The sequence below is a fragment of the Rhipicephalus sanguineus genome, chromosome 5 (genome assembly GCF_013339695.2).
Source record: "Rhipicephalus sanguineus isolate Rsan-2018 chromosome 5, BIME_Rsan_1.4, whole genome shotgun sequence".
NCBI lineage: Eukaryota > Metazoa > Arthropoda > Arachnida > Ixodida > Ixodidae > Rhipicephalus > Rhipicephalus sanguineus.
In genome coordinates this window covers 72,020,743-72,091,709 of record NC_051180.1, presented here as the reverse complement: position 1 = coordinate 72,091,709, position 70,967 = coordinate 72,020,743, and the positions used below count along the sequence as shown (strand labels likewise).

Genomic DNA, 70,967 nt, shown 5'->3' with positions numbered 1-70,967 from the left:
GTCTTGACTGCTCTTCCTGAAACCCTCCGCTAAAAATTGAAATGTGGAACAGGATGCGCAACTGCGAAGGATCACCAGAAGACCCTTAGGCCACAGGTTGTACAATACGTTCATATAGTTGCCCACTATCTTAAGAAGATGGGAAGTAGGCACGGTGTCACAATTTGTTTTTCTACTCCCAATAAGGTGGGAAAGCTGTGGCCATGCATTTGCAACGCCAGTAAATGTGGATGCTGGAAGAACCACAAAACGCTTTTGGTCAAGTGTTCCACAGGAGTGGCATATTGCATTCCCATGTCATGTGGGATGTTCTACGTTGGCGGAACTGGGTGGGCGCTTTGTCAATCACCATTTGGGGGAACACGTATAAAAATTGCAAAAGGTAGATTACAAGTACGCACATTTAGTTGCTCATGTCAGGAAAATGTGTGGCCCGGTTTAAAGGGACGACGGTTTGCGATAGGAGTGAAGGCAGTACTCCACGTATCAGTTTAGAAGCCTATCATATTAAGACATTTGATAAGTGCACTAGCACCATCTCTTGCCCTCTTTAATGCTGAGTTTCATCTTCTGGATGCAGCTGTTACATCTTGGATCTCAAAGGAAAATAAAAATAATGTTTTTGTGTGTTAAACCTTGTATTGCATCCCTCTTTTTTCCCCATGCTTCACTCTGGCATATATAAGGTGTGTCATTCTGCCATCAAAGGGGCCCTGCGACACAAATTAAGCGTGTAGTTTTCATTGCTTCTTCTCAAACTATGGAATGCACTGATTTCGATCATTCTTTTTGCATTCACCTCAGTATTCAGCATTACACACACTACAGCGCTGCAGTTTGCAGATGAAAAGGCGTTCCAGGGCCCCTTTAATCCAGTTGTAGGTCAGCGCTAGTGTGTCCGTGTCGTCTCTAGTGCAGTGGTTCTCAGCCATGGATGATCTGGGAACCCCTTGCAGTGAGAGACAAAGGGTCAGAGTAATAAATTAACACAACATGCAGCTGAAACAGGTGGCTTTTATTTCTCCCTGGCAAAGCATGGTCAGAGTAATGTGCCACGCCGATTCGATGTTAACAGCTTGTTAACAAGCTGTGCTGTCTGCAGCCACCTTCAACCTCTTTTTTAACAATGTTTGTTCTTCAAATATTGAAAGCTAGAGAAAGTGTGCTCGCGCACATATGCCGAAGACAACTGCAACAGAAGCTTTGAAGCCATCTGATAGAGAAGTGGAATTATAGGTTAGCTTTGCCGCAGTGCACAAGTTTTACGCGGCGAAGCATACCACAAATGAAAAGGGGCCGCTGTCGCAGGGAATAGTCAGCCTCCAAAAAGTTTTTTTTTTTTTTTTTTTTGATGAGTGTCGCGGACCCGTTAGGGTCCGTGGACATCCAGTTCAGAACCACTGCCCTAGTGGGTGTGTTCGCGCGATTACTCGTCAACAATGAACCAACCTGCCCAAAAGGAAGTATTGACGATGTCTCGTTCTGTCTTGGCGATTTGAACATTGCGCGCGTTTTTGCTGTTAAATGGGAAAGAGAAAACGATGAAAACAAGAATCTACACGGTGATTAAGGCACAGACCAGTTTGCTTTTAATGACGGGAGTTCAACAAAACGGCGCACAATGCATTCGCACTGGCTTTCCAGGCGAAATTAACCGACCAAGCACAAATGATTGGAAGCGGCGACGCAATAACCCGTCTGCGGCTACAGCCTGTTGCCACACTACAGCCTGCTGAACGGCAAGGAAACGATTGCGGATCGTGTTCGCCGCAGAACACTCTAACATAATTACTTACATAATTGGCATGTATGTACAGTACGTACTCGTCCGTAAACAACTGGAAGCTGCCGATGCAGTCGCTTGCCGTTTGCAGTCGTTTACACGTTGCGAAAAGAAGCCCCAATACAGGGCATAGCGACACCGGCTGGTTATCTCATAGCAATGAGAGTTCACAAAACAAGAAGCACACATCGCGTTCATACCGGCTTTGCCATCGAAATGACCGCATGCTCGTGTGCATGGCAGATGGACGCGTAACAAATGGCAAACACCTCCTCACACGCAACAACATCGAATGATGACGGGCCCGACAGCGACCGAGCTCTTTTCCGACGTTCGTATGTTCCACGGAGAAATGAATGTTGATATCCGAGGCTTTCTCTTCCACACAACACGGGACAACACCTACCGCGTGCTTTCGGTTTTCGCCCCGACTTGTCTCGCCTTCAAACGGGCTTCAGATGGAAAAACAAAAACAGAAAAAAAGCTGCCGTGACGTGTATAGTGACGTCAATGCAAAAGTCACGTGGCCAGAAGAGGCACTTTAGGGACTAAAACGGCGTTCGCGCATTTTGGTGCCTAGGACGCGCGCGGTTGTCAGGAAAGCGACATTTGTTTTCGTGGCCACTACAGGGAGCGACCGCCGCGCCGCCATCCGATAGCGCCTGAAACGCGCTTCTGGACACTTTTTCTCCCTGAAGACGGCCGCTGGCCTAGGTACTGAGGAGGAAAACGCCCCTAGCTCCACTTGTCCCTAAACCACGACCTCCTCTAGGTCGTGCCCTAAACGCGCTTCGCGCCGGTGTCCAACTCACGTCAAGGTAAGTTCTTGCATTCCTTGTTCTGCGATGTTTTCTACGCGCGACGATCAAATTTCGCCACGCAGTACGCGTCTCACTTAGAACTATTTTCATCGTGACAGTTTTTGTATCTTCTTGTAGCCTGGGAACACCGTTCAATTTGTGCAACAGAAACTTATGCAGCTTCCGTCTCTCACGCTATTGTATGGAAACGGTTGAATACCGCTTGTAGTAGCCTTCTTGGGAGTGTCTAGCGTTACGTCTAGACGTAATGGTACGAGCCGTTGCAGTTACGTCTGGACGTAAGAATAACGAGTCTTAAAAGTTACGTCCAGCGTGGCAATACAAATACAGCCCGTTAGACCTACCGAACCGATTGGTCTCAGTGGCGCAGCGGCTAGCGTGTCGTGCTCGGAACTGCGAGGACGTTGGTTAGAACCTCGCTGCTGCTGCATTTTTTTTTTTTTTTGTCTCAGGTGTTGAAGTCTGTTGCCAGAGAAGCGCGACGCGGCTCTTGGGTTACGTACGCCTCCGCCTGCCCCGAAAGGGCAGGCTGCGCGGGCTAAACAGCGCGTGGCCGCGACAGCGGCCAGTAGCGCGTGACCGTGACCCTGCCAACCGGCCATTGAGCGTTAGCGAAATGGCCGCACTCGCGAAGCGAGGGCGAAGCCACGATTAGGTTGCCGCGCCCGAAGGGCGCAGAGGGCCTTCACTGAGCAACAGGAAAATAATGTACTCACGTTTGTGGAAAGCCACATGACTAGAGTCCCTAGATTTTTCCTGCTCTTCAACAGGGAAAAATCTAGGGACTTTAGTCTGGACGTAACGATAGCGGTGACTACAGTTACGTCTGGACGTAACCCTAGCAACAGCCTACTTTCTTGCCCTAGAGTTGAACTAGTAAAAGGTTTGTGACACACACTTATGAGAACGAATGCAATAAGCTAGGTCTTCGCTTGTACATTAGTGTGCAAAAAAGCTTTTATTTGCGCAGGTGCCCATGTTGCGAGTGCAGTCGTAACGCTTTGGCGTTGGATCCGAGCCCATGGAGAAAGTTGGTGCTGTATGTAAGTAAACTCTGTGCGTGCATATTCTTCGTTTGACCATTGCGAAATATGTCACAAGTGGTGTACTAATCAGTGCACAAAAATTGATCTGCCAACGTTAAACAAAAAGCATTTAATAAAACTAATGAGCCGTAGTGTCCCCACTTCACTGCTCATGGGCTTTTTTCCATTAGCTTAATGGGCACAGCCATTGCTCTGCCAGGAAGCCAGACACGAAGTTCAAGGGGACACAGCTTTTGCATCGGTCTGGCTTTAATGAGGGCAACTTGCGCTGTGATTCAAAATTTTATTTCCAAGCCGTTGTTCGAAGCTTCACAGGAGGCTAACACATACAATAGGGCTCTTGTGGTTCAAAAACCGTGGGCAAGACTACCGCTCAAAGTAAAAGAAATCTAGGCCGAAGGTTTACAGGTTAGTATGATTGAAAATTGGGCGAGTTGGTAACAATTCACAGCTGGTAGAGGCAAAACAGTGCGAAATAACAGAGACCAAGGACGAGTAGACACGACACGAGTGCTGACTTTCAAATGAAAAGTTTATTGAAGAAACATCATAATATACTCTTACTGTGCATGCTCTTACAAGGCAAGAAACTCATGACGACGTCATGGCATTGAAGTGGTGTTCGCAGCCAAGAATAAAGTTGGTGATATCTGCACAGCAGTGCGGAAAAAGGCCCAGTGGTGAAGGATTCATATTCCATTAAGCACACGAATGTTTTTGTGCCATTGGCATTGTGTACAGCATACCCTTCACGTGTGGAAGTGTTTACATTGGGCAATCGGGGCGACGCGTAAACTCGCAACTGAGGGAGCATCAAAATTCCCCGAGAGGTAATGCTTACTCGACGCACTTGGCAATGCACTGCCAACATTGCGGGTACACCGCAGAATTTTCTAGAATGAGGATTCTTTTCCGCCACCACGGGACCAGTTGACACGCGAAATCTTCGAGGCCCGCAAAATACAGAAGGCAGGGCATAACTGTGTCATTCAGTCTTCAATAGCCCTCCAGGAAAAGGAAATTTCCTTTTTAGATTCTTGTAATCGTTAACAGTGCTAAGATTACTAGCAAGAGCGAGCCAAAGAGCCCAAACGAAAGCATGCCAGTGTCATTACAATCTGCTATTGCCATGTATTAACATGGCTGTTATGACAAAACACCGACATACCGGAATATTTTCTGGCTGTTTTAGGTCAGCAGTTAATGTACAAGCTTCCTAAATTCCTCCATTGCATGCTATGTTCTATCATGAATTAGAGGCTCAAGACATCAAGTACATCAACAGTTTCTTCCGTTGTTTGTTATTGAAAGCATGTTGTAGGGATGGATACGTTTCTGTATGAGATAGATTTTGCACATACCGCAGATCCATATGTGCTCAAATACTGCAGAAAGTTTCAGTATTATCGTCACCATCTTTCAAAGTAGCATTTGGCGTTGTTAGTTGCCTAGTTTCTGAAGGAAGAAAAAAACTGGAAAGTGAGTTACTGGACTCCAATCTCGAAGGTGATGCTTTACCTCCATGCAAATTCATTGACGTTCGAAAAAAAAAAAAGACAAATTCGCATAAGATCTGCATATTTTTGTTGGAATCCTTCAGTATTACTTTTCATGTTGTTAACTAGTTTATTTGTATAGGGAAAGGCTGCTCAATTACCTTGTCTGGAATCGGTGCACTGAGTTTGTGTGCTATGCTTAATTTGGCAGTTGCAGGGTGGTAAGGCATAGCCTTTCAGATAGCAGACTTGTCTACCATCTTTCTGGTGCTCCTGCCACGGGCTGAAGCCAATTAAATCCTTGTGAAATGTTTGCCGAAGGTTCAACGGTGTGCACACTAACATGTCCCAACCGATCAGGACAGAAGATAGTCAACAAGTTTGGAGAAATGTGCAAATTGTGCACGGTGCATTCACATTCCAGTGGACATTTGCTGGCTGGTGCATCCTCTTGCCAAAGTCCAACATCAGGGGAAAGTGCAGTGCTGCATGTCTGGAAAAAAGTGCATTGAATAAACACCAAGCGATGTCTGCCAAGGTGTCGAGCTTTCAAAGTGCAAAGAGAGAGTAAGCTTGCTCTAACAAACATAGCAGTGGTTATGAAAATGACAATGTGCATTTGTAAGTACATACTGTCATAGTGCGCTCAGCACAAAACAAGTAACCAACTAAGGCATGCAGAGTTTTAAATAGCATAGGTGTATTATGTCCGGTACCGCCTCACACAAGAAACGCCTGCTGGTGTGCCATACCCTTCTACCTATGAACTTGCAGCAGTTGGGGACCTATTAACTGCACCGTGGCACTGATAACGATGTAGACTTTCTAGAACAAATGGCTCGGCAGCTACAAAAGTGGGCTTGCTACGAAACGTATAATGCAGATGGCACTTTCATCGGTACTAAAGGTTTTGAAAACGCGCAAATGCTTCACAAGCTTGCCCTCAGATGCGTGAACATTTCTAAAGATGCCGTGTGTTTCACTTATAAGGATTTGTGCAGGTGGTATAAATAACCATTGCGGCATCGCAGAAAGTGTCAAAAACATGCTTGGAAAATGTTCCGATTTGTCGTAATTTCTGAAACATAGGATAAGCTGCTGCATGCATATGTTTGACTGACTTCATTGTGCGTTTTACATGCAGGACGAAATTAGCATTCTGGTAATTCCATAACCAGGTCACAATTGTGAGACATACTGTTGTGGAGGAACTCGTTGATTTTGCCTACCCATAAAACACCTAAATTTAATTGCACTGTGTGGGACAATATCAACTGTTCAGTTGCACCTGCTTTTGGCTGTTACAAGTTTAGTGCTCTTTACCAATGTTTCGCTGCTGCACTTATGTGTATTCTGTGGTTGAAATTGCTTTAATTTTAAAGGAGTACTGACACGATTTTGAGACATCGCAAAAGAGACATTTTTGGTTTCCTTGGTATGCAGTATCAACGATGTCCACACACCGGAGTCGGAGAACGCGTATCAAATATTTTAATTTGACTTTGAAGTTTTTGTCGCTGAGCATCTGCAAGCCAGCCACAATGCAATGGACATTATCCTGCTGAGTCAAGACAGTTCCCCCGAGTTTGCAAGTTCTGCATCCTGCATGCAGCCTATATCGTAGAAATCACTGTCAGGGTCACTGGACGACAATTAACTTATCGTTGTTTATGTGCACAACGGGCAGATGATGGATTTGCCGCAAGTACGTCGCGAGTTTCTGTATCCCCGTGACATCACACTGCTATGAAACCTCATCGAGAAGCCGCCCCCTCGATATCGAAACCAAAAGTGTCTTTTTAAGGTAGCGATAAATAAAATATATACGATGCATTCCCAGGCACCACAATACTCGTTTTAGGTTTCTCTACACCAGTATTTTTACTCAGAGCATCAATCCGAAAATATTTAAAATTCATGTCAGTACTCCTTTAACATACCTTTTTTCCTCTCTGTACTCATAAGTAACCTCAACTCACTTGGTAAGAATCTTTAGCACATAAGCGACACAAGGACGAAAAGGGAGGGACAACGTCTGCACTAACTTTCAACGAAATGGTTTATTGCACACAAGGCACTAATAGACACAGTGGTGGTGCCCTAGCACTTCACCAAGATGCCATGCAGAGAGATATGTCTTTTCTGTTTTATTTTGACAAAATATGTGGCACACTATAATCACTTCGCGCGCGAACTACTACACATTCAATACAATCAATTCTTTATTCGAGAAGGATAGTTGCGGAGTGCTAACACAATTGGTACCCACTTTTACAATTTTGCAGCTTCTATCATCAGTCTCGTTAGTTCAACTCTATTAGCTGATGAAACCTTTGTGTCCTGAAAGAAAGGTTCATACTCTCATGCGCTACACTGTGACGCCAGCCATCCATCGTTGCATTTGTTCACAAGATTACAGTGCTCTCTTAACCTATCATTCATGCAGTGGCCCATTTCCTGACATACCACTTACCACATGAAAGAGGTATCTGATAAACGACAGCTTCTCAGCATGTCCTATGTCGTTTTGTGCAAGCAATTGTCTTCTTTGGTGCTTGACTACTAATTCTGCAAATCGATTTCAGCTTGCATGGAGCTGAAAAACTACTTGTACATTAGCACGTGATGCCATCCTTTCCATAACTGTAGTTGGATAGCGTAACAACTCAACAGGACACACAGCACATGGGAAAGGTTCACACACAACGCGTCGCACAAACAGAAGCGTAAGTCGTAAAAGGCTTAAATTAGGAAGTACCACTCCATTGCTCTAGTTGGCTGGTCCAACAGTGATGTCGCTCAAAAAAGAATAGCTGATGTGCCATACTTGCACAAAATTTAGCATTACATAATAAGGTTGGTGTCACATACAAATGTGGAAATAGTTTTCCAGCTCTATGAAAGCTGAAATCAATTTGCAGAATTTGCAGTCAAGCACGGAAGAAAACTGCTTGTAAGAAAACGGTATAGGGTGTGGTTTGCGGAATGTAGACAAGCTGTTGCTTATCTGATACCTCTTTTCTGCAGTAAGCAGTATGCTGGGCAAACAAGCAGCTGCATGAATGATAGGTTAAGCAGCATTGTAATGTGTGAACCTTTCTTGCAGAACACAAAGGTTTTGTCAACCAACAGAGCTGAACTAACGAGATTTATAATACTATTAGCTGCAGGAATTGCAGAAATTGGGTACCAATCGTGTTAGCACTCTGTCCCTGTCCTTTTCGGATAAAGAATCTGCTTTCTTGATTGTGCAATAGTTCGTTAGTTGATTAGTGTTACGTATGTCTTGTAAAAATGAAGCGGAAAAATACAAATCTCTGTGCATGGCTTCTTGGTGCAGTGTGAGGGCACCAACACTGTATAAATGTTTGACTCGTGTGCAATAAATGATTTTGTTTAAAGTTAGCGCATGTGTTGTCTCTCCATTTTTCTCCTCGTGTTGCTTATGTGCAAAAAATTCTTAGTATGTTGCCAACTAGGCTGAATTTTTCCCTAAACCTCTGTCACCCTGTGCTGCATCGTCTGTTGTCTTTTGACCAAACTATAGCCTCTTGTTTGTTTTTTTTTTGTATGCAGGCGTATGTGCATGCTTGACTGAAACATTTTTTAAATTTAATATGCCTTTTGTGTGCAAGATGAAATTAGAATTCCAGATATTCCCTAAACCACAATATGATTATCACACACAGTGCTGTGGAGGAGCTCGTTAATTTTGCCTACCCTAGATTCTTTAGCATATCTAGATTTACTTCATTAAGTGAGACAATCAGCTGTTCAACCGCCACTGCTTTCGGCATTTACAAATGTTCGACAATTCGACAAAGTATTGCTGCTGTGCTTGTGCGTTTGCCAAGTCAGCCTTCCGATTTTTGTTGTGGTGAATGGTGATACATGCCTGCTCGATGGAGACACCTTGTACTTATTGTGCCTTTTGCGTGCAGGTTTTTGGACAAAGTCATCAATTCCATTGCTCTTCCTATGCCAAGTGGCCAGGATAATGGCTGAAATTGCTACAATAAAGGTTATGATCAACAACATTTGTTGTTGGAAGCGCAGTATAACGCATTCCATGCAACATTACTAATGAAAATGAGTCGACTTAAAATGCTTATGTTGTCTGGAGCGCAATGGATTAAGCGAGTGCCATGTCGGAATAAACAGCATTAACTCATTCTTTGGACAAAAGAACACCGATTTTGCTGATATGAAAAATTATTGTACACGGGGTGATGCTGGAGCTGTTTCGACAAGCGTACTTGTCGTCTTCGTGGCTGCAACTTTGAGACAAGTCTTGTCGAAATGTTGGCTCCAGTGACACCCTAGTCAAAGCGTTGTACCATGCCAGCATTTCACAATCAAAAGTTTTAGCTGTTCACTGTTAGCCTGTTGCACCCCAGTGGCACAATGTCTTTCTTTATGCCTCAACATAACTTCTATCAAAAGTGATAACTAAAGGGAAGTCTGCATAATTGGCATCGGATTAATTTCTGGAGCTTCTCTAGCCAGCAAATTGAGAACTCTTTCTGTCTACTCTGTCCTTCTTTCCTATGTTCGCGCGCTGCAAAACCCTGCCAGTATGATAATACAAAAACGGCAGAAGTTCAGGGGAAGATGGAGGCTTGAAAAGGTGAAAAATTCTTGGACATGGAGTGTCGCTGGAGTCAGCGTTTCGACAAGCAGTCTTGTCTTCTTCAAGGGTAAAGATTGCTGCTGAATGAAAGAATTCGATGCAGAAACCACTATTTGACACCTTTATTTTAGCCAAATGGCGCAAGAGTGTTTTAAAATACAGCAAAAATCCCCATATCTCCCGTGGAGCAAAGTTCTCTCGATTTCTTTTCAGGCTGTTGCTAGGGTTACGTCCAGACGTAACTGTAGTCACCGCTATCGTTACGTCCAGACTAAAGTCCCTAGATTTTTCCCTGTTGAAGAGCAGGGAAAATCTAGGGACTCTAGTCATGTGGCTTTCCACAAACGTGAGTACATTATTTTCCTGTTGCTCAGTGAAGGCCCTCTGCGCCCTTCGGGCGCGGCAACCTAATCGTGGCTTCGCCCTCGCTTCGCGAGTGCGGCCATTTCGCTAACGCTCAGTGGCCGGTTGGCAGGGTCACGGTCACGCGCTACTGGCCGCTGTCGCGGCCACGCGCTGTTTAGCCCGCGCAGCCTGCCCCTTCGGGGCAGGCGGAGGCGTACGTAACCCAAGAGCCGCGTCGCGCTTCTCTGGCAACAGACTTCAGCAACACCTGAGACAAAAAAAAAAAAAAAGGCAGTGTCTCGTACGTCTCGTACGCCCAGGCACGGCCGGGCTAGACTGCACGCGCGCTCGCTTCTTACGGCCTGCGCATCGGGTGTAGTACATGCCTCTCGCCGCTGCTTTGAGGGGGGCGCTGCGACCCTGACCCTCCTCCGCCGCTCCGTGCATAGGCTCCGTGCAGCGCGCGCAACGCCGGCACATGAGTTCGGGCGCGCTTCTTCACTCACCGCGCGTTGAAAAACAAGCTGCCTAATCGTTGATGACGCACAAATGGTTTATTTTGACTTCTTATATGCGCAACGTGCATCGAGCTTAAGCTTATCGAATAACGTATAAATGCAAGAGCCGGGAGTACAGCTCTCCGCCATCAAACGTGTAGACATTCTGAGGTTTAGAAATAAATATTTATTGCTCGGGGGGGGGGGGGGGAAGCACTCGCAAATAGTTGAACCCTTTCAAGTGAAAACTTTTCCGGACTTCACAAATTTCACAACCTAAAATGCTTACTAGTCGGCTTGTGTGCGTAGGTGGAAGGCTTGTCGTTTGCGTCAGTCAGTTGGTTTAAGTGATTGACGAGGAAAAGTCTTGGGAATTTTTCGGCTATGAGATCTGCGGATCGTCGGGAGTGGCTGTCGTCAACGCCTTCAGGGCAGCTTAAGATGGGAGCGCGTTGCAAGTAGGGCTGGACTGCTGTTTCCAAAACTTCTAGCACATTCCTGCGTGGCAGGTGTTCAGAGGCCTTATCGAAAGAAGACCACTATCTTGACCAAAAGAGCTAGAAACTCAGGCCTCGGGTAGTGTAGTTCGTTCCTGTCTTGTGCTCGCAGTAGCTTGTACAGCTGATGCTGCCTGTTGTTGGTCGTCAGCAGCGCAGCGTAAGAGTCACATCCGAGGTATGTAATAATAATAAGCGACGAGGAGAGTCTGAAAAGTGCGAGCGATATGAGCGGTTGTGCGTTTGAGCGGTGCGAGAGCGGTTGTGCGTTGTTAGTAGTGCGATTTGAGTGAATATGCGTATGCGACTTTGTGTTATGAGTTTTCCGTTGTAACCAAGTTGTTGAGAATTAAATGTAAACTTCTTTCTCCCTTTTAATTGTGTGTCGTGCGTTGCGTTTTCTATTGTGTCTTATTTTACGGCCCAGCCATCCTGACGCTAACAAAAGGAACGCGAAAGAGCTCGGGGTTCCCGCAATTAATGTTTCCAGGTGGTGTTAACACCTTGACAATGCACACCACCACTCTCGGGGCGTGCCGTCCGTAGGGGTTATTCAGCAGCAAGAGTCCTCTCTTGTTTTTTTTACTTTCTTTCTCCCTATACGCAGTTATTTTCAACCCTTAGAGATACAACTCACGTACGTGTTTCAAAGAGCTGTCAAGCTGCAGACTGCAGCTTTTAGCCCTGAAAACCACTCCAAATATATTTGGAAAAACAAAGAAATAGAAAATAGGGGAAGGCGTGCTCGTCATTTATGTAAGCGACCTCTCTTAATTGCGGCCTCGTTGTCCAACGAGACCAAGGGCCAAAGGTATTTGATGCTCTCTGCTTGCAGAACAGGTGCACCGTTGTTTATCTCTCTCTCTGATCGTTGCCAGTGCTTCATGCCTCCTGCGTTATGCCTCATGATGGTTAGCGCAAACGCAACACGGACGTAAAGAAGAAAAAACGACGACACAAGCGCTATCTAACAACTGAATGTTTATTGGAAAAATCACAAATATGTATGTCTAAGAAAGAGAACTGCGTGAGCTGCCCTTCTATCGCTTTGATTGATGAGGAAGTGTCTTTCCTGGAAAGGGCGTAGTTTTGTTAGCATACACGTTTTTATCTGTCAATTATCTTTGGCGCATGTGCGGGTTTGTTGTTTTTTTCTCTTTCTTTACATATATATATTTGTGATTTTTCCAATAAACATTCAGTTGTCAGATAGCGCTTGTGTCGTCGTTTTTTTCTTCTTTTCGTCCGTGTTGCGTTTGCGCTAACCATCATGAGCATTTTCCAACTCGCCCAATTCGCTACCCTCCTGCATTATGCCTCGTTAGCCGATTCGTCCACAGTCCACGGGCACATGCATACCTACACTATATGCGGCGAGCCGTCTGATAACATTAGTTTTTTTTTTTAAGGAGACGATCCTCCCTCTACCCCCGACTTCCTGAATAAATCCTCTCCCCCCTCTCCGTCGAGAACCCCCATTTCGCGGTTTCACATCGAGCAACGCTCTTGTGCCGAGTGCGCGGCGCAGGAGATGCACGGTCTAGAGTGCCTCGATGCGCTCGATCGCCTCCGCTCCGCGCGCGCATCGAGGCACTCTAGCACGGTCAGGGTCGCAGCGCCCCTACCGCCGACGGGCGGCGAAACATACTGAGAAACTCTCCCATTGCTTTCGCGGCGGGTGAGAAGGGGAGCGACTAAAAAGCCACCAAAACATGCCCGCGTTGCCAGACCACTTTTTGGTGCTGTCCCTAGGAAATTCCAAGCGAGATGTACCTAGCCTAGTCCCGTGGCTCTACGTGCGTGCGAGACGTTGATCATGCGATTTAACCATGGAAATGCAGGTGGCTTGATTTGATGGACGCACGAATAAAGGTGCACACTTGCTGCTTTCTTTGGGAAGGGCCACTTTTTGACTAAGGGGCACGCAGTTCGCAAGTAGGAGGAATCAGTTTTGTTTCAGCTCAATGAGATCACTGCGCAGGCATAGCCGCACAGTACATTAGGTTACATTTTTGTGTTAACCTTGCTGGCGTATCAAGCGCATTAGTTTACGAAGCTGGTTCTTTTTGGACCACGAAGTTTGAGACATGATCGGAACAGCTAGCGTGCTATATATTCATATGAGCTGCTGTTTGGGCCTTGTTTTGTGGTTCCAGAAAAGCCAGCTTTTCCCAAAAGGTGGCTTAGAAAGACGTTTAGCTTTAATATTCCGTGATAGTCGCCGAATAATCAATATTATTGCTTGTTTTAAACGAATGCTTGTGGCGATCGAGCCACCACGCGAACGAGCGTCACGCCGAAGCTGGCCTCCCTACTTGGAGTACAGTATGTGTGTACTAGGGGCAGCGATGCAGATTGCTTATTATCTATCAGTGGAGTTCCCGGTGCCTACGGAACACGTACATCGTGGTGATGGATAGCCACCCTCAACCGATATATGTCGCATATGCATGCATGGCTCCCATCGCATGCGTACGGTGTCAAGCCGATATATGAAACAACATTAATTGTGAATAACTCTTTTTGACAAGCTGTTGTTTATGAAATATTTTTTTTTCATTGCTGTGCTTTTCACATATCCTATCATCAGTAAAAAGGAGTAGCCGGTGCTATACAGAAGCACCAGCATCTCCTAAATATCACATAATGAAAAAAAGTATTTGTTTACGCCAGGAAAATCAATATCAAAGGGCATCGCTAAATAGTTCGATATACCCATAAATAAAAATGCATAAAATGCCTGTCTGAGGCTTAATATAGTTGGTACATGTCTTGATATATACTCAGTATGTGCAGCTCAATGAAACGAAGATTGTGCTGCACATACTCAGTAAATATCAATAAATATTCATGCGTCTCAGACTGTCCCTCGAGACAATTGTTCGTTCTAAATCTGCTGTGAAGCCGTTAAAGTTTTCCCATTACTTATTTATCATCAACCTGCCCGTGTGAAACGTGTACGTATCGGACGTCCTGACAACACTTTGCGCCACTGAAGCAACCTGGCGATACATCTTTCCAGCAACTAATTACAGCCACAGGTAGCAAGCTTCACAGCGTGGCATTTAGTTTTCGTCGCATTACACCCCTGTGTAGCGGTAAAACTTACAAGGCAATTCCTTCATTGTGGAGCGCAAAGAAATCTGTGCTGCGCACACGGCCCATGTTTTGACTCGTACCCTGCTTGTTTACGCCATGTTTGCACTGCCCCTTGTATTCAATGCACTATATATTATAATTTACATTATATATACGTGCTACAAGACGACAGATTCACTATAGTCAGCTTTATGGCATTGCAGTTGTGTTATGCCACAAAGCATGTACTGTGCATTGACGATTCGTTGTGCAGCGAAGCCCACCAGCAGAGAAATCGTAACTGCCACATACGTTACCTGATGCTTTGTCTTCTTTAATTACAAAAAGGCGCCCACGCAGTCTACAGTCACAGTACCAGCACCCAAACGTCTAATAAATGCGCAAGTGCATAGCAAAGGTTTCTTCAATTCTTCTACCACGCAAACGAATTGGCATGCAGCAAACCTCTACATTAGGGAACAGACCAAGCCATAGTGTCATGGAGAAACTTAATTATGCCAACAGAGATTATTACAAAATACCAATGAATCAGGTGGCCTGAATCGTTATCGCATAGTGAACTTGCTGCACAATTGCGACGAGGCGCCGCTACGGATGTCTACTTCAAACACCAGCTGCTACATTTCAGGTCAAATAATAAATGGCGCAGATCAAGGAGGTTAAAATCTCCTTGGCGCAAATGATGGATTTCTTAGCGCTGCTGATAGTCTTAGCAATCTGTATCAATTCAAGCGAACACTCTCGACCCAATGGACAACGAATATCCTGACGACGTCCGAAGAAGAGCCTAACGTCCGCGTCCCAGAACGGCGGTTCACGGGGCGTGCAGCGGACGTCGCGTTTTGGATGTCCAAAAAAGGTCTTCCGACAGACGTCCAAGAATATATAGCACGTGGACGTTTTCAATAATCCAGGCGTGGATATCAAGAGGACGTCGACAGGAGATGGCCGTGCGGACATTTCAAAGCTGTTTGGATGCAAACCGCTACACGCTAGTTCATCTGACAATGCGTGAAACTGATTTTGCAACATATGGAAACCGCCGCTGATTTTATCTTTCGGAAAATATGTGATTGAGGAAATAATTCATGGATAATTGTGCGAGCATGTATGCATTGCATTCGTGGCATTTCTCGCGATTATTTACGTGCTTAGGAGAAAGGTGAATGGGTGACGCACATACGTAAACGTGACTGCAGTTTCTTCCCACGAAACACAAAACCTCTAAAAAACGTCTTAGTTTACGAGAAGACCAAAAATATATGCATTTTTTAAATATAGCATTAATTCGCCCCTCAAATGTGCTTGCGTACTTTTTATTAGCATGTTCAACAGCTACGGCATACCCAGAGTCTATTTTGCCAAAGAAGTTCATAACGCCTAGTTCGAGACATTTTTCAGACATTTTGTCTGAAAGTACGAGTGCACAACGACTATCTCAATGATTCTTCGAATGTTTTCTCGAGAAGGCCAATATACAAAAACGGCATGTCAAAAGAGCGGTTACCGTCGGTTTTACGCAAACAAATGACGCAGAACCATACCCCCAAAATAATTTGTTTCACAACGATGCCTCTAACAGCACACTCGCACAGCAGCGACAGACAACAGTAGTAAAACCGGCAAAACGCAGGCACGCACGCAGCGCACCCGGCGCACCATGCGGCGCACCGTGCAATCAGCTTCGGCGGTACTCATGTTGAAACGTGGCCTTCGCGATCGTGCTGTGCACCGGTGACTGCGGAGACGCCGTTGGCGTCGTCGCGTCGTTTTGCGTTGGCAGCAGCTCGGCTGTCATCGTTTCGCATTTTGTGTAGCGTGCCAGCTTTTCTGTACGGTTCACTGGCTGTTATCTGGCATGAAGTAACTGTGCTCATGCCATTTGCCGCATATTTTCCATCAGTGATTCGTGAAACAAGCTCTACTGTGTGTTTTCGCCGACGGTCCCTTACAACAATGGCCTGATCTGCTCGCCACCTTCGTTGCAGCTAGCAAGCAGCTATTCGGATAACCTACTTCTTTCGGTAAGTGAAATTAAGTGTGCCTGACTTTTCGTCATTACTGCTAGAACTTTTGACAGTTCTTTGCTGGTGGTTGAATCTTGATCGAACGCGAAACTATATACGGAGGACGCGCCGTTGCGAATCGTAAGCCAGACTTACTCGCCCTATTCCAGGTCGGTCATCTTGTTCTTCTGCGGGTTACAGCTCGTGTGTGGGTGGGTGTATGCATGGGTGTATGCGTGCGAGCGAGTGTTTGCTTGCTTGCTTGCTTGCTTGCTTGCTTGCTTACAACCATGCCGGCCTGTCGCTGACAAATAGTGCAACGATTCTACAACAGGTGCCTCGCTTTGTGAGTAGTTATGATTGTCGTTAATAAATACATGACAGCATTTGTGCACATCTGTAATTCGAAATCTGTCTTTAGAATGACTTGATACTCAGTTATTTGTTGTAAATTATACCTAGCTTGCTTGCTTCTTCTTGTATGCAGCTTTTCTTCACCGCTGTTTGTACAAGACATGAGGCCCGAGACCACGCCAGCTTGTGTGAAAGCCAGCGCAGTTTCTTTGACGGGACCTGGAGTGCATTCATGCAGAACTTGAATTTATGTTGCTGCTGCGTCAATCAGCTTCACCTTGTGCGGTCACCTTCTGTCGTATTTTGTGCCACATTCGGTGCGCTTTATTCATTAATAAAGCCGCTTTTACAAGATCATTGGATAATTTATTGTTTCTGATAAGCATGATTATTTGTGCGCCATACACTAAACGTCATTTATGAAGTACGTGTTCATCCTCTGCATGTTCAGATTTATTATTTGTTCAGTAGTAAACCGATGTGAATATGGAAATTGGATATAAGTGGTGTGTAGAAGAAAAGTAAGGACACAAAGAAGCGCTTGTTTGTGTCCTTACTTCTATTGTCTGCGTCTCGATTTTTGAGCTGTATTTACAATGAGGCTTTTGGTCATATAGTGAGGCTTTTGGTCATTATCACGTCCAGAGCTGTACTTTCTGTGGATTTTTGGGCACCTTCGTGCCAAAAATACACAGAAAGTCCAGCTCTGCACGTGATAATGACCAAAAGCCTCAATGTGTCCAGCATATGGGTCATTCCACGGACGTTTTCTGGACGTCGGGTAAGATTTTTACTGAATTTGCATACGTCCAAGCACGTCCGAATATCCGGTTTTGACGCCCGGTGGGATTAACTCGGGATGTTCAATTCCTTTGCGCCATATAGTCCTGCGGACGTCCCGTTGAACGTCCCACGGTATTTGTCGTGCATCCGCCGGATGTACGTAATGTCCAGTAAAGTGGTCCGATAGACGTCCCAAAGTTATTGGTTGCCCATTGGGGAGGTAACATAATTAAAGCAGGGCATACACAGACATTTTAACGCAACGCACGCTCTCGAGTGCCTCAAGTTTCACCTCACAAGACCGTCGGACACATCGGATTCGAAGGAGATCGCGAAATAATTCGATATATTCATTATTACAAATCGAAAATACACCTGTAAGCTTTAATATTCACACGTCTCGGACAGTCCCATAAGATGACTGATTCCTTTAAGTTGCTTCGAAGCCGTAAATGTTTTAAATCAACCACTTTGCGGCAGCGAACCCTTCTCGGCCACGAAGGGCTAGAGCTCAGCATGACGTTAAGTTTTCTTCGCATAACGCCACTGTGCAGCGGTGAAGCTTAACAAGGCAAATCACTCATTCTGGAGCGCACCGAGTTATACCAGGCGCTTACGATCGGAACACCGCTGATACCTCGAAGAGTGAAGTTGTTGGCTAGTTGGTTCAACATAACTTAAGGGAGCAGCGCGAAAGACAGGGACAGAAAAGGCACACATACACCCACACGTAGCGCTGTATGAGTGGTAGTATATGCGTATATGTGTGCCTTTTCTTTCGCGCTTCATCCAAACTGACAGCAGAGTAGCTGCTGGTAGTCTTAGCAATCTCAGTCACTTCTAAGCGAACACTCGCGAGGGAACACAACAAAGCATGACCAAAGGAGGCGCTGGCATGACACAGGTACACAAAATCTTTAAAGAAGACACGCCATCAAGATGCCATCAAGTAACTTGTTTCAACTCGGCCTCTCGTTGCTCTCGTCAACTGGACTAGGGAATTTCTGGGTACACCACGGCGCTAGTTTTGCTCGGCAGCACATGGTAGCCAACATGAAAAATGCTTACACCGCTAACATTGGGCGATGTTTAGCGGCCGTATAATGTACTTTTATTCCGTGTTCCGTATTCCGTTTTCCCTGTTACGTCACGCTTGAGGCGCCGCCCACGCCGGAAGCCGCGACGTTTTTCGAATTTAGCCAATAAAAAGCGCTCGTAGCCGCCCATAGCTTGTCGAGAAAGACAAGTGCGGCAGTTGGCGTTTTTTACGTAAAAATTCTGGGGAAATCCCTAGTATTTTTTAGGTATTTTCGGGGGGGGAAATTTAGGGGCTTCAGTGACTTTTTGGCTGAGGGCCGCAAAGGGGCCGTATAACTCTTTTATTTCGTCCGCGAGCGTGTGACAAAAGAATAATTGTACGTAAATGAAAATAAATTTGTTTTATGAGCTTCTGATGCTAAGGTCAATGAAGCGTATTGCGAAGTAAACGCAAAACAAACGTATTGTGAGAGTCGTAGCCACATGGGTGTCACTTTTGCATCCAATCCAAGTCGCTTAAGGCGGCCGTTGCGAGAGAAACAGCTGATCGTCTCTGCGAGCCGTGTTTTCTGTTCTGTCACCTATAATGCTGCGAAAAGAATGTGATCGTGACTACCGGGGAGTATTTTCGTCGCAGAGGAATATCGGAAGCTGCGAAGAGCAAGGAAAACGTGGAATTCTAGCCGCAAGGTGAGTGAACAATGCCGAGCATGCCGTTACCGCGTTATGCTTACTTTGCTTTGGTTCTTACAGGTAGCCAAAAAAAAAAAATCGTTATCAACTGGGGAAGCCTGTACTTCTATCGTCTGATATCTAGTAAGCTTCACCTTTTGATTTCGTGAACGATAGTGCGGGAGCGAGCGTAGTTACAGCGTACATGGACGGGCACATTCAGTTGTTTCCCCTGTGCATTTTACGTACTACATTTCTGCTGAATCGAACCTGCACAGAAGAAACGTGTTGCGTAAAACATTTGTGTTAACATGCACACCACGGTGTTTCATTTGTGATGATATAACGAATAAATTTGATAAGTATAATTGTTGTAACCGGCAAAGAACTGTATATATGCTGCATTGGTTTACCGCGTTGCGGCGAGAACTCTGAAAAAAAAAAAAGAGGGGAAATTTACGGAGCCACCTATCAGGCTGTTCCAGCAACGGCGGGCTGGTTTTGGTGTGTGTGGCTAGAAGTGCTACGAGTTTTTCGCCAAGTTCCGAGTTTTTTTTTTTTTTTCCACGTAAAGGAGGCTCAAGTGTGGGGATTTAACGATGCTACTTTAAAGTGCTTGTACCGAGGTTAGGAAGAAGCGGAGTCAATTGGGGGGTCACATTTTCATGGATCAAAAATAAATGAAACCAACTCTTCAAATATATTTGACTTCTTGTGGTTGGGCCCTGGTTTAAACGTATAATAACAAAGAATGGTTGGATTTTTTCTTCAGCTCAATGACAAATTCCTTGTCATCGCTGCCTATCCGAATGAAACCGATGGAGCATTAGTTTGGTTTCCTGTGTGTTCTTGCATTAAGTGGCCTGTAGTACATTATGTGAATTTCTCTAGCTGCAGCATCCGGAGCTTGTCGATGGAGTGAGGGGCATGCGTTTGGCTACCTAATGCATCGCAGGCACCCTCTAACATCTCCTAACTGCCAGTGGGCCTGGAGTTCCCCAGTCTTCATTGCTGCTGTAGCCACCTCGTCGGCCATGAACATTAAGACTTTCTTGCCGTTTTAACTTGTCTTCATTTTTCTGTTCTTTTTTTCGCGTTTCTTTACTTGCGTGTCATCTTTTTGGTGTGAAAAGTGTAGTGCGTAAGTGTTTTTAAATCGATACTCCTCTTTCTTGGGGGGAAGTGTGAGTACGTCTGCCCAAGTTGCTTTGACATGTGATCGTCAGCCTTCTGAAATGATGCACACAACACATATCATGTGGCGTCATTTCATGCGGCAAGCCTGTAAGCATAGCCTTTCTCTCCAGTAAAACTGACACTGCAAGATTTCGTGGCAGTGCTTGCTCTTCGTAAGTTTTTTGGCATATGCTAGTCAGCTCTCTGAAATGATATGCAGACCATGCTTGACTGTACACCAAAAGACTGTAGTTTCATGATGTCACTTGAAGTAGGAATGTATATGACACAAGTGTGTTTACAAGTTGCACTAAAGGATGATATGCCTGTTTGCCACTCACAGGAGGTGCTTTTATACTGAACAAAATAATCACACAGTGCTTTTTGAAACTGCAGTTGACTTTTGCGTGGGTGACAACTATCAATCCTTTTGCAAAGTTATGTCCTCGAAAACCAAGCATATACTCTTTTTTGCAAATTAGGCCAGTTACATTGCAACATGCATTTGACATTTACGTAATGTTGGCACTATATCTGTAAGAAAAAGCTTTGCTATTGCTATTCAGGAAAGCATCCTGTCACTTGCACAGGCGTGTTTTGAACACTGTATACATTGGTTTGTCTTGCTGCTTTATGTAATACCATTGTTATGCAACTGTCCTTTCTTATAAACATTGACAAACTGCCATCTTGTTAGGGGTACTATACTACTCTGTAATATATCTGAAATGCATAGCTGTGCACACAGTTGCCCACGTACCTTGTGATTCGTATACTGTGCACATTTCATGTGTCCCTCTTTTTTTTTTTTTTCATGCGGTAGGATGGGACGCAGCAATAAACAGAGACAACATGTGCCGAACTTAAACAAAAATTTGAGGTGCGCAGACAGGTCCCTGCCACACGCGACCACAAAGGTGCTCCTTGAAACGCATATAACGCTTTTAGCAACGTAACGTGTCCATAGTAGAAAGGCATGCTGATGTCATCTATATTTGCACTGTAGTAGTCATTAATTACCCAAGCAGTACATGTGACACTGAGCTTCCTTCAGCATGATGTTTCTTGTAACTTGTGCATGTAATAAATGTCAGTAATGCTTTAAAAACATGACACTGCAGTTTCACAATGTACGTTTATTTACAGAAAGTATATGCCATCTTTGCGTTCGTGTGAACACGAATAAATTCTTTTTTTTTACAAGGTTCTGTCTTGAAGAGACTGCTTACATATTCTTTCACATTCTTCTGCATTCACAAATGAGCACACTTCTGAATAAAAAAAAGGTACTTGAAATGCCAGCATATGATGAAACCCAGCAGCGATTTATTATTACCAGGAAATTTAACTTCGAAACGTTTTCTTCTACTTGTTAGGTAACATCTTAGCAGGTAAGAAATCGCGCTGCTGAACTTCATTCACCACATGGGTCGGTTCCTGCTGACAGCGAACACATCTCCATGAGGGTAACATGCAGGATCACTGCTGTACTTGCATTGAGATTCAAGTTAAAGAGCCAAAGGTGGTCAAGATAAATTCACTCCTCCACGGCAGCGTGGCTCACAACTGTATCATGGTTTTGGCACGGAAAACCCCATATATTATTGTTACGTCTCTTTGGCACATGTTTCTCACTGAAATCAAACTTGCCTAGTGCTGTTGTCAGTGGTGCAGTTAGCCAAATAGTGGATTACCATTGCGGACAGCTTGTCCAGGAATACATGTGGGGTGTGATGACCTTCCTTGTCTATGCAGTGGTTGGGGGTTATCACTGACAACACTTCTGTGCTCACTATTGTAGTCATCGCTGAAATCATGAACACTTTTGTCACCTTCTGCAATGCAAAGGCAAGTGCAACACTACACATGCTGCAGCAATGTGAGATGCACATTCTGATTCTTAATGGAGGGTACAGCACTGCTGAACGCAGAGAAAGCAGCTCTTCATTAGCCCAATACAAAGCTTCATTACAGACTGCACTGCAGCATGTGCGGTGTAGCACTTGCCTATTTAACACTGTTTCTGAGAGGACAGCCTTGGAGAGGTGTCAGGAGCCATGGTCCTGGTTTGTAGCCTCTGTGACTCGGTCACCTGCACAAATACAAGTGGTGTGTTGTAAATACTACTTCAATGTAAGGGATCCACAAGGCTGAGCCACACAAAGATAGCAATGATAGAATGATCTACATGATCTAATGCTATACACCTCACCAGTCTGACTTACCCGTACTATGCGAAGCATGACTACTACAAATAGGTTGTCAGGACAATGTGAGTCATTTGTCGATATTATGGAGCGGATAACCGATAGCTGCAAGATGACACACATGCAGCGAGCGACATCCTGTCAGTTGTCACAGTTACCAAGTACCTGGAGCTAATCAAACAGGGCATTAACCATAGCGCGAGCAAATATTCCGTTAGCTCAAACTGTGAATATCCCAACTTTTTGTTCTGCTCACCTAGAGGCCAGAAGGTACGGCCGCGGCAATCCGGGCCCCTTCGATGCGCTCACGCAGCCGCGTTGTCCGCCAGACGTGGGCGTCGTAGTCTGCAGTGCTTCACGGCAGGATTCCGATGTCTGCGTCGCAGATCTGACGAAAGCGTGAACCACTGTGAGCCACATTTCGCTACGCGGACATGCGCTCGAAAGGATGGGAAGACCGATACTTACTAGCATGACGATGTGGGCAGAATGTCCTTTGCGGGGATAAAATGCCGCCTTGTGATGGTCGCCCTTCGGTGCAATGATGACGGCAACGCTGCCGTTCACGCATCCGATGACGCCGGCAGCCGTAGGAAACATTGAAGGCCTCCTTTTCATCCGGCGTCCACGGGAAGTGAACCCACTTGTTACGCATCCCGGCGTGCACGATTACCTCCGCCACAACATCGCACACAGTCTGCTCACCGCAGCTTGCATGATGACAATAGTATCCTCGCTTCCAAACGAGGCTTGAAAGCTGCCACTCGCGAAAAACCGAAGGCCGCACAACACCCACAGGCTGCACCGACAGCGCAGTCAGTCGCGCCGTCGCGCGCCTTCCTCGGCCACTTCGTCGCACAACCGCTGCACCTTCCTTTCTTCGGGCGAAAGTGACGGCGAACTCTTTCATCGACTGGCATGTCGAACGCGTCGTCGGGCGCCCACGGTGCTGCCGAGCCGCCGAGCGACCGCCGCGAACAACACGAAAAAGCCTCTGAGAAATACGCTGGCACCGCCATTTTTGCTGTTCCGTCGAAACGGGGCCACTCGCTGGCTGTTCCGCGCTTCGACGGAACCGATTCCGTATATTTTAGCATAATGAGCACGTACTCGTCATTTTGACGTCACCAAAATTTGGGCTTCCGACACGTCACTTGAGTGACAGGTGAAACGGCCAATCACGGGGCGCTGATGGCGGCCAAAACGGAATACGGAACACGGAACAGCGGTTCGTTATACGGCCGTAGGTGGCTTTTTAGTCTCGTGCGGTGAGAAGGCCGTAAGAAAAGAAGCGCGCGTGCGGTCTAGCCCGGCCGTGGCCCAGGCCGCACGAGACAAAATGTGGCAAAAGCGTTCGGCGCACCCATATAGCCGCTTAAAACTGGCTTCACTTGGCTTGAAGCGTATAAGTAGGTGGCGGCAGAGTAGCTCGGCTGGAAATTTTTTTAGGCGGCTTAGGTAGTGTTATAGTGCCTAGAATATACTTACTAGTGTGCCGGCCGCGGGCGTCGCGGTGGCACGGAGAATGATGCCTTCCACCGGCGGCCACCAGACGGCGATAGCCGTAGGGACCATGTAGGGAGCATAACCATTTTATGCTGATGATATTGTCTTATTTGCGGACAGTCAAGATGATATACAGCGACTGGCAGATATATGCGGAAGGGAGTGTGAGGCTCTAGGACTAGGATTCAGTGCAACAAAATGTGGATTGATGGTATTCAATGATCACGGAGACCATACGGTATTAATACAGGGCCAAAAAATACCGAGGGTAAGCGAGTACAAGTACCTCGGAGTATGGGTAAATGAGGGGGATAGATATATGGAGGTTCAAGAGAAAGCATCGGTAGCAAAGGGAAAGAGGAATGCTGCAATTATGAAGCACAGAGCTTTATGGGGATACAATAGGTATGAGGTGCTTCGAGGGCTGTGGAAGGGTGTGATGGTTCCGGGGCTTACATTTGGGAACTCAGTGGTGTGCATGAAGTCAGAGGTGCAATCAGGAATGGATGTAAATCAAAGGACGGTGGGCCGCCTCGCGTTGGGCGCTCACGGGAAGACGACAAATGAGGCGGTAAAGGGTGATATGGGATGGACAGGCTTTGAAGTGAGGGAAGCGCAGAGCAAAATGAGATTCGAAGAGAGGCTGAGGAAAATGAAGGAGAGTAGATGGGCAGAGAAGGTTTTCAGGTATTTGTATAGAAAAAGCGTTGACACGCAGTGGAGAAAAAGAACTAGGAGGCTCACCAGTAAATATACGGCTGGCAGTGCGGGCGATATGGCAACAAGGAGCATTAAGCGGAAGGTCAGAGAGGCGGAGAGGACTTATTGGATGACAGCGATGGAAAACAAGCCGGCTCTGAGTAACTACCGAAAAGGAAAAAACGAAATAAGGAGGGAAAGGTTTTATGATAATTCAAGGGGAAGCGCTTTACTGTTTGAAGCAAGGTCGGGCTGCCTTAGAACGCGTAGTTATAAAGCGAGATTTAGTAACGAAGAAGAACAATGTACATGCTGCGGGGGAACTAAGGAAACGATGGAACATGTACTGATTGAATGTGGCGATATTCACCCAGGTATACGTGTGGGCACGAGTCTACATGAAGCCTTGGGTTTTAGGGACAACAATGGAAAGCTGAACACGTCCGCGATAGAAATAAGTAAGAGACGGTTAGAGTATTGGTGGCAGAAAAGTAGAGATAAAGAACAAAAATAAATAATGGGGGAAAAATAAGGTCATTCTGCCTTAAGAGGCAGAGAGATGGACCGTGAATTTATATTTTTTGGTATAATAACATAGATTTAATCAATGTAGATAAGGTATTAGGCCAACATGAAAGAAGGAAGCTTTTTTCTTTTTTTTTTTTCTTCGAGCCTGGTGGCAGACATGTCACCGCCCCGTTTTAAAGGGGACGCTCATAGCATCCATCCTTCCATCCATGTAGAGTGCCTCGATGCGCGCAGCGCGCGGGCATCAAGGCACCCTAGGACCATGCTATGCCGAGCGGCGTCTCTAGCCGACGCGCGCGCCTGTGAGAGACGCCGACGGGCACACGCGGCCAGTTTTGCGCTGCGGAACGTTGGTTGGGGTGCCAAGCGTAATCGAAAGAATGTGATTTCGTAGCACTAACAAGCGATCGTACGCACAGTTATCATTAATATGCTGCGCGATGCCGGCTGTTTCTTCTAAAAATACTATTATATGCGACACATGACCACAAATGCTAAACTGACGGCAATTTGTAGCTAATTACCATACATTTACTAATGATCTGTTTATTTACCTAAGGACAAATATTTTACTAATTATATAATTAATCAGCTAACGACACACATTTTACTAATTATCTACGTAATCACCTAACGACGCTCAGTGTAGCAATTATTGAAGTGTTTCTCACAAACGACAGGCGCCGGAATCAGCCTTTGATTAGTGCTCTTTATATTATTCTCCCACTCGGCTAAACTTAATTAAATTTCTGTGTCTACAGGAGCGCTGAATAATGAGACCCGCTCGTCGTTTGAGCGGTAGCCACTCGTACAATATGGGACAAAACAGGTGCTGTCTTTACGCCTCGTTTACTGCGACCACATCGCGGTTCTGTGACCAGAAACAACTGCGAAGCGCGCGCACAGAAAAGAAACCTAGCAGTGACATGCGGAGACACCATAAGCTACTGGCTCGAAGGCGACAACGCCCCACAAGTTTACCGCAACGGAATATTTCTTAACTCCGTGATCACAACCGACTGCGCTTACTAACGGGCATCCGAAGCGCAATTGAGCGACGCGCGGACGCGCGTGCAACGCGCGCGCTTGGCTTGATGCGCCGCTCGGTTAGCATGGTCCCTAAGAGTGTCGCCGTCTGGTGGCGTCCGGCGGAAGGCATCACCGTCGGTGCCAGCGTCTCCCATTGGAAACGTTCGGCGGTCGGCACACTAGTAAGTATATTCTAGGCACTATAACACTAGTAAGCGAGCGTCTAGAAAACGTACAAAATCCTTTTGTGTTCGACGGCTAGGTACCTAGGGAGAGAATCTCTAGGGATTTTCGATGGTGGCGCCGTCACATCTTGGCGGAGCTTTCTGGAACGCCGCTTCGCCGACCACGGCTGGGCTAGAGTGTACTATAGAAGTTCTGAGTGGGACGAGCAGCCGGCTCTGCACCTGCATCGTAGCGAAGCGCAGTTCGTTGACAGTTGGCGTGGCGGCGCTGCGGTCGCAGTGGATTGGTGGTGTTCGCACTGGCGGCGCTGGTTCGGACGTGTTCCAAGTGTGTTCGTCGTCGCATTCACCTATTAGCTGCGTGAGCGCTGCTGCTGTTTTGTCTCTGTCTACTACTGTGCTGTGGTGGGACCCTATAATGCCCAAATGACTGAGTGCCAACGACTTCGGCATGACTAAAGCTAGGCTTCGTCATTGCTACGCACCGGGATGCCGCACAGGCTATGCCGGCGTCAAAGCAGAAAGGAAGCTATCGCTTTTTAGCGTTCCAAAAGATGAAAGTAGAAGGAAAATCTGGAAAAGGAACCTCCATCGCAGCGACAAAGCTCTCGAGGAAAACTGTGCAGTGTGTGAGCTCCACTTCGAGGACCGCTACATACTGCGTGAATACGTCCACATCATTGACGGCAAAGAATTGAGAATCGCCCGCGGTGTTCCCGCGCTGACGCCAGACGCAGTGCCTACAGCCTTGCCCAACGCTCCGAAATATTTGAGCACGAAACTGCCTACTAAACGCGCTCCTCGTAAACGGGAAGCGCCTACCGTGCCGGGACCCCAGAATAGCAAGAAAGCCTGCACGAGCACGCCTGACGACGAGGACTTTGAAAGTCAAGGCGACGTGCAGGCCGTGTCGACAGCGTCGTTGAAACTAGAAAACTTGCGAGAACTGAGGACTCCGTCTAAATATTGGTCGGTGCATCAATTCCCTGGCTATGAAGGCGCTGTTTATACACTGTCGAAGTTGGATACGTGCTCTGGCACTGTCACTTCAGAGAGGGCAGTCCTTTTTCACATGAGCGTGATCGAGCAGGCTAGTTACATAACATTTCTGAATGGAAAGCTAGTTTCTGAAGGACTTGCAAGAACTGTATTGCAGGCAGAGGAAGCCCTTCTTCAAGCATCTAAATTTCTGAAATGCCCAGGTGCACTCAGCACTTCGTCTATTACCGAAGGGGATTTAACGACGAAGCTGCTGGGCCAGACAACACAGTTGTCTGGCCCAGCAGCAAGCACGTTGACAGGAATTTGCTTGTTCTGTTGACTCAAATGGTCGAAAATTTTGTAGACTTGGTCCAAAGCCACTAAGGGTCCAGACTTGCAACAGAAAGCCCACTTGACCATAGTCAAGTGGGCCTTCTGTTGCATATCTGGACCCTTATTTTCTCCTAATTGATTCAATTACAGCAATCTTAAAGCCCTTGTTTTCGGCCTTAAATTCTGCCAAAGCATTATTCTCGGCTATTCACTCTCACTCCTGCACTCCCTACTTTGGTAGCCTGCACCATAGCGTTTATTATAACATTTAAGCTCCGCATTTTTTTTGAAACCGTGGTTAAAAGCAATAAATTGTTTACAAGGTTAGCACTGGTAGTTAAATCTGTGTAGAGGATTCTCGGTATATCTGAGTAATCTTGCGTGCGGTCGCAGCATGCTCAAAATATTGTAAGTAATTGCAATAATTAAAAAGGATACTGAAGTATCCCGACAGTTTCGAGGGGTGTGCGAAAAGCTGCAAAAGTAGTACGTCAACGGCAGCTATCACTCTCCGGCGTTCAGACAAACGAACGACTGCCGCTGAAAATTTCCATGGTAGAAAATTAGCGCACTGACACCGCATTCACTTCTAATTTATGCAGTTGCCACCACGACACTTTTAAGTGGTCAATTTCTTAGAGAAATATGACCGGATCAGTCAGTTGGTATCATTGACGCATCGCTGTCCGTCTTCTAGAGGGAACACGGAAAAGAATACACGGCACGCTTTCGTTGGAAAGCCTTATAAGTCACTTTGAATTTATTCTCACTTGTTTTTTTCTACCCTAATGTCTGTATATAGATCCTGTAAATAGAAAAACGGCGAAACGCGAGAAAGCGCGGCCGGTGCGCCCCGGCACGCTCGGTCGCGACTAGGTGAGGACACTCGCCAGACGCGATCGACCAGATAAAGTAACAACGCCGAGAGCCCGTCGGACCGCTGACGGCAGCGGATACCTACCGGCGGGAAGATGCAACTTCAACACAAAAACGCGTTCCCGTGGCAACTGGCGCTTCGCGGGAAATCTGAATTTCCTAGTCAGCGAACGCGGCTACGGCACGCCAGCAACTCGAGTTAGAAACGCATACCGCGTTTTTCACGAGCGAAAAACAAGACATGCAGCGGACGCCGGCGTTGCCGCCGACTGCGTCGGTTGCTATAGCAACGGTGCAGAAAGCATTTTCTCTCTTTAAGTTGCGTCTTCCCGCCGCTAGATACCCGCTGCGGTCACCGGACCAACAGACGCGCGCCGTTGTTACTTTATCTGGTCGAACGCGCTCTTCATGCAAGCCGAGGAGTGTCCTCACCTAAAGAGTATATATCTTACACTATAGTGTACTAGAATAATTTCCTAGTGACGCGTCTGAGAAGGAGCGCGCGTGCCCGTTTGTGTAGACGCCACCAGGCGCCGCCACTGCGCCTTTTTCTAGTCGACCGGTCGCTCTCTCCCCCGCTGCGTTTAACGCTCTCCTTCTCCGCGTGTGTAGGCGTTCCTTAAGCACCGGACTCTTTGATTGCTGCGCAAAAAGACTGCATTTACTATAGTATACTGTAAAGAAATTTTGTGAAAACCACAGCAACATACTAGTATCGACAACGTCGTCTGCTAGCGTAAATGCCGCAGACCGGCGGATTCATTGCAGTTCGGGACATCGCCTGCAGCAGTATCTATTCGCATTTTTTTATCATCCATTTGCACAAACCCATCATATGAGTAACTCTGCATGTTTTGCTTCTATTGCGCAATATCTAGCAAATCGCATGCTCATCGCAAACTACACAAAAGTGCTCAGCAACGTCTACGCTGCGTTGCTATGCCAGAAGGCGTACGATGAAATAATGGCCTCGACGGATGCATATTGATGGTGGTAAACTTTTCGTGATTTATTCTCAGATACAGAAACGCAGCTAAACAAGATTATTCCGGCGTTTCCTTACCTCATTTTACGGCGTGCTACGTACTACATGGAAGCATCCCACATGTAAGCGTCCGGAGAAAAAAAAAGAAACAGCATATCCACGGAGTGAATGATGATGAGTGGGCGAAGCTGCGGAGGTTCATCGGTAAACCGTGAATCTTCCGTGAATTCTGCCCAGTACATCATCACCGACGTGAGATCGGGCGCGTTTATACTAAAGGTTCGATGAGTTATGACGACTTGCAGCTCACTTTAATTTTACATGTACGCTGTGAACTTTCATTGTTTAGAAAACCATTGCTTTAGAAAACATCTGGCGTCTTTCGTTAAGCAGCTGGCGTCTTTTCGTTTTGCTTTAGAAACATCTGGCCTTCTTTCGTTTTGCTTTTACAAAACATCTGGCGTCTTTCGTTGGTTTATTTCATCAATCAACGGCGTTTTGAACAAAATTTTTATTGTTTAATCACGCACAGGAGAAATCTCACCAGGCATAACCTTGGAGGTAAACAATGGCTGCTAATGGGAATGAGAGACAGAAGAAGTCGGCTTTTAGCTAACACTTACACTTCTAGTTCTACTAACGTTTCCTACTGGAACATGCCAATGGCTGCTAATGGGGAATGAGAGACAGAAGAATTCGGCTTTTAGTAAACGCGCACGCTGCGAATTTTTTATTGTTCAACAACGCACAGGAAATATCTCCCACCGGCACCACCTTGGAGGTCAAACCGTAAGACTGGTTACGCACTACGACTACTACGACGACTACGAGGGACGAACGGGTGCCGCCTTAAGGAGCTTCGCCCCTAAAAGTCATCCACCATTTTTTTTTTCACAAGAACTACGACGTTGGAAGTAGCGTCGCAGGGGACGCGCACGAGGCAAGCAGCTGCAAAGCGCGTCTGAACCGGCCAAAACCGGCGCGAACTGGCTCCGCGACTAGAAAATAGCGCAGCAACGCCACCAGTGGCGTCTACTGGCGTTTGCTTCAACCGGCCTATTGTCCCTGCCTCCTGGACGCGTCACTAGGAAATTATTCTAGTACACTATATCTTACACCGTGGTCGCGACCAATCCAGTTCGCCCGCAGCGCCCCCTATTCCGTCAACGAGTGCCGCCTCGGCAAGAGCGCTCCGTTCGTCCCACTCAGATCCTTCTAGTACACTCTAGCCGGGCTAGACCGCACGCGCGCGCGCGCGTGCCGTCTACCCCGGCCGTGCGCCGACCGGTGTGACCGGTGTCGGTGTCGGCTGAGCGCGTACGTCACTTGTCTCTGCGCCAACGACGATGACCGCGACTCATGCAGCACATGCAGCTTTCGTCTTGACAACCACTGGACAACGTAGTCCGTGAACCGGTGTCCCGTAGCGACTTCGTCGTGACTGCCTCAGAGAACGTCTAGTACTGCCTTTGCTTGATTGACGGACGTCGAGGGCGAAACAGAGCGAAGGTGCTGCAATGCGCTGCCTTGCCACGACAAGTAAGTAGCGATCTCTGTTATTTCGAGTTGTGCTCCGCTAGTCTGAAATGTCGGCGTACCCGTTACATTTACATATCAGAGAGCGTGATCATATAGCTATGCTGCCGTTCTTACGTTGTGGATACGGAGCGTGATAAACATTTCGAACTGCGGCACAAGAGGCTCATCCGCGATCGCTGCGCGAGCAGAAAAAAGTTTTCTGCGAAGGAACCGATCGTGTGTTTTCATGCACTACAGCCGCTACAGTTCGACATGGTTAACTTGCACCAACTCGCCCAATGTTCGGCTTTGCGTAATTGATAACTGCTACTATTATTATCTCATCAACTAATAGGAACAGTTCCTTCGCGCATAAAAGAAGCCTGATTGCCACAAGTGTTCAGGTTTGAATGTCGGATTTGCTTGCATTATGAAGTGTCATCGCGCTCCATGTTTCCAAGGGATTGCAACTGCTTGCAAGAGGAAGCAGGCGCTCTTCGTTCGCTAGTTTGATACAAGTGCCACAGTTCACCAGACAGCACTTAACGTGTTTAGTGCGCTCGCATTTAGTGTTGGTTTGTAAAGAGCCTTCTACGAATTGTAAGCTGAATTGTAAGCGTACTGACGGAAAATATAAAATGAAAGACGAGAAGCGTTCACTCTTTTTTGTACACCGTATCTCATGTGCCTGCTTAGCTGGCCTTCAGTAAGATTATGCGCCATGTAATGCTTATAAGGATTGTGAGAGTGATACATTTAAAGTAGTTGCAATAAAAAACCAATGTAAATGAAAAAGGTATGACTATATACAGCAGGATATATGCATCTTTATTTAAGGCATGAACAGCAAGAATGAGGTTAGCTCAAGCAACCAACTTTGCAAAAGGCCAATGGGTGCACAGTCTAGCAGCCTTACGCTTCCTGGAAGACCCTTGTGTAACATTGCTTGTCACTCACACCAGTCAAACTTGCTTATTGAATGAACATGTCGTAGGCTAGACTGCTCTGCTGTCTGCTATATGCTACAACAACATGGCAAACATGCTTTCTGTGTCCCCCGAATATAGGATTACAGCAACATGCAAGGGTGCAGCTGCCACTCTGGTGCAGTAGCGGTACTGTCCATAATGCACCATCCTTTCATAATAGTCCGAAGGTACTAGCCTACACATGGTGTTATCGACACTTGGCTCAAAGCACAACCAAGGCCTATTGAGAATGTAATTAAGTTTTACCTTCACCATCCATACTTGATGTTGAAAAATTTCTTCTGCCTACCTACCGTAAAATCCCGAGCAAGCGCCCCCTCCTTTTTTTCGGATATTTGAAATATCTGCAGATGGGACCGAGCCAGTGATCCCCCCTGCCTGCCGCCCTTTACACTGCTTCATTCAGTGTTTTTATTCGCTTGACAAGGGCTAATAACGACAGCGAATGCATGCTCATTCAAAAACGCATTTCATTGGAAGCACGTGCGGCTCTTCTACCTCCATATTGAATTTTGATCCGTGACCGAGCAAGGGCCCCCCTTCAAATCTTGTCCGATTATGTTTTTATGGGAGTGGTGCTTGCTCCGGATTTTACGGTATTCAGTTAAAACTCGATCTAACGAAGCCATGAGGACACTTGAATTATTTCATTAAATCAGGAAGTTTGTAAAATCGAGAAGCGGATTTTTTGGCTCTTTGAAATCTAAAATTGTAACATATAAAAATAACCAAAAGCTACCAGGCCATTGCTCTCGTGATTAATCTAATTGCTGCACAGGTGAAAAGTACGTGAGGGTGGCTCTGACATGAGGCTCCCTTGTCGCCTATGTCCAGGTGATGCAAGCCAGAAAGACCATTACGTGAAGCAATGACGGGCGAACATATACGTGGAGAACGAACGAAGTGATTGTGCGAGCAGGCCAAGCCAGAAAGTTGCAAGGAAACTATTAGTGCCACAAAACCAGCCACCGCCGCCTCTAGCACCATCCGGTACGTAAGAACGCTACTGACTGCTGAGTCCATTGCTCCATGCATGGGCACAGTGGAGCGCCAGCCTCATCAAACTAATGCTCTAGGGCTAAAGCGTTAGAGTGCACGCTCGAAGAATTTTTTTTTCTCCTCTATATCTTAACTCTGTCAAGCAAGTAGCACACAAAGTGAAACTATATATCTTCTAGCTCAAACAATGTCCACTGTCCTTATGCAGCCAAAGCTTTAATAAAGTGCTGTGTGTGAGCCAGACACAATTTTGTATTCTTAATCTGTAAAGCTAACGATATTCATTTGGAAACATTGTTATTGCAAAAAGCTTCTACTTGGGATGCTGCTTTACATCCTTGAGAAACCTTCAGTAGTGATTTTAAAGTCCCTTGGAATTGGGCTATCGAAACCTGTACAAACCCTGTTACCTTCTCAGCCTAGAGTTATAGGGACACTAAAGAGCAAAACGATTTTTCTCATATTAGTAAACTACTCTTTCGCAATACCAAAAACACCACGCTTGTTGTGAGAAAACACGCAAAAACAAAATGTGGGTGGTGACGCCACCTTGAAGTTTCCGCACCATTTGCCGTGACGGCGCCTACTAGGGACTACGTAGATCTTAATCGGTAAAAATGAAGTACATTGTCCTCTGAGGGTGCCATAGACTGAACATACCAAGTCTGGGGTAATTTTGTTGAGCCAATGGTACCAAAATACCATAAATACACTTTAAAATCCGTTACGTCACGTGGGGAGATTTTGGCACGAAATTTAAAAAACGAAACTTTGAACTTGATTTTCTCCTCTATTAATAAACCTATGATGGCGAAATTAATGACATTAGAGTTCTCAGAGCACAATTTATCGATCTAAACCGATTCATTGTTTCTCTTTAGTGTCCCTTTAAACTAATGAACAGTTTTTGTGATTCACATTTATGAAAATGAATGCAATAGGGTTTTCAGCTGTACTATAGTGTGCAATATACAACCTTTATTTGTGCAGGTGCCCGTGCTGCAAGTACAGTCATAACCCCTGTGGAGGGGATCCGACCCCATGGAGAACGCAGGGGCTGACGAGCTGCGTTTAAGTATGCTTTGCTGGTGCTTTTAGCTATTTCAAAAGACACAAGAAGTGGCCCGACATCACTTGGCCATAGGCTGCTCTTCCTCATCTCAATGAGCATAGCTCTTGGAATGCTGGCTCCGCCAAAAAACTAGCCATAAAGTTCAAAGTAAAGTTTTTAAACCATGTACTTTTTGTCATCTCATGCGAGCTGCCATACACACACAGATGAATCTTTGTTGTTGCTTGGAGGTAGACTTCATGCTTCTCTCCCAGCAGCCCAGCTCTCTTCTCTTTCTATTATGTATTACTTTTCTTTGATTTATGCTTCAATGACCAAAGTATGCATGCTCACTCCCTGCGTGTGAAGGAGAAATGCACCGGCGTTGAAACAGCATAAAAGGATGTGAAAGGTTAAAGGACCCCTGACAGGTGAAATTTTAGTTTGTGACTTTTTTTTACTGTAACTTGTAGCCTTGTGTCTGGCGATGCTGAAATTGAGTGAGGCATAAGCGCTCTGACATATCGTATAATTAATGCTAGTGTCGGTAATTCTGGCCACTTTTAGCTTCATTTTGAAACACCCGCCTCAAGTCATAAGAAACTACTGCCCCACAGCGGGGAAGCACCTAAGACATTGTGTGCTAAAGGTTTGGTGACATTGATAGCGCAGTTTTCAAATCGGAGGCCCCCTGCGCGATAAAGTATGAAACGATGTGGGTGCTTCGGTATGAGTTAAGCCGGTTAAGTGCGTGTCCCCTCAGGAAAATTTAAAGCATTCCTGGCTTAAGCAGCCAAAACCAACCTGTGAGCAGCCCGACAACTGAGGGAGAGGGACGAGAAACAATAGCCTTGGTCGGGTGCCAGTTGTGGTATTGTGTGTGACCTGTCCATCTTTTGCGACGTCAACAGTACTGGCTTTTCTTGTGGAACGTCACATGGGGCCTTCATCTACGTCATATTAGTGGATATGTCGCGAAGTGTTGCCAACTCGGATGAGCACTCTCACTTACTTTAAAACCAAATTAAAATATCTTGACGGTAACGTTTGCCACTAATAATCGGCCAGAAGTGCCCACGTGTGCAGGACAATCAAACAACACAAACATCTCGAGGTTTTGATTTTGGTGTCAGGGGCCCTTTAAAGGGAACTAAAAGTATGCAGAACAAGCACAGACACCCAGTGTGTGTGTGCATTCCATTCCTTCTTCTTGAGTAAGACTGAAATCTTGACTGTCTCAAATGAAATAATTTCACTCTTCACACTCTGCAATTATTAGCTTAAAATTTTATTTAACTATGAAACAAAAAGGGGCACCAACCAGTCTAAACAGAATGTTTATGACGTTTGGACTTCCAGAATGGAAGCCTTGTTCACGAATACGTCATAAGTGGTTTGTTTTATTTAGAAGATGAAACGTCATAAACATTTTGTTTGGACCGGTCTGCGTCTCTTTTTTATTTCAAATGTACCCTCCTAGCCAGACTGGATTTCGCCATGATCCCGACTTCAAATGTCATTTAACGTACCAAGTAAGTGCTCACTCAACAGCAACATCTTGTGTTGACAACTGTGTAGAAGACTAGGAGTGGTGCTGTCATCATTAGGATCTATTCAGTGTGTTCTAATAAAGGAAGATGTCGATGGAGGGCTTCACCATGGGGACAGCGGCTCATCCTTTTTTCTTCATTGTGTCTTTCTCCATAATACATTGAGAGCCAATCTTTGTGATTGTGAGACTTGGCACAGAAAGCTAGGGCTATTTCTGAAGCATAGTAGCTTGTAATGTTTTAATTGTCATAATCTTTCACAAGTGGGACCTTTCACAAGTGGGATCTTAAGAGTGGGACCTTTTATCTTTGTTTTCGCAGTCGCAAGTTGATTAATGAAAAAGAAAAAGTTCAAAATCAAACTTTTGAACTTCGCGCCGAACCCCACTACCGGTCAGTCAGCATGACGTCACTAATCGATTTTATTATTATTTTTTAAATCTGCGGCTGGTTTCTGCAGATCAAAATGTTACGAAGCCTCAGCGAGAGTGGAAAAGCTCGAGACTGATCTTTGTTCCACACCTTTAGCTCAGCCAAATAGCCCAGAGGTATGTTACACAGTAATAAATTTTTCCCATGAAGAAAAAGTTTTCTATTTTATGCATTGGCGCCCGCAAATGACGGCTCGATTGAAGGCGATTTCGGTTTCGGTTTCTGACTGCGCAAAGCGCCACCTGTTTCCTGCAGCAAGTGTCATGGCGACTTCCTGTTTACCTTTCTGGCTCCAACGCGTGCTTTCAACTTCCAAACTTCTGCGCTGTTCTCCGTGACATTGTGAAATCTATATGGATTTATACGTGGTGATCATATCTAGTACCATCCGGAACATCGAGCATCAATATTTGATACGCGACAATTTGGCTACTGGTCGTCAGCAGGTAAGCAAAACGCCACTGCATCCTGCACAAGCTTGCGCGGCCCGCGTGGTAACGCGAATATGTAGTGCTTCTACGGCTACCGCTCTCCTTGCATTTGGGAATAACGCTTTTCTGCTTTATTATCGCGTTAACTATAGCGACCAAAGCCTGCGTCTTTAATGGGGAAGAACGTGAGCTGCGCATACACGGACTTTAGAGAACTAGACGACGCATGTTTTCTGTTCTCGTTCTACACATGTCCTCAGTTCTCGATCGATTCCGACGATCTAGCGCAATTTTCTGTCCGGATTTTTAAAACTATAACGCATTCTTTCTTCCGCGTGGTCACAAACTGACACCACGTGGAAACAAATGAGATTGTTTGTACGAGTGAAATTGCTCCCCAAGAAAAGGTGGGCAGAAATATGGGCTTCAGAGCAGTGTGCATAGATTGCAATATTTAAAGTATAAAGACGATTTAGACAACCTGCTGTCACATGGAACTGGCAACACAGCATTTGTACAGAATCGTCTATCGTTCAGGGTATCATTAAGTTCTATCGCTCATCCTTTATAAATTAAATGCGGCCGCCGTGGCCGGGATTCGATCCCACGCCCTTTGGGTAAGCAGTCGAGCACCATAACCACACCACCGAGGCGCGTCTCTTTGATGGGGTCCTTCCATGCCAAACGTCCCCGACATCGCACTCATACTTCTCAAGATTCTGTTCTAAGAAATTGTGGGCAAGCTTTTTAGTGCAATATTCGACCTCTTTCATGACAGAATCATTGCAAGAAAATTTTTTTCTCTGTCCTTAGGAGGGATGTGAACGTTGCCATAGTGGTTGCTAGAAAAGGAATGGTGCTTTCTTGTTGCCTCTCATTGTCGTCCGCTATTCTCTCTCGCGATATGTTTTGTGGTGAAGCAAAACGGCGAGTCTGCGTCCATTCTGACAATTTTTAAAAAATTCTACAAAGTATATCAACACAATACAATAACACCATAAGCCAGATAGTTGCCAGTGTGTCAAAAAAAGTATGGAGATCAATCACCGAGAAGTTTCAAAGAATAAGGAGTGAAAACATAGAAAAATGTATAAGTGGGGGTGTCGCACCACCCATATACACACAAATGCGAATATACCACATCAAAGTCCAAGTGCCAAATTGCCAGACAAACCTTTTTTTTTTCTCAATTCAATTCTGCCAAAGACAGCATTTGAATAGAACCACCTCCTCGCCTTTGTCGCCAATAACCGAGACCATTAATCTTTTCAAGCTGCCATGCATAACATTGTGTAATGTACATGTATTAACAACTCTCCTCTGTAACACTGGCATTGAGAGTAAGTTAAATAAATAAATGACTCGTGTTCAGGCACATGCACTTTGGTGATGCAGTCAAATTAAAATTGGGTGCTTGCACTTGATTGGAAAGTTTAATTATAGTGATTTTTGTTTTAAGTGAGAAAATTTATGTTGAGCATCTGCCGCGTCCTTGGACGTCAGCTCGTAAGTCCGCTTCACTGTGCTGCGTGCTTCCTTGGGGCAAAGGAAAGATGCAGCGGCCACACGAGTGGTAAGATCGTATGCTGCTTTGTGTATTTCCATGTTTTCACAAGCATTCATCGGCTTTCTGCAGTGCTACCGATCCACCATGTTTCAGATGGTTTGTTCAGAAATATACTGTTACAGTATAATAAAAGTACATAAACACTGGGGATACACTTTTTATTCTTTTTTGCAGCTCCCATAAAGGTGATTCGCACAGATCATGGCTTGAAGCCGTCTGCTGCTTCAGTTTCTTATGCTTGGATCTTCAGCAAAGGTGAACTTTGCTCGGGAGATTGCGGCGCCGATCGAGCGCACAAATATTCCGCAGGTCATCCTTTGGCCGCATCCCTTGGAAGCACATAAAATAAGCATCGTGAATGATGAGTCTACTGCTTCCTTGTCATACTTTAGGTGGAGAGCCTGTAAAAAAAAAAGTTATAGAGTGATAAATATCTAAAAGGACGGTGCCACCTTACAATTACGGTGCTGAAGTGCGTGCCAACAAATGCTGCACTTAAGTGCAAGGCTCATTCTTAAAAGGTGTTAAGGGCCGGTTACACTCTTAAGTCAAAAGCTAAGTATAAAGTTGGTTCTTGAATGTGGCAGTTAGTGATGAGAAAAAAAAAAAACTGGGGGCAGCTACGCACTATGGCACAAAGCCTGAGGAAACAAAGCTAGTGGTGTTCCCCTCCTCCTCACCCTCTTTTCCCTTTCCACCCCTTGCTATAATGTACTATATAAGAATATGCTATGCTTCCCCATCTCCCCTCCTCCTCACACTCACTTCTGTTTCCCTTCCCTTTCCCATACTATTGGGCACGAAGCCCACCACTTGAAAAGCTGGCGCCACCGTCAGCGTGACAGATAGGCAGGATCAGCAGCAGCGTTGTCTGCTTAGGGAGCACCTACATGTGCTGAAAACAAAATTTTAGAATACCACCTGTGCTGTAATTTTGATTAAATGAGGAGTTCTCCCGTTTCGGATGAGCACTTGACAACACTTGAAAGCACAGAAATATGAAAACGTGAGCTTGGGCATGTTGGTATTCCATCTTAACACCTATAGCGCACAGAAAGGACAGGAACACAGAGTTATGGCGCGGACACAGCGCTAGCAGACATAGCGCTGCGTCTGCGTCGTACTTCTGTGTTCCTGTCTTTTCTGTGCGCTATAGGTGTTAAGAAGCAATATGTAATCCCTGTCTTTGAAGGGTTCTTATATGATAGGCCAGTACTCGGTGCCACAGTGCAGGATACACGCACCGGAGCCCAGTGCCAGCTTTCACACGTGTCCACCGGGTAAAAAGCTGAGTGAAGGTTGGATTGTGAAACTTAAAAATGGTACATGATCTCACACTGCCATAGGTTGGCAAACTCACTCATGAGTCGACTCACTTGGAGAGTCTGGCTGCGTAATACAAGGGCTGTCCGTAAAGTAAGGTTCGCAGTAATTTTTCACAATAAAAAACATGCTTATTGGCATTAAATAATACATGTTTGGAAAGCTTAGACTTTCCCCTATTTTTCAACATAATCACCGTGGAGATCAATGCATTTTTGCATGTGGTGTACCATCTTATTTATGCCTACATCGTAGAACTCTACTGCCATGCCACGTAGATAGCTTAAAACCTCTTCTTTAAGCTCCTCTTCGGTTCTGAAATGAATCACATCCAGGTATTTCTTCAATTCTGGGAAGAGATGGTAGTCACTTGGGGCTAAGTCTGGGCTGTAGGGCGGGTGAGTGACAGTATCCCATCCACATTTGTTGATGAGATCAATCGTTACACAGGCAATGTGCGGACGAGCGTTGTCCTGATGGAAACGCACTCCCTTCGTGAGTACGCCTCTCCTCTTGTTTTGAATCGCGCGGCGAAGGTTCTCCAGCGTCTCACAGTAGCGGTTCGCATTGATTGTTGTACCAGCGGGCATGAATTCGCACAACAATAATCCCTCCTGTCCCAAAAAACACTCGCCATCACTTTGCCGGTTTGAACTCTCGCGGCTTCGGCGACTCTGGATGTTTCCACTGGTGTCGTGTAGTGGACCCAGGTCCACTACACGACCCCAGTGACAATGAAGTCCAAGAATTTCTCGCCATCGGTTTCGTAGGCCTGAAGAAATTCGCAGGCTGCTTCAACACGTCTCCATTTATGGTTTTCTGTAAGCATTCCCTGGACCTACCTTGCAGAAACCTCTGCATACCTTAAATGGTCTGTCAAAATTTTGTCAATGCAGGTCTTGCTGACATCGGGGATCATCTCGCAGAGCTCCCGAACCGTCACCCTTCGATCTTTCAGCATTGTTTCTTCCACTTTCGCAATTGTTTCGTCCGAAACCGATGGGCGTCCAGAACGCTGTTCGTCATGGACATCTGCACGTCCGTCTTTGAATTTTCCGCACCATTTGCACACATGTTGAAAGCTCATACACTTTTCCGTAGACAATTGGGAATGAATGTCCACCGGCGCAGTGTTTTTTGCACACAAAAAACGAATCGCAGAGCGTAATTCGCACCTGACAGAAGAAGCGAGTGGGAGCTCCATTTCTAATGGCTGCCAAGCCTGAGTGTCGCAGACAGCTCGCCGGAAGCGGAGACTACGAGAGGGAAACCACGCTGCGTGACAGAGACGCTGAATCCAGCGCAGCAGTGTGTTTGTGACTGCAGCACCTTGGGAACCTTATTTGACAGAGCACCCTCATATTTTGGCAAGATTATGTCCGAGTCAGTGCAGCTGAGGAAAATTTTAGTGAGTCTGAGTCCGAGTGAAACCGCCTCCGAAATCTCTGCGAATGAATCCGCTCGTGCCTTGCGTTGAAAAGGTCGTGCAACTGACTTCGACGTTGTAATGAGTGACCCGTCGACCGGGTGGACGAACGATTTGACGCGGCTGCTGCGCCGAGGCGGACGCATAACCCCTCCAACTCGGAATTCAGTAGCCGGTAACGAGGAATATCGCTCGTCAGAGCTGAAAGCTGCTGACGGAAAGTTACGTCCATGTAACTGTAGCAGCATCGCCTATGAAGAACACAACGGTGACCGGCCTGCAAAACGAGGTGGACGCGCGAGACTGGAAGTCTCAAGCGGCCAGTGCCGAGCACTTTCGCGTACTCTGTCCCGCATACAACAAGTGCAACGCTGTAGAGGCTAGCGATACTTCGAAAAACAAAAATGTGTTTGCGCTAACAAATAGTTCAATGTCTTTACCGCCAGACTGTGATATTTTTTTCAGGCTGAGTAATACATGATTTGTGCCCTAATTAGAAATAAACAAACTCTGTTATGCGGCTTTTAATGTGCTGTTTCACATCACCTGACGTTTCGTTGTTTCAGTATTTCATTTGTAGCCGGTCGCGATGCCTCACACACACGCTCGTGCTCGGCTCACACGAGCATTCACAACCGCGAAAACTAAAGAAAGCGGACACGCGGATTTATACATTTTGCTGACCGAACAACTTGCACAGCTTCAACAGCGGTGCGCTTGATGTGTGAAACTGAGTGTAGTCAGGTCCGCTGAGGTACCACAACAACTTGGCTGCCAGCAGCGGCCTTCCATTTGGCATAATACACTGTATGTACTTATTATGTCGGTGGCTTGGCGTCATTGCTGCCCGCGCTATCATGTCCCGACTCCACCGGCTACATCAACAAGACTGCGAGTTTCATTCCGCACGCTTCGTGGCCCTGAACCGCGCTGCCAGCAACATACTTCCCATTTTCCTGCAAAGCTGGCAATGTCGGAATTCTAGGTCGCCAACGTCAAGTACGGAAGCCACTGCAACGCGCTTTATGCGCCATCCATCGCAGGGACGAGCATTTTACATAAAAATCCACAGCATGCCTGCACGGCCTAGCATTTCCACGACTATAATGACATTGACACATGCACTGTGCATAGATATGTGACACGTGTGTTTGCTTACATCGCTCTGTTGCACATACCTTTCCGTTCTCGTCGCGGTAGCCTAGTTGGTGACACAACGGAAAACAGCACCTTCCAACCATCTTTAGCAACACATTTCCAGCACAATTCACAACATGCGGGCTGACTGCCATGTTAACGAAACGCCGCGCACCGGCAATCGCAGTAGGTAGTCAACCTAGTCGCAGTGTCATCTGCTGTGGCGCCCTAAACATGGTGGCTTGGAGTTGTTCGCGTGAAGGGCGCTATGAAAACGGTCTATACAGCAGAGGAATGAGCAATTATGATCGAGTTAAACAGAGTGACTGTTGATATGAGGCTGCTAGAAACCTGCTTTCACTTGTGGAGCTGATGTTCGGCCCTCATTTTCTGTGGTTGGTGCATGAAGACTTAAGATTGTGTTTTGTTCTGTCTAGCACATCTGAACAACCTTGTACCAGTGCATGCACGTGGCCCTGTTAACATGAGAGTGTGTTCACCTTTGCAGCTCGCAGATGATGGTGCAAGGAGAATGCCAATATCTTCGTTATTGTACATTTCAAAACAGTTCTTCGACATATAATTCCCGTCCAGAAGTGTTACGTCCTTTAGTCATCCTACTGTGTTGCTCCTGAAATGCCAATAAAAAGCACAATGTGAAAATTTGCTTTGGTTTCTCTATTGAAAGACATTATTCAGAGTGCATGCCCAGACTCTAAAACATATTGACCAAGCATATTCACTGAACCAAGTGTGCAATGTGTCCAAGAACAAATAACTTCCAAGATTAGCAACATTTCAGTCCATAATCAGAATAAGCATTCCAACTATTTCTCAAGGTCATGAATTAAAATCATGTTTTGCGTCAAATTTGACAATAGCAGCATGCTTGGGCACAAAGTGCATGTTGATGTTGGGCAGCAGCTTGTTATGCGCAGTTTTTAGCAAATCTTTAACATTCATTTTTATGCACGTGGCTTTCAGTGACAATTGCCATACGTAGTAGTGTAATAGGGTTTATTGGAGAACAACGGATGCCCCACAGCGGTGGGGCTGCAGATGTTTACAGCCAGCCACTTTTGTAATGTGCAGAATGCTGAAGCAAGCAAATACATTTGTTTTCTCAACAAGGCCTGTGCATTGATTGATTGTGCCACTTAAAGGTCCCCTGACAACGCAACTTCAAAGCCAAAATCTTTTGTGTTACATTCTCCCGCACATATAGGCACCTCAATCCATGTATTACTGGTGAACGTAGTCTTAAACACATTTTAATATGGTTTCAAAGTAAGCGCAAATGCCCAAATTAGTGACAACTTGTGACCTCATAATCAGTATCATGCATTTAGTGGCTGCTCAGGCTCACTGATAATTCACCTGTTCTACGAGTATAGTCGACGTCAATGACAAGTTTGCAGGGCACACTGGCTGCTTACGCCAGTGGTATTTTAAACATTGCAAGAAATAAACAAACATTCAAATAATGGTGAGGATTTTTTCATTCCTGAGGGGGACTATGAAACAGGTGCCCTGCCGGCAGCTGTCCTTTAGTAAACAAAATTCGGCAAAAGCACCCTCGTCAAGTCACCTGCTCAAGAAACTCAACCACCTGAACGGAATGGAGTCACTATTAACACTTTACTTATTCTCATGCTGGTAATAAACTGCTTGCATCTAAAAAAAAAGATTTGGAAAAGTTTACAAAGGCAAACATTTCCAAGTCACTGTGGTATACGTGTAAGGTGATTATGTCAGCGTACAGCTTCATATTTGTTGTGTGACTGTCAGCTGATATCGTGGAATATCTCTGCTAGGAACACAATGGTGAAGTTGCTAAAAGAAGTTTGCCACCTAAACATACGGAATGAAAATACTGCTTATGGAGATTACACGCAGCAGTCTATAATGCAACGTGTTACTGCTGCTGGTCCTGGAACAACTGTAACATAAGCATTACAACAGCTGTAACTTGCAACAGTATAGTCACGGAACTTTCGGTTGGCAGCGAGCATTCTGTGTTGACATGGGCTGCGTGACAGCGTTTATCACAAAATTTTTTTTCTCTGACACCATTGATGCCCTAGCTGAGTTGTGTGCCACAAATATAGCAAGTGGTGACTTGTAAAGCTCGTAAGGCATCTGGTGAGCAGAGTTGCTTCAGCTCATCACTGCAGTGAGCATCGGGCTCTCGCTATCCACTCAACCTTCAAAATTGGATAGCACGAAATCGAACAGGTCCTGTGCATCTGTCCGATTTCGCGCTATCCAATTTTGAAGATTATGAACCAACTAGCCCAGCAAGATATTTTGTTTGTTATCCACCCAATGCCTGCAGGATCCACGTGTCTGCGGCTCTAGCTTCACCCCTGAAGACACAACCACTTTGCCCGAGTTGAGGCTGATCAGCGATCGCACTCATATACTTTTTGTTTGTTTGTCTGCATGCTTTTGGAGCAGATCTCAACCACTCCACACACTTGGTCTCTGTTGCCTGACGGCACACGCTCAATGGAGCTTGACCTGTCGAGTGCGCTGCAGTCGCCAGCGACGGTTGGCTGTTTTGACAAGTTGAGGAGGCAAAGCAGGGTTGAGGAGTGTGTCACTATAATTGCTTGCAGCTGCCTGGATACGCAGTGCGTGACTTAATTCATGGTGCGAATGATTTGATGATGATGAAGCCTAAATTCTTACAAAATTTCAGAAACAGTTTCAGGGTCCCTTCAAAGTCAAGTGTACTTGGCTCTTATCCTATTCGAAATTACCTTCGTGAATATTTTGTACAATGATGAGGCTGACATGTCTAGTTTAGTTTCTTTCATGTCTTCCTTTTTTGTACTAGTAAAACATTAGTGTTTTACCAACTCTCTGTTACATTCGAATGTTTGCATCTTGCCGTATGACCGTGGTATTTGTATGGCGTCACTCTCTGCGTACCTTTGCAAAAGACGGCGGCCGAGTGAACCGCTTGGGCACTCCGGACAAGTGTGATTCAGACTGTAAGACATGTTTCGGTACAAAAAACTAGTACAAGTAATCGCGAAGTTAACGAAACATCGCCCAGCGCACCATTAGAATAAAATGCTAAGTCGCTTCTTTAGCTGTTTCTTGTTTATAAGTACCAGGTTTTCAAACGTCCCAGTCGCCAAACAGGATTATTCATTACCGCAGTACAAAGAATCTAAGAACTTGCCTAGGATTAACGACAAGTGAATGCCCTTACTACTAGTTGAGATATCAGTAGCAGTTATCACTTACGCAAAGCCGAACATTGGACGAGTTGGTGCAAATTAACCATGTCCAACTGTAGCGACTGTAGTGCATGAAACACACGATCGGTTCTTTCGCAGCAAATTATTTTCTGCTCGCGCAGCGATCGCGGATGAGCCTCTTGTGCCGCAGTTCGAAATGTTTATCACGCTCCGAACCCACAACGTAAGAACGGCAGCATAGCTATACTATCACACTTTGATATGTAACCGGTACGCCGGCACTTGTGGCTATTACTCGCGACAGAGACTAGCGGAGCAAAACTCGAACAGAGATCGCTACTTACTTGTTGTGGCAAAGCAGCGCATTGCAGCATCTTCGCTCTGCTTCGCCCTCGACGTCCGTCAATCAAGCAAAGGCGGTCACGACAAAGTCGCTACGGGACACCGGTTCACGGACTACGCTGTCGAAACGAAAGCTGCACGACACGCGGTCATTGTCGTCGGTACAGAGACGAGAGACGAACGCGCGATACCGTGCGCACGTAGAACACAGCCGACACCGGTCGGGGGAAGCGGCTTTCCAAAAAGCTCCGCCAAGAAGTGACGGCGCCACCATCGAAAATCCCTGAGATTCTCTTCCTAGGTACCTAGCTGACAAACACAAAAGGATTCTGTACGCTTTTTAGACGCTCGCGTAAGGCGAGTGACCTAGAATAGAGGGAGTGTCCAAAGCGCCGCGCAAATACATGGGAGGAGCGAGGGCCTTTTGCGGTGAACTCCCGCGCCACGGCGCTGCCGTGCCGGACCCGTGGACTTTCTCCGCGGCGGAAGCCGTGCCAAAGCGGCGAGCGTCTGCTCCGCGCCTGATATTTTGGCCGCTGTTAGCTAAAATTGCGGGAATTCGTGCAATATTTAATACTGCGCCACTGCAACATAATACTGCAGCGACTCATCGCACAGAGAATGCGTTTGGACGTTGAGAAACGGGGATTTTGTATATCTCCTTTCAGCTGGTTCGTCACCTCAGTGGTGTACACTTACGCAGCTGTTTGAGGACCGCATTCAGCGCGCACTTCATCGTGAGAGAAGGCGCTTAATTTACTTTGGTGTGGAATGACGAACGTAAACTTGCTGCAGGAGAGAATAAAATGGAAAAAATTGGCCGCGTATCTGCGTGCTTCGCTGCAAATGTCGTGTAAAGACGATAGAAGAGGCGCTGTGTGAGATATGGACGCCATCTGGCAATACGTCGGGAAACATGAGTGCTGTGTTGCGTGCTGGTAGTCCCGGCGCAGCAGCAGGCGAAGACCGGCGGTGACCAACGCGACCGGCGGGGACGCCAGCCAGCCCGAAAACGCGGTTTGGCGCGAAGCGCTGAAGCAGAGAAACGTCCGCACTCAACGAGTACTCTCCACACACGCTTTTATTTACACGTCGCCTGGGTAAAACAGGAACGCCAGAGCGGCGCCCACAACCGGCAGCCTGAAGGCCGCCCACAACGCTGCTTTTTCATTTTTTAAATATTTTTTTTTCACCTTCTTGGCCTTCTCAAAACTAACGTTTTTCAACACCAACCCATGGCATTCGTACAGTGCAATACAGAACCGAAACCGAAACACAACAATGAGCTCGTGCGAAGGGCACGGAGGAAGGCAAATTTCAGCGCAGTCACATTTTCAGCTTTGTTGAAACAGCGCTCACTAGACGACGACGAAGTAAAAGAAGGCACAGGACAGGCGCTGCCTGTCCTGTGCCTTCTTTTACTTCGTCGTCGTCTAGTGAGCGCTGTTTCAACAAAGATGAACGCATACCAACTCGCTCAAGCTTCCATTCTTATGCATTTTCAGCGCAGCTTAAGAAACTAGGGTCCTTAAAATTACGTATGTATGCATTTTCTATTAAAGGAACACGCCACCTAATACTTACCTAGTGATGTTGCACCTCAGATATGCATGATATTTACTTTTTGATCGACAACGTTCACAAGTATGAACAGCCGTGCCAGTTCAAGACGGCTGGCCCTTGGGCAAGTGGTTCAACTTTGGCCGAGTGGCTGAATCGAGGGACGTGCCGACAAACAGAAAGACAGACAGACAGACAGACAGAAAGACAGACCAAAATTTCTGCGTTTAAGTTCCCCAATAAAGACTATCGTCTTTAATAACCAAGAGAACGTAGCAGATATGCACGTAGTAAATGGGTGGCCCTTGCTAACGCGTTTGCACCCTTGATATCCTTTCTTTTATTTTGTGCGTTCGATTTGTTTTACAAGGCTGCCTCCCGCGCTCTGTTGTTTCAAGCCTTTTCATGCGAAGCCGAATGTGTCCATCGGCGTGGCCGCGGTACCGAAAGCACAAAATTACACGCGTAACTCGCGTCTCATTCACTTGATATACACGAAAATTTGCATGGAGGGGCTTTAATGTATGCCCAACATGACCGATAGGTCATGACATCACTAACTTGACATGCTTGCCATTTGCGTAACGACTAACAATAATAATAATATGGCGTGTGGCGCGCAACCCCGTTTTCTCCGACCAGAAATAATTCTGGCGATGTGTGGTCTGGCGATTTGTCTCCGTCTGGTGATAAAAACGTGGTCGTCACTAATATCGATGTCAACACGTAAGACTTACTCATACATTTTGAACAACTGACCGTCTAGGTAAAATGTATGCCAAAATACATGAAAACAAAGCAGGGTCCCTTTTACGCATTCGCCTGAGACGTCTCGAAAACAAATGCTATCTTCTTCTGTTTCTTCAGTCAGTGCATTGATCCTCCCTCTCCCGAAGCTTTCTGCACATAACATGGTTTCAGAGTGCCCACAGGATCGAAGGCATTGCAAGCTTTCTGCACCTTGCCTGCTTTTACATTGCCTCCGTGATCGGCGACTAATCACGGAGGCAATGCAAAGCGACCATGTCATGTGCTGGCGTCATCCTGAGACGTCACGTTAAATGGCGGTTTTGTCAATCTGTGACGTCATGGTGACGTCATCGCGTGATGATTTCGCGCATCATTCGTGTTGGCGACGTGGGACGCCGACGGTCAATTTTCGTGTTTGATGAGGCATCTAAGGCTTTGGCCTTAAAAAAAACAGGACAAACCAAAGTAAATGAAACGATAACAGTGCAACATCGTGTATGCGTCACTTCATGTAACAAGCGATCGCCCGAAAACAAACGTGATTCTCAGCTCAGAGCATCTGATTACACGCGCCTGCGGAACAAAAGAGGCGTGCTCGCGTCTTTTGTCTTTTGATTACACGCGTCTGCGGGCAAAAGTGTTTGCGCACGGTGAGCCTTGTTGTGCGCTAGCTCAGAAGCACCAATAAGCCAACAGCGTTGCGGTCATATGGCCGTCTCTACTCTTTTTTTTTTGTTTCCCTTTCCCGGTGTGCTCTGAGTGCCAGTGGAGGCTAATTAATTGTCGAATAAAGCGGTGTGCAGATGGCTAGCAAACCACTGGCGACCCTGAGTGAAAAGCTCGTAACTTAATAGAACTTTTTGTTGGGCTAGTTGGTACATGCTTACTGAAAAACCAAAAAGACGCGTACCATCAAGGAAAAAAGTAAGGACAGGACAGAAAGGGCGTCCTTTCTGTCCTGTCCTTACTTTTTTCCTTGATGGCACGCGTCTTTTTGGTTTTTCGAAAAGCTCGTAGTGTGAAGCGGTCAACTGCGCGTAAGTATTTCAACTGACTGCGCAGGTAATTGGCTTTTTTTATTACTCTTAATTCTTGCATGCGTGATGCTATTGCCCGATTACTCGTGTGAATAAGTTTTTTTTTTTTCGTTCTTTGCTTGTGCGTGTTCGTTTTGCTCGTTTTTACGCACACACCAACGTTCTCGGACTCTGTGACAGGAACTAGGCCACGCTGACGCCGCTTGACACATGATTTTTTCCATTCTGTTGTTGCCCCAGCATTAACACAATGCTTAATGATAGATAAGCACCATTCCGCACCGCATTATAAAGGTTAAGTAGATTTCAAATGCCCTGTGTGGAAACTCGGCGCAGAAAACTACAGCGCGTAGCAGACGCCCTTCGCTTTCCGCGCGCTTCCCGAGAGCGGAAAGCCCACGGGTCCGGCGCAGCAGCGGCGCGGCGCGGGAGTTCACCGCAAAAGGCCCACGCGGGAGCCGGCGCTTTGGACACTCCCCCTATTCTAGGTCACTCCAATTCGGTCGTTAAACTTGTCTGTCATTTATGAGCTTGTGTCAAAATCACGAATGAAATTGACAGCCCCTTTAGGTAACGCTAAGAATAGCACAGGAGAAATCCTGTCCTTTCACGCTTGATACAACGTTAATTCACGTTTGATTCACCTTCCATTCACTTTATTACACATGTGATTCAAGTTTATTTCACCCAAATTCACCCATATTCCCGTTAATTTACTTTGACTCACATTTGAGTCACCTTGCGCACTTAGTTATCACTCTAATCACTTTGCATGTCCTCACCACCTTGATTTACCGTAATTCATTCCTGGTTCACCTATATATACCTTCATTCCTCACCAGGGGTATGCAGGTATGAGCTACATGTGACTTTGGGTGCCATTCGTGTTCACACCGCCGATGCCGGCTTTTTTGACCGTAAGCATTTTGGGTCTTTCGCCTTAAAATAAAGCATCGTGGCCATTATTACAAGAAACATGTTACTTTCGGTAGAACTCTTTAATCAAAAGTCCAGCCAATCAGGCTGTTCGGCATATTCGGAGGCCAGGGGCGTATCCAGAAATATTTTTCGCGGGGAGGGGGGGGGGGCTTCAACCATACTTTATGTATGTTCGTGCGTGTGTATATACGCAAGCAAACTTCAAAATTTGAGGGGGGTTTGAACCCCCCCAACCCCCCCCCCCCCTTGGCTACGTCCATGGCGGAGGTTGCTGGTCAATGCAGAAAACACATCAAAAAGAGTCATAGTTTCTCCGCAAGGGTGAAGCAATGAATGTGATTAAACAAATTGGAACTTTATACGAAGTAAGGATGGAAGCTAACACTTTTAGGATCTGCTCTCGCATAACTCAGCAAAACGCCGGCCGACGCGCTTCATTTCTACTTGAGCGGCACCCGTCTGCAGCCTTCGAAAGCTTGCGCTCGCACATAGAACATGCGACGCGCGGGGCGAAGTCATCGATTTGGTCTTTATACGGAACATGATGGTGACAGCAAAAAACGTCAGGCCTGCAGGGAAAGCGCAGCACAGTCACAGCCAGGGTGTCGGAACGGAACGAAAACCGAAAACGAAAAACGAAAAAAACGATATTTTGGACTGGAACGAAAACGTAACCGAAACTTTATCTATTATTTCGTTCCGGAGTGAAAACGAAATTTTTTCAATCGTTTTTCGGTTCACGAGAAAACTTCGCAATCCGGGGCAACTGAGCTCGTGCAATATGAGCATATCTCAGGGTACGGTATTAGCGCGTACCTCAGGCAGGAATTCCAAAGCAAAGATATGTTGAACTTGTGCGAAAACCGAAAACAGTGGCCACCAGAGATGTTTATGTTGACGCAAGTGGATTTTTGCGCGCCTGTCACGCAGGCCAGCGTAGAGAGGGCATTGTCGGCGCTGAAGTTTGTTACAGCGAAAGCTGTTATGAGATCATAACGGCTGATTTTGGTGCCATAGTTGTCCACCGCCGCCGGTGTCCGTGACCGCTATCGCGTGATATAAAAAAATAAATGAGAAACAATTTTCTAGGATCGGATGGCATTTCAACCCGCGCCCTCTGCGTGGCAGTCGGGTCTTCCACCACAGTGCCACGCTAGTGCTTCTAGAGTGACCTCATGGTGACCTAGAATAGGGGAAGTGTCCAAAGCGACGCGCGAATACATGGGAGGAGCGAGGGGCCTTTTGCGGTGAACTCCCGCGCCGCGGCGCTGCTGTGCCGGACCCGTGGACTTTCTCCGCGGCGGAAGCCGCGCCAAAGCGGCGAGCGTCTGCTACGCGCCTGATATTTTGGCCGCTATTAGCCAAAACTGCAGAAATTAGGGCAATATTTAATACTGCGTCACTGCAACATAATACTGCAGCGACTCAGCGCACAGGGAACACGTTTGGGCTTTGTAAAAAGGGAATTTTGTATCGTTTCAGCTGGTTTGTCACCGCAATGGTCTACACCAGGGGCGTAGCCAGAAATCTTTTCGGGGGGGGGGGGGGGGGTTCAACCATACTTTATGTATGTTCGTGCGTGCGTTTGTATGTGTGTGTATATATATACGCAAGCAAAATTGAAAATTTTCGGGGGGGTTTGAACCCCCCCAACCCCCCCCCCCCCCCCCGCTTGGCTACGCCCCTGGTCTACACTTACGCGGCTGCTTGAAGAACGCATTCTGCGCGCAATTCATCATGAGGGGAGGCGCATGTACTTTCGTGTGGAATGACGAACGTAAATGTGCTGCAGATGAGAATAAGCTGGAGATCGCGAAGATAACCAGGAGAATACGTAGCAGAAATGCACGTATGAAATGGCTACCTCATGCTAACGCGTTTGCACCCTTCATATCCTTTCTTTTTTTTCGTGCGTTCGATTTGTTTTGCAAGGCTGCTCTGCTGTTTCAAGCGTTTTCGTGCGAAGGCGAATGTGTCCGTCGGCGTGGCCGCGGCACCAAAGTAAAAAAAAAAATTACTAGCATAACTCTCGCGTCTCGTTAACTTTGCATACACGAAAATTGGCATGGTCAGCACATGACGTCACGGTGAATGACTTCAGGACGACGTCATAGTGACGTCACAAATTTGGTCGATCTGTGACGTCATCACGTGATGATTTTGTGCATCACTCGTGTTGGCGGTGCAGGACGTCGATGGTCAGTTTTCGCGTTTGGAGGCATCTAAGGCTTTTGCCTTTAAAAAACAACACAAATCAAAGTAAATGAAACGATAACAGTGCAACACCGTGTATGCTTCACTTCATGTTACCAACGATCACCCGAAAATAAACGTGATTCTTAGTTCAGAGCAGCTGATTACACGTGTCTGCGGGACAAAAGAGGCTTGCTTTAGCCGTCCTGTCCTCTCTTTATATTTTTTAAAGAGATGACCAGACACGTAGTTTCAGTACTCCGGGGCTTCAGTATGCGGTCGGGTGCCGTGTTGACGCGCAGTCGATTGCCACGAAAACAATTGTATTTTATGTAACTGCTGGTCCACATCTTTTTCTAAAGTATCTGAACCGCGCGAACGCTAACCGCCGCGAACCGTGAAAATATCTGAAGTTGAGAATTAGTTGTTTGAAACTGTTTTCATTTCGTATGGTGAAGGGTTGAAGCAATGCACGCATCTCGCTCAAACGTCTCATACTGACGTTCAGCGATCCCTGTAGAGCGACGCATGATTGACCACAGCTCGCTCTGAAACATCTAGACATAAGAGATCTCTGAACAATTTTCCGAAGTGATTGAAATGTTACACTTTCACGTTTGTAAATTCCTTACCGTGTTCTTGTTCAGGCAGCTATTTAACTTGCACGGCAAGAATGAGGATATTTGTAACTTTATTTCATGATATCTGCATATTTTAAAAGCATTTTTTATATTACGCCTTTTATGCAAAAACTTGTGTGGAATAAGGTTAGTTTACCAGGCATTGCTTTTCTTTCAAATTTTTGCGCACGGTGAGCCTTGTACGCTACCTCAGAAGCAAAAATAAGCCAAGAGCATTAATTGCAATCGTATGGCCGCCCATACTCTTTCTTTTGTTTACTTCACGTTTTCCCGGTGTCCTGTGCCCATAATAAAGCGCTAGTGGAGGCTAACAAACTGTTGGATAAAGCGCTGCGCATATGGCGAGCAAACCACTGGCGACCATGGGTAAAAACTCGTAGTGTGGAGCGGTCACTGCGCCTAAGTATTTCAGCTGACTGCGCGTGTAATTTACTTTTTTTTTATTACTCTTAATTCTTGCATGCGTGATTCTATTGCCCGTGCGAATAAGTTATTTTCTTTCTTTCCTTGTGTGTGTTCGCTTTGCGCATTTTTACGCACGCATCAACGTTTTCGAACTTTATCACTTGAACCCGGCCACGCTGATGCTGCTTGACACATGATTCTCTGCATTCTGTTGTTGCCCCAGCACTAATACAACGCTTGAAGGTGGATAAGATCCATTCCGCACCGCATTATTAAAGTTAAGTAGGCTTCAAGTGCCCTGTGTGAAAACTCAGCGCAAAAACCTACAGCGCGTAGCAGACGCCCCTCGCTTTCCGCGAGCTTTCCGAGCGCGGAAAGCCCACGGGTCCTAGAGTCACTGGAAAATTTCAGAGTACCGCAAAGGTAGGCTGCACGCGGGCAACATTGGGCGGCGGCGGCCATTTCCCTTCCGGACCGTCCGGCGCGTTAGTACCGTGTGTTGAGAAGTGACCGATCTTTTCGCCTCGATGCCGTGTTACGCTCGGCGTAGCTTCAATATGTGTGTGTGTGTTTCTTCAAAAGGATATCAGAAGTGATTTCGAGTCATCGACAGTTATGAATCGACTGCGCGGTAAGCGGTGTAGCTAATGAAACTTGCGGCGAATGTTGCCATGTGCTCGCGAACTCTCTTCGTGGTTTCATCGGTCTCTTTTCGTTTCACGGCCGGGTGTGTTCGCAAGGTCCGGAGCTATATAGTTGTATTAGCGTAATGACCGTGCGAGATGCCATTTACTTTGACACTTGGTGAATGTTGACTGTTTGCGCTAGCTTTGCAGTCGGTGTTCAGGTTCACTTCATAGCGCATTCGAGAACATTATCGAACATCGCGAACATTCAGCATTGCGTCTTTCGACTGATCGCTGACGCATACCTTACTTGCGCACCATGCTTGCTGTTCAGCTGGGTGTTCATCTGTAATAGAAGTGGTGTGTGCGGTAAGTGGAAGTTGTGCGCGAAGTATTTGCCTCGGTTCGGAAGGCCAGCAGCCGAACGCACGGGCGAATCAGCGTGCGGTAGGTAAGGTGCATCTTATTTTGCGAATACGTTGTCATTTCCTGACAGGTAGAAAAGAGGCCATCGAAAATGATTGACGTCACTACTCAGTTGTTTCATTTCCTATTTTTTGTCTCCTTAATATTCCCAACGTTGCAGTGCATTTGCAAATAATTTGCTGTGTTCCGACAAAGTTTTTTTTTTTTGCGTTGCCAGCGCGTAAACAGCTGGGGTTCGGTTTCTGCACTGCTTTTAATTTCAACTTTATTTTTTCGTAATGCACTCTTGGTAAAACTTACTCGGCGCAGTGCTTTATGTTATTTTGATCAGAAATAGCACATCCCGAAACTTCTTAACGCGCATGCTACTGCAACGCAGTATGTATATAGATCTGGGGCTCGCATGAAATCGATTCCCTCAATGCGTGGGAGGATAAGCCGATTTTTTTTTTTCTGCTGTGACCATTTCTCACCCACTAAACAGTATTGTGGGTACGCTCGGCGCAATGCAGCATTAGCAACATTAAAAAAAAAATAAATAAAATACGCTTAAAACATTGCCTTGTACCAAGTTTATCAACAGAGTTCCATGCTTCAGGTTTGCGCAGTGGCAAATGATCATGCGACAATTGCCTTCAAGGTATACAGTAAACAGTTATTATTTTAATAAGTCTTCGATTTCGTTCTCGTGCGCGACACGCTTATAACTCGAAATGCATGCACAATCTGTTCAACAGATCGAGATATAAACAGCCGAGCAAATAGAAAGGTATGTCTATGTAGTTATCAGTATCGCTGAACATAGCGAACAGAAAAGGTGAAGTATCCTGTGGCATGAGAGCTTTTCCAGCAAAGTTTGTGTAGTTCACTACAGAAAGGAGTGTTCTTCGAGGGGGGCGAATTCATTCCGCGGCCAACTATGCAGCCACGTACAACGACGCTCTTTGACTTTAATGTTTCCCACACGGAATGCAAAAATATGCGAAATTCCCGGAGTAGCTCACCAGCAACGTTCGGTTACTGGCGAGCTACTCTCTGGCATCTGCATGACGCGTTTAAAAAAGCGACGAAGTACTTCTAGGGACCGCTGTACTGCTAAATGTCCGGCCGCGCTCTGCATTCAACGCGCCTGTACCCAAAGCGCTTGGAAGGGATATGGCGGCGAGAGGTCACGTGATGCGAGTAAGCCAATCGCGTCGGCGGCGGCGCGCGGAAAACAGATGCGATACTCTGAAGTTTTTCTAGTGACTCTAACGGGTCCGGCGCAGCAGCGGCGCGGCGCGGCAGTTCACCGCAAAAGGCCCGCGCGGGAGCCGGCGCTTTGGACACTCCCCCTATTCTAGGGCACTCTAGCGTAAGTATATGAAGTGCCCAAAAGGCAGTGTCTCCTTCCACCGGGTGGAAGGAGACGTTAGGTGGGCAAAGCGTTCGGCAGTGACTATTCCGACCCTCGTGAAAATAGCGCTTCGTTATTCTGACGCGGGTCAGAATAAGCAAACGCTATTTTCACGCAACTTGGCTTGGATCTGTGAAAGATTGTGGCTTTTTGCCTAAACTTTACGACGACGATTCAGGCAACCTACAATAGGCTCAATAGGCATGTTTTATTTTTTATTTTTTGTGTGTGTGTTATCGACTGCACACTTACGTCGATGTTCGTGTGCGGCTATTTATCGTTGCCCGTGTGCTCAGAGAACACCCATACACTTGTGTGCTTGTTGAGGAGTGAATAATGGGATCGTTGGTCTTTGAATGCGTGTGTTATCGGCTGCACACTTACGTAATTTGTGCTCGGTATGGCTTTTGTGTGGTGCCTTTGTGTGGTGCGTGTGCGGTGGTCGATTTGTGGCCATCCGTTCGTTGTACTGGTTGTACCAGTTATACTGTGCGCGTTTCAAGGAAAGTACGTTTTTCACTTGCATGACCATACAAAGCGTTCGGCAAACTGCGCGATTGTGTCGGCTCAGCGAAGCTGCTTTTCCGTCTCGATTGAGGAATACATTTCGATCGCGATTGAGCGCGAGTTCCTTAATCGCGATTGCCTTATGCGGAAGGGAGTCCACTGCGGTCACGAAATTCCATCCGATCGAAAGTGCGGCAAGTTTGGCAGGTTTGTAAAGATGCATGACTTCGGAATGAGTAGCGCATAAACAACGGAGGCAAAGAAGACGTAGACAGAACAAGCGCTGAACTTCAACCCATGTTTATTTGGGAACATACATGAATATATACTAACTCTAATCACGAAGATCTCACGCATCGCGCTTATAAATGACAGTTCTAAACCCTTTACTCCATCAAGGAAGAAACTGACCCTACCAAGTAAGGAACCCCGCATGCGTCGCCTGCAATGATACAGGGGTGGAAGTGCTGCGCCATTTGCGCCACGCTGCGCCAATCCGCTTCTGCTGCGCCAATCTGCTCAAAAACGCATTATTGAGCCAAAACTGCTCCCAGGCGGCCTTTGGTGCTTTCATGTGCCACTGGCATCTTTGGCGTGGCATGCCCGAGTGAGCTCATATCAACCTGGCGCGCTCTCCGTGACATTCGTTACGGCACGAAAAAGCTAGTGAACGGTAAAGGGCAGGAGAGAGCTAGCTACTGGAAAGTAGCTGCTCAGTCACTTTTCCATTGTCACACCGGCGGTGACGGAATTTTGTGAAGATTTCAGTTTTCTCGTTTTCTCATTTGTACATTTCAGCTGGTGTTTCGTTAATATGAACATAAAAAAATTATTCGAAATGTAGTTGGGTTTAGCTACGCAATGCATTGCTTATCTCTATTTTCTTCTGGGTTCTCACCTCGTCTGTGGGGCTTTAAGAACGGGGCATTAGCTTTTTTAACCCACGAAACATGAAACCTCCATAAAACAGTTTATGGAGGTTTATAGAGGTTTTGAACGTTTCAAAGGAGTTTTGCAGAGGTTTTGTGTTTCATGGGAAGTTATTTTTGTCGAGTCTCATTGTGTTTGGAACAAAGGTAACTTTTATTAGCCTAAACCTCGTTTTCCTTCAGTTGTTTTTCATGTCAGCTGCAAAACATGAACGTTTTTCATTCGTGTGAGGTCTACCGTAAAATTCAGAAAAAGCGTCATCCCGCCACCCCCCCCCCCCTGCCCCCAACAAGCCAAAATACCGGCAAAGTGGAGGGAAGCAGGGGGCAGATTCCCGGAACAGCACGTAAATTCAAGATGGCGGCGGTAAATTTTGCTCCGAAAAAGAAAAAAAAGATGCATGCGGACTTCCTCACAAGTCTTCCCGATTTCCTTCCTGGCATGACGCATAACAACGGCCCTCAAGCACAACAAATGCAATGGCAACGCGATCAAACCGCAGGAAGCATGACATGGAAGCACCTCCGATGATGCGCCAACGCAGCAACGCTAAGCAACAAACACCGGCCTCGAAGGCCTTACATTAGCTGACTACATCGTCATAGCTACAATCTTGGTATACTGATCTCGAAGGCCATGCTTTTGTTCATGGGGCCCTGAAAATTGTCATGGGTGTCTTGCGCTAAGTGTGGGGTGCGATATTCATTTGGGAGAACAAAGAATCAAATTTTTACAACAAATTTCACCCGCAGGAGCTTAGAGATTGGGCTGCTAAGCAGGATTGGATGGTATTCAAGGAGGCTACTGTTGCATTGATGCCACATAATAGGGTACGAAGACAAGGCGGGAGGGGGGGGGGGGGCTGCGCTCTCCCGGAACGGCGTGAAAATACGACATTAGTAGTGTGATTTGAAACGGCGCTTGCTCGAAATTTTACGGTAGTCAAGTGTAGCTATCCAAAGCATCGCTTATCACTTGTTTTATCTTAGTTAGTGCTGCGCAAGCTGTGCTGCTTTAATCATAGAAAGATACAAGTATGGTTGGTTCATCACTATTCGATGTTTAGTAAACACCATCTGAATTTTTTTGTGTTTACCAGAAATATAAATTTCAATTACCTATAATGTTTTACCCTAGGAATGTGCTCCAAAACTAAATTACATTGCTCCAAAACACACTTTTTGGTGCTCCAAAGCTGCTCCAAAACTCCCCTTTTACCGCTCCAAAGCTGCTCCAAGACAGCATTATCGCTGCTCCGTGAGCTGCTCCAAAAGAATGAAGCCCGCTTCCACGCCTGAATGATACCCAAAGATGCAGTATCGAAAAATACACAACAATAACTCTGTCATAAAGAAAACCATCAAAATGAAACCATGCACGCATTGCAATTACAAAGTGCAACATTAGGCAGGTATGTTAGGGAATGACAATTATTTATCAAAGACGTCTACAGACACACGGAGCCTTGCCTCTGGATAATGCAAGCCTCAGTTATTTGTTGAGTTACTTGTACCCTGTGACGGAATAAAACAGAGGCTAGTTCAAACAGCGGCTTGCATCCACAGTGACTGCACTGCAAGGTCAAATTTGATGTCGGAGCACGTTTCAAAGAGGTGCGGTGTTTGCCAGACGAATTTTCATACAGTGGCCAGTCTGGCCTACGTAAACTTTTTCACATGAAAAGAGAATCAGTTATACTACCCCTTTAACGCACGGCACAAATCAAAGGCTGTGTTTCACGGTGCATTCCCCTCTTGCTTTTCTTTTTTGTCAATACTGAAGTCTTGCACAAGGCCCCTTTAGCTTATTCTTGGTGGAAAAAATCACATTCACATTATAGCAGTCACCACTCGTAGTGATGGGACACACCATGAACATAGGGCATAACTCAAAGTGGCCTTTCTTCACTTCTTTCTGGCGGCACCAACTTGCCACTATCACTTGTAGCCACTATTACTGCACCAAGGTAACCCGTCTCTTATCATCAGGTGCAGGCATAGGTGTGCGCAGGGTTCCACTTCAGGGGGTGCGAAGGTTCATCACAGTGCCCTCCCCCCCTCCCTATTAAGTCAATGTATGGGGCAGACTTTGCATCCCCCCCTCTTAGGTGACCAGGGGGCCGGCCGCCTCCCTGCCCCCCCCCCCCCCCCCCTGCGCACGCCTATGGGTGCAGGCAAGATTTTGAAATGGCAGTCTGGATAAATGAATTAGCGATGCCGTTTTCTACAAGTGTAGAGTGGCCAGACTGATAGCTGTGCAAACCCTTTTGCAATCTTGGCTTATACTGCCAGCGTATCTCATCAGGGCAAAAAACCAAATCAGGGTGGATGTTGTGGACAGGTGTTTCTTTTTTCTTTTTTTGGCTCTTTGAGTTCTTGAAAGTTCCACGCATCGAGCATACAGCCCCCGTGCCTCTTGGCCTTTGAGCATTCAAAGCGCGCCTGACTAAAACTGTTACTGTAATCCCCTCCGAACTGGGCTATAAAATGGGGGACACATGCACCACTGTCAATAGCTGTTTTTGTGGGAGAGTGTTTGTTATGCAAGGAGGAGAGCTCAGCGAACTACAAGAAATGTCAGTCACCAGTGAACCTTTCGAGCTGCGTGGACTTTCCTTTTTCTTGATGTGTCAGATAAATAAGCTTGTTTTTTTCTAATCACTGGCTTTGTTTTACTTTTGGGTGGTCTATGACTAGAGCAGTCGAGTCATAGCGACCACGACCTACTGTACTCCTGACCTGCCCAGATAGTGAGGTTCCTATGGGAGCGCGCGTCCCCGCTCTCGTTCAAACGCTAGCCCTAGGTGGCGCTTCCTATAATCTGTTCGTCTGCTACTCTGCTCTCACAGTACAGTTAGCATAGTTCAGCATACCCATGAAACGAGCGAGTGAAATCGAACTTGCCCTTTGTTGTTGCCATCTATCTTCGTGTATCCATGCGAATACACAGTCTAAATTTACCAAAAGGCAAGGGTATAATTGACTGTGCACTTGTTGCCACACGTGTGGCATGCGGGTAGCTGTGTAGGAGGGTGTCGGTAGCAGTGTGGGACCATTGCATTGTAGTTGTGGGCGCAGTAGCACCCGCATGAAGCGGCTGCCCAGCACACATGGTCCAAAGTCAAGGGCCCAATCGAACTCGGCAGCAGGCCTCTGCACAACTTCATCATCTTTCTCCTCCTTCGCTTCAGCTCTTCGGCGTCCTTAGCTGGCCAAACCAAAACAGAACCATCACATGGGTAAAGCACATTGTGCATCATAGTGGAGACATTGTTTCCAAGCACTGTGATAAAAATACCAGACTCTTGCTCATCAATGAAACTGCTCATGCAAGCAAACACATCAAAGCACTTAATATAGGCTTCCAGATTATTGTTTGATGGACAGGGCTGAGGTTTATGTCCAATGCATAATTGGCTGGCTTTTGCACTTGGCTCTGTGCCCAACATAGTGACTGAACTTCTACTCATACACAACTGCCATTGGTCACTATACCATCCTCACTGCCTCCGTTATATATGAAGAAGACAACAGGCAGAAGACAGTTTATTCAGTGGTAGCTTGCCACACCAACAGAAATTTGAAAAAAAGACCCACCCCCTTCATATCCCATTAGGTTTTAGAACAACACAGGTGCCATTGCTTGCATGGCTGCTTACAACACACACATCAGGTTTGTGGTGAGTATCTGAAAAACCTCACTGCTACATGCTCTGTCCATTTCCACTTATCACTTTTTGTTTTTCAATATAGGAGTTGATATATGAAGTCAGTGTCTTATAGTGACTGAATTCTGGGCTCTCTAGCCACATGCATTGACCTGCAAGTCGAAGATGCACTTGAATTTTATTGTGCTTCACATCACTGCAGGTAGCAGCAGAAGGTGCATTGTCATTTAATGTATGGCAGATGCTGTATCTTCTAACAGATAAATTTATTGTTGTCCTCTCCATGAAGAGTTCCCACTGCCCTTAAAAAGCACTGGGCTCAATGAGCCACCTGTTGAAAATATTTCTCGAAGTATTGCTACTATTACCTGTGCAATCAGGTCGAGCCATTTCCAAACGTGCCCATCCTCTACAGCTCAAAAAAACCAAGATCAGGACCACAAGTTGTGCTCGACCCATTACCACATTGCTTTTGCCACATCACACTTTTCGTTAACATTAATGGACTCATTTGCCTATTTTTCATTTTCTACACCCAAACATTTAAAGCATTAGATGCTGGATGCCTTGTCTGGAATTAAGCATGTGTGCCTGGAGACCACCCACAAAGGGGCTTCTACCAGGGCTACTGTCTTATATGTCTTATTCCATCATGCTGTATTCCATCATGTTTACCACGCTGCCAAATTACTGACACACCTTAATTCTTGCCTTCTTGCTGGACGAGCTTGTAAAAACAATAAATTTTGTATTTCATTCACAGTGTGTACGAAAAAAGTTGGTTTCCTCTATCTCATACCCTTGAGCTTCGAAACAGGATGTGACAGTCTTGTGTGCTTTAAAATAAAATGATATTCATACCCTTGCTTCCTCTGTGGCTTTGTTCAGGGCCGTACCCAGGGATTTTCTTTGGGGGGTGTTTGTGTGTAGAACGGCCAACTTTGGCAACATGTGGTCGCTGTGAAGGCATGCAAATATTTGACTATCACCCGAAAAGTTAAAGAATGAAAAAATTTCGGGGCTGTCAGAACCCACTCATCCCCCCCCCCCTTAGTTACGGCCCTGGCTTTGTTGATGCCATGGGGCACATGCATAGTCCCTGTACTGCTCTAGCCATGTTGCGTGAAACACAGCAAAGAAAAACACTATTCTTTATGGTAAAGATTCATTCAAACAAGCCCAGTAGGGGGGAGGGATTCGGTGACAAATTGCTCACAGGGTTCTTTTCTATGTTAAACAGAGTTATGTGATTGTGTCAACAGAGAAACAGATAAATACCAGAGACCAAGGTGAGAAAAAATATTGCATCTACGCCCTCCTGAATATAATTATTTTCTTTTGTTATGACTAAATCCTCCGCTCATTTTTTTTTAGCATGTGTCTATGCTAAGCAATCTTCTGATAGAAAATAGTGCCAAAATATCCTGCGTCAAGTTAGGGCTGTGCTTGCTGGGTCACATGTAGCAGGTGTCTTAATTAGTAGGCTGCATCTGCATGGGCTGGATTAAGCCATGCATTTCTTTATGAGAAAGAAATTGAACAGCACCATAAAGACAAGCTTGGGAGAAAATGATGCACACAATACATGTTCTGTTGCCTTCTCTCTATTTCATCTACAGCGCTGTTCGATTCCCTCCTAAAAAAAAGCTGTATTCAATAGTACACCCGCAGTGTGTGCTACCAAGCACATTCCGAACAAGTGCTCCACACAAACCGTAGGGTATCTCATTTAAGAGTCAAGTATAAGCAGAAGCTCTCTCCTACAGTGTTGAGGAGCTGCCACTCCAGAACTGGAATGACTCCGGAATCATTCCACATTTTCGCGACCCCGGAATGGAATGTGAGTGGAATGGGGACAACGCTTGGACAAATGGGAATGGAAGTAAGCACCTTTTGCATGGAATGGGAATGGAATTGCTTCTTTTTCCAAAAATAGAGCACGTTTTCGTTTACGTGCTGTTTTTCAAACTTCAAACATTAGTAAGTCAGAGCCTTGATTTAACAATAAGGCAGTATTTTTAAAATGACTTGGCTGATTACAAGCACGGTACATTAATAAGCAATGTGCCTACTACAAACCAAGGCAGAAGTTAGTGTACAAACAAATGCATTATCCCAGCAGATACCAAAGGGAGAAACAAATTATCCCTGCGCATTGGTTTCCATTGATACCCCAACATGGAAGTGGCATCTATGCATAGTCTGATCTTTATCTCACAAGCAGTTTAGTACCTGACACACATAAATAACCTTTGTAACAAGGAAGACATTGCATACCTGCACACAGGCGAACACAGAAAGTTCTCACCCCATCCATGATTGCGAGGCGCGCTTGACAAGCGTGAGTGCAGACGAGCAGTGTGGCGCAGTTTCCGTATTCGATGCAAAGGCACAAGGTGCCCGAGCGGTGCACTGTTCCAACTAATACCAGCAGATCTAGAGGGTTTTATTCCCCATTAACAAAATCTTAGTTTTCTCCATATTCACAACTGCTCCAGACGCGGGGAAACTGCTTAGTCTTCTTGAATACTACTTTTGTCAGTATAAAAGTATGCTATGCCGTCATTTAATCACTAACACACTTAACCTATTAAGCAATATTAAAACCTCACCATTCGTTCAAACATGCTGACCATGCAAATACTGCCCCTATCGGAATTAGTAGGGTGGTTGTACTGCACAAGATATGTCACCAAGCTACTATTCCTCAACGTTGGTAACGTGTTTTGTGTACTTTTGCAGTTCTTAATGCATCTGATGACATCAGCGCTATGGGGCATTGATTCTTAACTCGATAAAACTATCAAGATGCCTTTCCTACGTTGAGGAATTACAGTAATGGAATTGAACTGCCCAGCCACTCTCGGAGTGGGAATAGGCTCAGTTTCTTCATTCCGAGGAATTGAAAGGAATGGAATTGCGGCAAGTTCTGATTCCCCGGAATGGAATTGGAATGGAATGGAGGCGCCCATTCGGTAACACTGCTCTGGTACATATGCATGGGTTCTAAAAAAAAAACTGGATATGCATTACCAGAAAGTTAAATGCATGCCAGAGATTCTAAAGCTGGAGAGAAGGGTTTCAAGATGCAAAGTATGCAGGTGAGGTGGTGATGGGAGCGATGTGGTTGGGGATCGAGGCCGTTCCGCCGTTCCAGCCTTTGGCTGTGCAATGGAAAAATGATGATGAGCAAGCGACAGTATGCACGTATGCACACTCGGGCGAGCGACGTTAAGTTGATGGCCTGTGCACAGTGAAATGCACGAAGGGGTCGATTAATTGTTGGGTCTATGGCGAAGTAAACTGTTACAAAATTTATGATATAATGATAAGTTCGCGAGACGAGAACAATGTGCTAGGGCATGGGTCTCAAACTGGGTTCCGCGGAACCCAGGGGTTCAGTGACGGACATAGATCTTAGGGTTCCGCGAGCGGCCAGAACGAATACAATCCGCTCCCGTTTCAGTCCCATTCGCAACTAATTTATTTATTGAGACATGCAAATTTGCATTGCATTTGCATTTAACGATCGAAGCCATATCGTACGCCGCATCCGCATATCGGGCGTCTGCGGGCAGCGAGAGACCCGCGTAGTAGCAGAATTAAAGACTCGTCGTCTAGTACGTGCGTGCCATGAAACTTGCACGACTTCCCACGAAACACGAAACCTCTATAAAACGTTTTATAGAGGTTTGTAGAGGTTTTAAATGTTTTAAAGATGTTTTATAGAGATTTTGTGTTTCATGGGTTATGCGGACCCGTCATTTAGGCTTAGCTTTACCACCAGTGTATCGATGGCCGCTTCGCTGTGCGATGGGCATGCCTCCTTTTTCATTTTGGAAAAAATAAAACAGGCCTCTGTACGTCCGGCACTTCGTTTGCGTGAACACATTGCTTACGCTGTGCGGTGCCTGTAGCATGCAGTGTATGGTCGGCGGGCGGTTTGCGCGACTCGCGGAGCGGCGAGGGAGCTCTACATCAACGGCGATGGCCTTCGATATTAAAGAAAGAGAGGCCAACGCAGGCAGTGTTAATACTGTGGTTGCACGCGTAGATAGGCGTCATCCCCCCGGTTTCGATTGTCTTCATGCTCAAGAAAAAGTTAGGGGTTCCTCGGCACTCTGGAAAAACCGTGTTGAGGTTCTCCAAAGCCAGAACGTTTGAGGACTCCTGTGCGAGGGGGTCCAAACCAGAATCGGCTTTTAACGACGAAACGCTGATATCGAATGAGAATGATGAATAAATATCCCTTACGACGCGATTTTCTGCGGATTCTAAGTGCTGCTGAGGTAGATATCTGGTGAGAATTCCATAAGGGTGAGGGATATTCACGTTTAAGTCTAAGCAATGTTTTGTATGCGAGTAAAATTACATGTTGAGAAGCACCGCGCAAGTGTTACGTTTCAGAAAACCTAAAGTTTTGCTTGTAGATGATGTGATGTTGGTCACATGAGAGCATCATGCAGTTGATTGAAGTCATGTATGATCGTACTGCCTAAAGTACTTGAATTAGTTCACTGTCAATGGAGGTGTTGTCAAGTCTGAAAGGGAAGTGATATCGATTATGGCTGTGAGAAATTGGCATGGATTTACATTTTTAAGTATTTAAGACGGATGATCCACTGGTCACACCAGTTCTTAGTATTAAATCATTCAGAATGAATCATTCTGCAATAAAATGCGAATGTTGTTGTTATTGACAGATCAATAAAGAACGCAGTCATCAATAATTCGAATGTGAGAGGAGACATGGTAGACCACTCATATGAGAATAAGAGGGGACGTAAAACTGAACTCTGGGGGACGCCTGATGTTACTGGGAGAAATTATGAAGCAGTACTGTTAACAATGACAGATGGTGGTTGGTTACGAAAAAATTATTTCATCCATGTTATGACATTAGAGTGCGAGCTAGTGATCGTTGATGAGCTACTTTATCAAATGTCTTTGCAAAGTAAAAAAAAAAAAAATGTGTCGGTTACAATGTTATTATCAAGATTTGGGTAGAGGTCATGTAGAAATGAAGCTGAGTTGCACCATGCATAGACCCTTAATTATGAAAGCCATGTTGTGACAGATGGAAAAAGTTATTGCTGTTCAAAAAATTCATAACATGTGAAAATATGATGTGTTCCATGATTTTGCAAACGACACCAGTGATGGATATGGGACATGTTTGCAATAGTTTAAGGGCGATTGGCAGTTACCTGATTTGTAGACTGGAACTACCTTGCTCTTTTTCCACTCGTCTGGAAGAGTGCCTGGTAGCGATGGTCGTGAGAACAGCAGGTTTAGATTCATGGCAGAGATCTGTACTTGACATTTCTTAAAACCTTTGAGGTGATTTCATCAGCACTGGCTGATGAGGATAACTTAATTATGAATGTCACTTAGTGCAGATATTCTGACTGGTGAAAAAATAACATCAGGCATTGAAGGCATGACAGGAGCAGCATATGCAAGAAAATGCATGAGCGGTTCAGTTGTAAAAACATATGAACAAACAGAATTAAACATATTGGCAAAGTCTAGGTCGGATAAAATTTCACAGTCCTTAGAAATTCCGATGCCAAGGGATGAGTTAGGGTTGGTTATCTGCCAGAACTTGTTGGGGTTATTACTAAGCATTCAGGGTCCCCGAATGTTTGTTTTGTATATAAATTTTGAAAAGTATTATAATACCCATTGTTTTCTATATATCAACAAGAAATAATGTACTGAAGCCAATCTAACAACTTATAACTATATGATATCCTGGAAACTTCTGTATGCTTGGATCCCTGATCTCGAGTGGTAGAGCCACCATTGGCATCTTGAAGAATTTCTGCCTAATTTACAATAATCAAGATTAGATAAACCTTTTTCCAGTATGTAAACAGCATTCTTGCCTTTAATTTTTTATAAGTCCAGATTCAGATATTAATGTTTAATTTTTCCCGAAGCGATTTTGCTGCACATATAGCTTCTCCATATATCTAATGTACCTGAGATCATAAGTCCAAAATTGTCGTGATCACACTTGTTTTCCCAATTCTACAGAAATTAGTTTATGACTGAAGACTTCAATTCAACCCTTCTGGCATCAAAGCATATTGCAGCTGCACTCCATTCGAAATCTCCATTGCATATTTAAATTATATGAATGTTTAAATGCCAGTCACGCACATGCCACATGAAATCACGCACATGAGGGCTTGCGCAGCTATATGCTTCGAATAATAAACCAATGAGCAGGTTTCATCAATCTTGCTGGATACATGCTGCATGCTCGCATATTTGTTTTGACTCACCGTCATAACTGTTGCTACCTGCTCTACCCTTAACGTTTGTAAAGTAACATATATAGCGTTAATGTGTAGCCCAGATCCACATGCATAATAATAGCTTTTCTGTAGCCTAGGTTGTCTTGACAAGTTTCTGAGCTTCACTGGAGGATGAAAATGTTATGCGGTGAATCACACAAAATACGTTGAGGTGAAGCAATTTTTGCTGTGCAGTGAAGTATACTAAGAAGGGCACTGTCACGGCCGAGGAAGTACACCAGAGGTCTTTATGCAACTTGGAAGATAACGAAGGAACTCAAAAAGAAGTTGTGAACCATGCAGTGTGTGATGGAACGGAAGATGAGAGGTGTAACATATCATATCTAGCAAGAGAGCAGAGTGGACTCTGGAGAACAAACAGGGGCAGCTGCCGACATTCTAGCTGAAATTCAGCGAAAAAAAGTGGATATGAGCAGGTCACGTCATGTGGGGGACGGATAATTGACGATCAGTCAGAGCGACGGATTGGATATTAAGAGATGGGAAACATATATAACAGAGGATGTCAGAAGGTTGGATGGTATGATATGAAATTAAGAAATTTGCAGGCGTAAAATGGCTCTCGCAGCTAACTGGAGCTAAGTAAAAGGAGCCCTGCAGGGGACATAAAATAGGCTGACTATGATGAAACCTTACATGCATTGTCTCTAGTCATAGTACAATCCAGTGGTAACTGTACGTTACTCATCAGGCATTCAGAACTGCTATTGATTTGGTTATCTAAGCTTTCAATATTACCGTCTCTGTCTGAATTTCTCCCTTGCGATGACTCATTCACTCGCACCTTCTCTACACATCCGAGTGAAAACAACAATGTAATTATGCAATGAACTACACTATTATAAATTATAATTGTGTGACATATAATTGTCAAGTGGCCTTTATAGTAACATAAGTAATTATGCAGTGAAGCATTGTTGGTGTGCCTTGTAAGCACAGTTAAATACTTTGCATTACTTGTTTAATTTGCAGTGTGTAATCTATGTCTTGCGTGAGATCTGTCTAGATGTAAAGAATTAACGTACTCAAGGTGTGCTGTGAGTAGTTTCTGCAGCCGCAAGCAACATTTACAGAGAACTTTGCCGGCTTCACTGCATCAACTTTTGTTGTGCATTTTGTCTGGAATGTGCTTGGTAGCACACGCTGCAGGTGTACTACTGAATACACCTTTTTTAGGAGGGAATCAAACAGCACTGTTGATGAAATAGAGAGAAGGCAACAGACACAACATGTGTCTGTCATTTTCACCCCATTTTTTCTTTATGATGCTGTTCGATTTCTTCCTCATAAAGAAACTGCACGGCTTAATTCAGTCCACGTAAATGCAGGACAGCCCCATCTTGAAACAGGATACTGTATTTTTTTTTTTGTAAAGCAGGCAGGGCTGCAAAAAAGCTAGAGCTTGACTGAAGCCAAAGACACAGGATGTGTTAGCCCTATTGTGTATCCGAAGATGCTTGGCATAGACACATGCTAAAAAATTATTGGAAGGATTAGTAATAACAATAGGAAATAATTATACTCAGCAGGGCATCAATGCATGCAGTATTGCTCCTCACCTTGGTGCTGGTTTTATCTGTTTCTCTGTTGATGCAACCACATAATTCTGTTCAACGTAGAAAAAACCCCACTAGCAATTGTCACTTAGGCCATACTCCCTCCAGGGCTTGTTTCATTGTACTTTTACCGTACAGAAGAAAGTTTGTTTTTCTGTGCTGTTCATAAACATGGCTAGACAGACTACACATGCACCCCTGGCATCAACAAAACCGTAGAGGAAATTAGGCATGAATAGCAGTTATTTTATGGCACACAAGAATGTCACATTCTATTTTGAAGCTGACCGGTAGAGATCGAGGAAACCAACTTTTTTCGTACATAATGTGAACGAATCACAAATTTGTTTTACGAGCTCGTTCTGCAAGAAGGCAAGAGCGTAGGTGCGTCAGTGATTTGTGTAGCATGGTAAACAAATAATGGAATAAGACACATTGAAGGCAGGCTTTTTACGAGCCACTTTGTGGTTGTTTTGCAGGAACACTGCTTTCTTAGCACCTTTGCCATACCAAGAATGTAATTCCAGACAAGGCACTCAGTAGTAAGGCTTAAAAAGTATGGGTGCTTTTTAGGTACTGTGGGGACCTCTTCACGGAGAGGACAACAATAAACCTAGCTGCGACAAGATACAGTGTCTGCCATATTTTAAATGACAATGAACCTTCTCCTGCTACCTGCAGCGATATGTGAAGCACGGTACAATTAAAGCACAGCACATATCTTTACTTTCAGTTCAATACATGTGGCAAGCCAGCTTTCAGAATTGAGTCATTGTAAGACATTGATTTCATATATTAAGCACTCTCGTGCAAAGCAAATAGAAGTAGAAATGGGCCAAGCATGCAGCACTGAGACTCTCCAGCCACTCATCAGGAGGCACGCATGTGGAACAAAAAATAATATGTGCATTTTAAGACACCCTTCTTTGTGCTGGAATTTCATGCATGTAACTATCAGCCATTTTTTTGTTGGTGAGCTAATACTCTTCGTAGGAATCTGGCGGGCAGAGGTAAGGTGGAGCTAACGTTCCTATTTTGCATGCAACTTTAGTACTCTGTGGGATTTCCTCCTCAAAGGTGGTTGAATACGAGGCTGAGCCAACGCTCGTGCACTTTGGCTGACATAATTTCTTTCTTAAAGGAAGAATCTAGCTTGTCATCTTGCTTTTTCCTCATGGTGTTGACACACTCTGTCTTTCTCACAATTTCTTTTACAGGATGATACCTATAACGTGAACTCAAGGAAACGACACAAGGCACACAAAGAGGAGCGTCCTTGTCCTGAATTCGCGCTACATCGTGACATACTAACTAGCCCATACCTCCACCTTTCTTTTACAGCTCACAAAATTGCCCACATTACATCATGCCATCATCTTCATGCATGTCACAGCACACCAGACATTTCTGGTGTGCACCAGACATTTCGAGACACAGAAGTTTCTCGGTGAGGTAGCATTCGAATCCACATACCAATGATTTGAAGATGTGTGTCGTAACCACTCAGCTATCCAGGCATGCTAGTAGAGCATACCATAGCCTTTTATAGTACAGTGTAGGAAGAGGGCGGGAAAGGGAAGTGAGGAACAGGGAAAGAAGGAGGGGAGAGGGTAAAGCATAGCATAGAAAGAATTATAGAGAAGTGCTGAAAGAGAAAGATTCAAGAAGAGAGAGAGAAGGCGAAGAGAAAAAATTTATGAAAAAAGACAGGAAAAACAGAGAGAAGAGAGAAAAAAATAAAGAAAGGAAGGAAAAAAAGTGAAAACTGAAGAGAAACAAAGAAGGCCGCCCAGTTCCGCACTTCCTTCTGGCTTGGCACTACTAGTGCAAATATGCCTTAATTTTTTGTAACCTTGTTTTGATCTTTGAGGGTGCACAATTCTGCTGTGGATGATGTGAAAACAACACATGGGCACTGGTCACAGGGGTCTCAAACACGTGTCCCATGGACGTTTCTTGAGCGACTCAGCCCGCACATGACTGTCTTCATCCTCATCATAAAACAGCTCACACAAAAGAAGAAGGAAGAACTGTAGAAACAGCGCTAAAAGACGGGACGAAGAAAGGACACAAACCAAGTCGCTGACTAACAACCAAAAAATTTTTTTGGTTGTTTTTTGTTGTTGTGTTAGCCGTGGTTTGTGTCCTTTCTTCGTCCGTCTTTTAGCGCTGTTTCTACAGTTAATCTTGAACGAACCAGGCCAAATGGCTATCATTGAAGGAAGAACTCATGACACGAGTGCTTCCTCTTTTGTGATGTGTGTGTGCACGTTTTATGATGAAGGACCAACTAGCCCAGATAGCTACCTTGCTATTGGCTTCATCTGAATTTACCCTAATTAAAAAGTCAGTCTGATGAGGATGACGATGAAGCAAAGTGATGACCACGAGATAGTCTACGTGAACGTTAATGTGGACCATTTCTTCTCGCATCAGAGCTAAGCTTGTGCAAGGTATCAAGCCAG

At 45.6% G+C, this 70,967-nt stretch overlaps 2 long non-coding RNA genes across 2 annotated transcripts; one reads left to right on the top strand and one right to left on the bottom strand.

Moving 5' to 3' along the window:
* Positions 1-30,932: 30,932 nt before the first annotated feature.
* Positions 30,933-34,318, top strand: LOC119393747 (uncharacterized). Its single transcript, XR_005183989.2, has 3 exons — positions 30,933-31,111; positions 32,914-33,069; positions 34,069-34,318. It is a non-coding gene; the product is annotated as an uncharacterized LOC119393747 (long non-coding RNA).
* A 4,052-nt stretch (positions 34,319-38,370) lies between these two features.
* LOC119393745 (uncharacterized) lies at positions 38,371-45,736 on the bottom strand. Its single transcript, XR_005183986.2, has 3 exons — positions 45,549-45,736; positions 42,496-42,626; positions 38,371-38,510 (listed from the first exon to the last, which is right to left on the bottom strand). It is a non-coding gene; the product is annotated as an uncharacterized LOC119393745 (long non-coding RNA).
* Positions 45,737-70,967: the final 25,231 nt, after the last annotated feature.